Source organism: Salmo salar, chromosome 21 (genome assembly GCF_965601325.2).
Source record: "Salmo salar chromosome 21, fSalSal1, whole genome shotgun sequence".
NCBI classification, from domain to species: Eukaryota; Metazoa; Chordata; class Actinopteri; order Salmoniformes; family Salmonidae; genus Salmo; species Salmo salar.
The window spans coordinates 18046318-18118406 of NC_138311.1; the positions used below are offsets into that span (position 1 = coordinate 18046318).

Sequence of the window (72089 nt, forward strand, 5' to 3'; positions counted from 1 at the left end):
GTTGATCTACAACTATGCTCTTTATTTAGTGATCGGGGAAAAAAAATCGATACAGTTACATATCCGCAATATAATTTTTTGGGCTGTACCTGCACCAAAACTCCAGTATTCTTTTCCTTCATAGCTTGTTCTCCATCTTCTTTTTAAATAGGGAGTCCATTTTTTAAGCACTTTTATTTCCATGACTGATCTAAACTCGTTTTCTAGGGCTTTCTTGTCCCTCTGCAGCAGACATACTGTATAGTGAGCAATATGTTTGGAATATTGAATCGCAATACATAAAGAATCGGGATAATCCCAATACATATCATATTGGCACCTAAGTATCGTGATAATATCGTTTCGTGAGGTCCCTGGCAATTCCCTTCCCTAACTTTATTGGTTTATTGGTATCTTTAAAGGGATACTTTAGATAAAGGTTGATTTGATTTAGTCCTATTCTTTAACTTTGATTCTTGGTTGAGTTGGAGATGTGAATCCAACATATAAATTATTAATTTGTAGACAAACTGGAATTAAAGCCAAAGATACATCTCCTTCAAATGTAGAAATTTTGTTGCGTTTTCAACCAAACACAATTCAATTCCACTTTTGCAATAGAGTAAATTTACTTGTCGACAAGTTAACAAATATATATTGGATTCATCTTTATATTTTATTTTTAATCCCAGTCCCCGTCCCCGCAGGAGGCCTTTTGCCTTTTGGTAGGCCGTCATTGTAAATAAGAAGTTGTTCTTAACTGACTTGCCTAGTTAAATAAAGGTTAAATAAAATTTAGAAAATAAATAATTACTTCTCCAACCAAACCAAAACTAAAAGTTAAATAATAAGTTTAAGCCAGTGGCTCAGATGAAACTATCCAAGCATTAAATTATGATATTTGGCTGCGTTGTCAACCAAACACAATTCAGTAATACTTTAGTAATACAGTTAAGGCTGTCTTCTAAACTAACGTGACAGTATTTATTCAACTGTAAAATGAGTAACACATCCATGGCCACATTTTGAGGTTAGCCTACTGCAACTGACCTTTAAACAGGTCAACATTCACAAGGCTGCAGGGCCAGACGGATTACCACGATGTGTACTCCGAGCATGTGCTGACCAACTGGCAAGTGTCTTTACTGACATTTTCCACCTTTCCCTGTCTGAGTCTGTAATACCAATATGTTTCAAGCAGACCACCATAGTCCCTGTGCCCAAGAACACTAAGGTAACCTACCTAAATGACTAGCGACCCGTAGCACTCACGTCTGTAGCCATGAAATGCTTTGAAAGGCTGATCATGGCTCACATCAACACCATTATCCCAGAAACCCTAGACCAATTTGCATACCGTACCAACAGATCCACAGATGACGCAATCTCTATTGCACTCCACACTGCCCTTTCACACCTGGACAAAAGGAACACCTATGTGAGAATACTATTGATTGACAGCTCAGCGTTCAACACTATAGTGCCCTCAAAGCTCATCACTAAGCTAAGGACCCTGGGACTAAACAACTCCCTCTGCAACTGAATCCTGGACTTCCTGACGGGCCTCCCCCAGGTGGTAATGGTAGGTAACAACACATCCGCCACGCTGATCCTCAACACGGGGGCCACTCAGGGGTGTGTGCTCAGTCCCCTCCTGTACTCCCTGTTCACTCATGACTGCACGGCCAGGCACGACTCCAACACCATCATTAAGTTTGCTGATGACGCAACAGTGACACCGACAACGATGAGACAGCCTATAGGGAGGAGGTCAGAGACCTGACCGTGTGGTGCCAGGACAACAACCTCTCCCTCAACGTGATCAAGACAAAGGAGATGATTGTGGACTACAGGAAAAGGAGGACCGAGCACGTCCCCGTTCTCATCGACGGGCAGGTTGAGAGCTTCAAGTTCCTTGGCGTCCACATCACCAACAAACTAACATGGTCCAAGCACACCAAGACAGTCGTGAAGAGGGCACTACAAAACCTATTCCCCCTCAGGAGACTGAAAAGATTTGGCATGGGTCCTCAGCTCCTCAAAAGGTTTTACAGCTGCACCATCGAGAGCATCCTGACGGGTTGCATCACTGCCTGGTATGGCAACTGCTCGGCCTCCGACCACAAGGCAATACAGAAGGTAGTGTGTACGGCCCAGTACATCACCGGGGCCAAGCTTCCTGCCATCCAGGACCTCTATACCAGGCGGTGTCAAATTGTCAAAGACTCTAGCCACCCTAGTCATAGACTGTTCTCTCTGCTACCGCACGGTAAGCGGTACCGGAGCACCGAGTCTAGGTCCAAGAGGCTCCTAAATAGCTTCTACCCCCAAGCCATAATACTCCTGAACAGCTAATCAAATGGCTACCCAGACTACATGAAGTTGTTGTATAAATAGAAAATATCTGACATTGCATTTCCATTTGAACTTTGTTGTGCTTTTAAATGGTTGAAAGCGCAGTGATAACACATTTAGATGACAACTAAACCAAATATCAGACATTGTTTTTCCACTGGAATTTGTGCTTTTAGATGGTTGAAAGGATAGCTATAACACATTGGGAATTCAACAAACTTCTGTCGTGTCTTTTTGAGTGGCTGACTAAATGTAGAAATCTCATTGATCAACGTCTCAACCAAATATGATCAAAATGTCCACGTTGAAATAACGTTATTTGCCCAGTGGGTTGGTTTGGTTGCTGAATTCTTTCTGCCCACCAGAATGTACCCATCTTCCTGTGACACCTTTGTGGCTCTGCCCCCTGCCACCCAGGGACAGCGCATCGTCTTCGGAAAGAACTCAGACAGGCCCTGTGATGAGGTCCAGGAGGTGGTCTACTTCCCTGCGAGAGACTACAATGCAGGAGAAAAAGTTGAAGTATGTCTTTAAGACCTCCTCTGTACATGTTTTCGACATTTGTAGTGATGTGAAAATGTCACCCGTCTTACACTCAGTAGGTACCCAATGACAGCTGGGTCCCCTTTCTGTCTTGCTCCTCGGACTAGTGCACGTACATCGAAATTGAGCAGGCAGCCCATACCAATGCGGTTGTGTTGAGCAGACCAGCCTGGTTGTGGGGGGCTGAGATGGGTGCTAACGAGCATCAGGTGTGCATCGGAAACGAGGCCGTTTGGGGCAGAGAGAGCGCTGAGGACGAGGAGGCCCTTCTTGGCATGGATTTTGTCAGGTGAATATCTGCCAGTTGATTCATACATCATACATATCTGTTCCTGTCTGTAGTTTGGCATTCTTCCACTAAGCATTGCTCAGGTATTTGCTAATTATTGCTTGTAAAATAAAAATGCATTGCACTGTAAAGCAAATAATGGGGACACATCCATGTGATGGGTTTGTCTTTGCAGACTTGGTCTGGAGAGAGCAGAGACTGCTCAGAAGGCTGTGGATGTTATTGCTGAGCTGCTGGAGAAATATGGCCAGGGAGGAAACTGCATGGAGGACCAGTCTGGCTTTACCTACCACAACAGCTTCCTCATCTCCGACAGGACTGAGGCCTGGGTGATGGAGACGTCTGGGAAGTACTGGGCAGCAGAGAAAGTGGGAGGTACATTTTAATAAGCTATCAGTGTTTAAGTTTGCCCCAACTTGTGAACTTGCAGAGCAATAACAGTTTTGAACGTTGTTTTTGATCCTCCTCTAGATGGATATCGTAATATCTCCAATCAGTACTCCATAACAACCAAGATAGACAAGGAACACCCTGGGATGAGGGAGTATGCCAGGAGCCATGGCTGGTGGGATGGGAAGGCCCCGTTCAGTTTTGCTGAGACATACTCTTTCATGACTACAGCCAGAATAGAGGCGTCTGGCAGCAGATACTGTGAAGGACGGAACCTACTAGAGCGAAGTAAAGGTGAGTTAAGTATGTAGATGAATGTAGGCCTTTGCTTTAGGGATTAGTTGTTTGCGTCAAGTGTAAAAAAAAAATGGGTTTGATCAGATTTGAATCAAAACTGAATAGTGAATCCATATAGGACAGGGCTCTCCAACCCTGTTTCTGGAGAGCTACCGACCTGTAGGTTTTCACTCCAACACCAGTTGGTAACAACCTGATTCAACTTATCAACCAGCTAATTATTAGAATCAGGTGCGCTAAATTAGGCTTGTAGTGAAAACCTACAGGACCATAGCTCTCCAGGAACAGGGTCAGAGAGCCCTGATATAGGATGACAAACCATTTACAATGAATTACTTCTGAGTATTTAGGACACATCACTGCTGAGACAATGATGGAAATCCTGAGGGACAAGGAGAGTGGCATCAACATGGAGGGGATGTTCATGACAACAGGAAGCATGGTGTCTGTCGTACCAATAGACTCCACCCTGCCAGGGGTGCACTACTTCACTGGAACACCTGACCCTGAGAGGTAGCTGGCCACCGCTCACATGCCCTACCTAGCCATGTTAATTGTTCCATCTAAAGTTTATGCAAATCGCAGTATATTAAGGGTCCTTTCTTACCCAACAGGTCTGTTTTCAAACCTTTTGTCTTTGTGAAAGACATTAAACAATTGAAGCAAACTAGCTCTCCCTGTTATGGCCCTGATGACCCTGTGAAGAAGATACCCCGTTTCCAGAGCAAGCCAGATCGCAAACATCCACTGTTTATCAAACACGAGGTGGTGGCTGCAATCATTAACAGCACCAAGGTACAGAACTTTTCCTAATCTATACATCTTAACCCTTTAAAGATTAAGCAAATAATTGGCTTAAATTTAGCATTTTATTTTTTAGGACAAAGGAAAGAAGATCATGCAGAATATGAGAGAGTTAGAAAAGAAGAAGATGGCTGAGATGGAGAAACTTTTATCAAGTGGTATTGCAGACCCTACTTCAGTTGTGCACCTGTTTTCTAACTCAAGCCAGGAAGAACTGAGCGTGTACAGTAACATTTAGTGGGATCTTTCATATTGGAATGACAAGGGGTTGTTTCAAGATCAAACCCCAGTATGCAATAATTTCACTACATTGTAAGAGTAAATGGTAGTTTCACAAATTGCTGCTCATCAGTAAAAAGTATTAATACATCTGGGTCATGATTACAGCCTGTCATATTTTCTTTCAAATCCTTGTTTTATATTTTAAAACAGGCATTATATTTCAACCAAACAGTAATACTAGAGCAGTTGAGGAGAGAGTTGCCTCCAGTTTGACCTTTGAGCTGTTTACTGAGTGATATAAGGCTTATTTGAAGTAAAAGAACAGGACAAATTCCCGTTATTACACCACTGCCGTCAGCCATCTGGAAAACACCCTGAAAAGCCCTAAAGATAGCGCCCCACCCACACGTTACCACAACATGTATCCACCAGTTCTGTTTTAACCCAGTATAAAAGGAATCGCGTAAACCTTTGTTGCAATAGTTGTGTTTTCTTTTCAGAACAGGCTGGGAATCAGAGGAACATGCAGCATTAGTTGGCTTCAAAGTACATGACACTGTACATTCTCAGTCAACTGACATGAAAAAAATATAATACATTGACAAACCATCATTCAAACATTCATAATGCCAAACAAGGTGAATACATGGCTCAATTACCTTATTAGCAACAGTAATAAGCACAACCCCATTAAAAGGACAAGGTAACATCGCTCCAAAATAACTCATAATACATTTAATCTGGCACATTTGGTATCGTACTCCTTTTCTCCCAGCAAACTGAAATGTAATTGTGTATTTGAAAATCCCAAAAGATAGCGGATCAGAAATGTATATTTTTTGGGGGGCCAAGAATCATTAAAATAAGTCAAAACCAAAACCACAATTCTGCATTAGCAGACAAGTCTGCATCCATAAACATTTGACACCATTCTATCTAGCTGCCGCATCCTATTTTCAAGTTCTAAACAAAATGGCCAAATTAAGGATATTTAGAATACACAGCAACATTACAGGCTTCTATTTTTAATACCTGAAGTCACATTGACAAATACCATTCTTGTCATCCGAACTAAGTAAAAACATGTTCAATCAGCCTCATGGTATACGAGTGTCATCAAGGGTATACAAGCTAGTCTGTATAACTTGAGATGATAATGCAAGATATTTGACATCCATACTTTCGCAAGATTATTCATTATTAGTTCTGCCTCCTTGACAAACTTAAATCTCGTTATGCATACAGTACCACACAAAACATATTACAATGGACAGTTCAAAAGAAAACAAACAAGTGCTCAATGCTTGTTATGACTGCATATTTCCCATGTGCAAAACAGTGAGTATTTCAAAAAGCAGCACTCTTCAATTCACCTCTATTGATTATTACTGCTAGGTAGGTAGAGCCCTGGTTTCAGGTTTGGTAGGTAGCCGACATCTGTCATCCTGTGCCTCGGGAGAGCCCTTGAGACTGGGCCTGCCCAGGGCCCACCTTACGCCGTGAAGCGGTAGTGCAGCTCGTCATCTTGGAAGCCGTACTCCTGGGTGATGTGCTGGAGAACCCCACCCTGCTGCAGTCGGCCACCGTAGAGCAGCGCCTCTCCCCGGTCCTGTGACAGACCCACCTGCAACAGCCACTCCACCAGTTCAGTGCCAAGAAAAGTGTCCGCCACCATCCTCTCCCCACACCTGTGTGTCGGAGGACAGATTCACCAACAGGCCAGTTAGGCACTCCCCACAGCTACCAGGGCCAATAGGAACGACAGAAAGAGAGGGGGAGGAGGGAGCAGATAGACAGGAGGAAGATAGCGCACAGACAAAAGCAAGAGAGAACACAACCCATGCACCAAAAGCCATGAGAAAAATAATTTATATTAGGGATGATCAATGGGTATACAAAAATTATGTCAGACTGTCAAATCATAAGCCAAGTCAGAAAAGACTAATAATGAGAGGCGGTTTTAGTGTCTCATATTTAGTCAGAACAATCTCACCATGCAATAGTAGTTTCAAGGACACTGTAAGCCATTTTCACAAATATACAGTGGTTGTACAGCAAAAGCAGACCGTTTCTACTGAATCCCTGAGCAGAGCAGCACTGTAAGGAGACTATAATTGACCCCTGACCTCTTCTTCTGGACAATGTCACGGACACACTGCTCTTTGTGGTACGTGGTGAATTGAGTGCAGGTCATCGTGATGTCGTCAGACACAACCAGTTGAGGCTGCTCCTCTGGCTTCATACTATGCCACAGACTGGACATCCTGGACAAAAACACATGTCAAGGCTTCTTATTCAACACACAGCTTACTACTAGATCCTATGAAATGCAAGTCAGGGAACCACTTACCTCTTTTTAAATGGCAGTATTATCAAATGTTTGTCCAGCCCAAAAATCCCGAATGAGATGAAGCCCTGAGGACAGAAAACACATATGTAAACACCACCATTAAAATGAATAGAGCAGTTGTTAATGCCATTATGTCTAGGCCAGGGAGGCCTATTGTACCTGTCCATAGTTGACCACAGCACAGAAGAACTGCAGCTCTAAGTAGAGTCTCCCAGGAACTCGATTAAACAGCCACCACAGGCAGCTGGACAGGTTCTAAAAACGTGGAGAGAGACATGCATTCAAAACAGGGATCATCATACTAACCCCAAAACTGATGGGCAGGACAGGGGTAAAACAAAATCAACAGGCTGTGTTGCATAAGGTAGGCCTAGCTGTGAGGTAATGGCATAATACTCAAGCACAACATTTCATCATTACATTAACTGACCCTTGAGCAACATCCCAACCAATTAGGTTTTATCTTATCCTGAGGGAGCTTTGTGTGATGAGTCACTCACAGCTAATAGGCTGACGGTCAGTAGCAGGCATAGGAGCACGTGGCGGGCCACCTGTCTGTCTGCTAGCTGCTTCTGCTGCTCCTCCTGGGCCAGTAGACAGCCTGTGGACTCACAGCCAGTCCCACACGGACCTGAGGAAGGCCACAGGGCAGACATGGCTAGTGACCCACAGGGTAATGACATCGTTTCAAATGAATCACTTAGCTAACCTAAGCGTGACATTTGTGTGGGGATAACTGGGGAAAGGAGTATTTCCTGGTCTGACCACCTGTCCTGACCAGGGAAACTCCTTGCCCTTGGTTTAACGATATCATTTGTCTACAGGAAGAGATGGTATCTGACACAACGAATTCAAATGAAGACTAGAGGGATGTAGGTTAGGAGGTTTCTTAAAATCACTACCTGGCTCGATGAGAAGCGCGTCATTTTTGTTTGTGCTGACAATCATATCAGGCATGGGCTGGGACGGAGCACAGTCACACATATGGCACTCTGACAACACACACAGAGAATACATTTGATCAGCATCACACACTTGATTAACAAGTCTACTGTAATATACATGTCATAAATCCTGTATACCTTGGTTGATGCATCCGGTTCTGCCTGGCTCCAACATATCTGGGATAGTTTGGGTATCGGGGCCACTCTGGGGCCTCAGATCCTCAGTAGTGCCTAACAGAGAGTCTCTCTCCAGGACCTGGTACTTCGAATCCCATGTGCCTCGACTGAGGCCCATCAATGAGCCCCCACTCAGCACTATGCTGAAGGCAAGCACAACTGAGGTGCAGATGTTCTGCGGAAGTCAAAAAGACAGTAGGTCAGGATGATGAAGTCATGTTCTACGAGAGGTGATTCTGAATGTCTACTTTCCCCAGTCCGTCTCACCTGGGGTGTCCCGTAGAAGAACGCCGAGTCGATGGTGTCAGGCATCCTCTCCCCAGTTATGAGGAGCACTGCTGCCACAAGGCCTGGGACTCTGTTGGCATCAGATAAGGACTGTGTTTGAGCAGCAGATTCAACAAAAAAGGTCCTTTGGTTTCCAGCTACTTCAGTGGGGGGAAAAAAAAGAAAAAAAAATCATGACTCACCCCCAGCCTGCAATCACCAGGAAGCCTGGCGCAACCTTCAGCTCACCACCCCTCTTCATCAGCACAAGGGAAAGCGCTATCAGACCTAAAAACACCACAACGCGCACTCTAGCTCGAGATCATCATCGTCGCTAGACGCCGCACCTTTCACCTTTCCCTTTCGAATCACAGTATGTCAAACACGCAACACAACAGCATACTGTAGGAGAGAATGACGGTGGTATAACGTTGATGGTCGTGCGGGTGACAGACATACCTGGCCACACGTAAGTACTGTACAGTGAGCCGTACAACAGTGTGAACGTCAACACGTGTCCAATGAAGCTGTCTTGGCGCACGACAAAGTTCCACAAGATCATGCCGACACAAGCTAGAATCTGGACGCACGGAGAGACACACGTCAATAGAAAGCAGCAATCAATGACAACGTCTACACAGTGATATTGCACTTACAACTATGGACAATATGATATGTTCAACATTATTCCTTGAACATACAATACGTCAGTTGATGAACGTTTTTGTGAAAAGTGACAGATATTCAAAAGCCTTGCCTGTGCCAGGAACAGGTTGAGGGTGAACATGTGAGGTAGTCTCTTGAATTTCTTACTCAGGAACATGACAGTTACTGTCCAAACCTGTAACAAAAAGACCTCAAAACTAGATATGCTCGTCTACACAAACCATACATAAAACGATACCATATGTCTTCATGTAAACCGGAATTGCAAAATGGTTGGTCCCATGTTTCAGCTGAAATAAAGACCCCAGACCAGGACCTCCACATGCCTGACACCATCACATTCACTATATACACGTGCACCGACAACACACACACTCAATTTGCTGCTGCTACTCTGTTCTTTATTTTACTCTTATTAATCCTGATGCCTAGCCATTTTACCCTGCCTTCATGTACATATTTACCTCAAATACCTCTGCACATTGATCTGGCACTGGTACTCTCTGTATACGGCTGCATTCTAAGCAAGCATTTCACACTAAAGTCTACACCAGTTGTATATGGCACATGTGACAAATAAAACTGGATATGACCAGTCTAGAAAAAAATAAAAATAATAATATGGCCAGGCGAATGGGAACAGGAACAGAAAATAAACAGTCCCAAATCAAATGTATTTATAAAGTCCTTTTAACACCATCAGATTTTTACTAGCAATGTGTTCCCGGTTCGTTACAGAAGTGAAACGGGGGTAACATTATAGGAGGAAGTAAGTCTCACGTACCATGTCATTGGCACCAGACAGAGACATCCTGCTGATGACTTTGAACTGCTTGGTTTCAAGTCATATCCCCATCCCTGCTGTTCATAGACTTCCTGCGCTTTTCAATGTCATTGTATCTCTTTTCAATACAGAATTGGTGTAGCCCAGCCTAGACAGTATCACCTAATACTACTGTCCCCGAATTCCACAATATAAATGGGATTAGGTACAAAGACACTTTAGTACAAATCAACACAGCACCCTGCTTGGGGATTAGAATTTCCTGAAATCCGACCACCCTGTGAAATAAAATAGGCTAACCAGCACAAAGCCAGTCAGGAGATAAAGACTACCGTTAATGATAGTTCTTCGTTCATAATGGTGGGAGGCAGTCAACAACTCACCAGTGTAACTAAGCTGATGATGCTGACATTAAAGCTGACATTCTGCAGTGAATCCATCAACGGCTTAGGGTCCATCCATGGTATTGTCAGCAACCAAGCAGAAACATACATTATGGGAGCTGAGAGGAATGTGCTGAGTACCATCCCCGAGGTAACCTGTTAGAAAACAATTATGACACTGTCAATGTCTTCCTATGGCATACATTTCTATTAGGGATGCACGATCTAAAAATCGGTGAGCATAACGGAATCGGACAATATTAGCGAAAAATGCCAATGTCGGCCCGATGTGCAAGAACGATGTCAAAGCTGACGTGCATGCGTACCTATATAACGTAGGTAGACGACGTAATGACGCCGCAAGAAATATAGCGCTACGTGTGCAACACAGCATTCCTAACCTAGCCCACAATGTCTGCTGTGTGGATTCGAGCAGTCGACAAGTCGAGCAGTAATTTGAAAGATTTGAGTCGTCTCGCTGAAATTTTCTTAATGGCGAAATCCATTAACGCCAAGATAACGGAATTCATTGCCCTTGACAATTAACGTATCTCTGTCGTGGATGATGTTGGCTTTCGCTGACTGGTCAAGCACCGGTAAACACTACCAAGTAGGTGCTATTTTTCAGATGTTGCCCTACCAGAGTTACACAGTATTGTTGAAACTCACATCTATGAGCTACTTGCTATGGGCTTCACTGCTATTAGCTTCATGACTGACATTTGGACCAGCGATGTCTGCCCCATAAGCATGGAGTCTGACAACACAGTGGGTCAACGAGGATTTCGTACTGAGGAAAGCCGTATTGCATGCTCAAGAATGTGCTGGTTCTCATACCGCTGCTGCCATTTCAATGGCATTTGAGAACATGTTTGAAACTTGAACACTCCTAGCTCCATTCGAACAACTGACTGGAGAAATAAACTCATCAACTGTATCTACAGCAGATGTGATACCCTCTGTCATGGCATTGAAATGCCTTCTCAACAAAACTGCCGACACAGACCGTTGGGTTAACTTGGAAAAGTACTCTACTAGAGGCTGTGAACAAGCGATTTGGTGGCATTCTCTCTGAGCCTCTAGGTATAAGGACCGCTACTTCGACGCAGACAAGAAACAGGGTTTATGTGAAATGTTCCAGACACAGCTGGACAAGATAGAAACGGACATAGTGACAGTGCGCACGGAGGAAGAGAGGCCACGGACAGACAGAGCTGAAACTTCACTGCTTGACATGTAAGATGAAATCCTGGTTGAGAATGAAACGACTGAACAAATGAACAACAAAACAGCACAGGAAGTAAGGGAAAGAAATAGGTTTTGATTTCATTTTACTGGTAATGGGGACAAATGCCAACAAAATAACTTTTTGGTCAGTGTGTGTGTGTTTCAACTATTTAACTGTACTAGAATGTTTAAAAGGCCACACATTTTAAAAATAAATAATCGGAATCGTTCTTTTTGGGGGGGCAAGGAAAATATCAGATATCGGTCAAAAATATAATATCGGTGCATCCCTAATTTCTATCCATACAGGAGAGGGTTGATGACTTACAACTTGTAGCTCCATGTTATAGTGAGCAGCGTAGATGGCCACACTGGGGGCGGTAGGGAAGACTCCATAGAGGAAGGCATAGTTGGAGAGACTGGATTGGTTGAGACCAGAGTTGGTGTGGTTGACATACAGTAGCTCCACCATTTCTCGACAGATCAACGGCATCACCAACCTCCAGAAGAAGAAAATTAAAAAAACACGTTATTTCAAGTTTAACGTTACTAAAGGTTTACAAGAGAAACGCTGGATTCCTTCACAATAAATCGTCAGGTGAGAAGGAAGAGACTTTATTTCTTCTCCTAACCCTTGACAATAATGTTCTGCAGGTAAAAACACTGAAATGTGGGTGAGTGCCAGCATTGAAGAAGGTTGGTAATACACAATACAATGGCAGTCATGAGCCTACTGTTCCCTTGTGTGTGACAGACCTATATGGATCTACAGTTAGTTCTGAGTCAATAATATGTTTTTGTCAGCTCTCTGACAGGCCCAGACCTGCATGACATTACACCAACACAAAAATGTAATAACAAGCAGGTGTGGTCTTAGGTCCTGACACTGTATAATTACAACTAACCCTTTAAGAACAGGATGAACATATTTGAACTGCAGGCCTATATGAATATGAAATTGTATCACAGTTCATGTATGCTTAAGTCAGTATTAGGTAAAAAAATGTTTGCCATTATACTGTACACGTGTAATAATCTACCCTAACATTCTCAAACAATCCCTCCTAAATCCACCCAAAAACACTCACAGTTTTGCAGTGATGAGCAGGATCAGGGCTACAACAGTAGACCTGGTGAGCTTCCCCAACTGGCCCACCATGGAGAGGCCCAAGTAGAACAGAGCTGCTCCTCCAAAAGAGTTGGCCAGGCCATCCACAAACTGCTCCATGAAAGCAGGGATCTTCTGGGCCAGGATGAAGTGGAAGATAATGCCAATAACAACCATGAAGACGATGGGATTCTTCAGAACCTGAAGGATGACCACACCCACTATCTGGAGTTTGTTCTGCTGCCGGTCTCTCTGGTCCCTCCACTTCTGGATCTCACAGAAGGCAAAGCCAATTGGGTTGAGAAGCATGAGAGACACTGGGGCCACCAGGTAGATGTACTGTAGGTACTCTGGGTGGGTGTTCTTATACAAGGCCTCAACTGTGGGAAAAAAAAAGGTACAGTTTAGGAAGGTATATTTTAGGGAGGACAGCAGAGTGAATCAAAATCTGTGCCACAAATCAACCAAATAAGATTTAAAGTATAAAAGACATTCGAGACATCCATTTCCTTTGTTCTGAGGTTCTGCAAGGAGGAGGCTCTCAAATTTTAAGTGGAGTGAAACTCAAAATTCAAAAAGGCACATCTGAGCAATCTTCTCTGCAGGTGCATGGTAACAGTAGAACAAGATGAAGGAAAAAGGAAACTGCACACTGCTCTGATAGTAACACTGATCTTTAATCAAATTACACACCGATACGTAAGCTTATTAAAGATCAGTGTTACTATCAAGAGCAGTGTGCGGTTTCCTTCTTCCTTCATCAAGTGAAGTGAAACTGAAAGGATGGAAAGAAGAAGAACACAACACTCACCAATAGGATATCCCAAAGCAAAGTCATTGCTTTGAGTAGCAAAGATTGAGAAGAGACCAGCTTTGCTGAAGCGAGTGTCGGGACTGGAAACCAGTAGTGTAATCACACACACAATGAAAAACACAGACACTTTGGCGATGAGAATACTCCACAGAAATGGCCAGATGACATTGCCAAAGTCCAACAGTACCATGTTCTTAAAGAGCAATGCTGGGAGGGCAAACTTGGACACAAAGTTCCCCAATCCTTTGCCCTGTGTGGATGTGATGATGTTTGCACGCCCAGCAATGTAGCCACACAAGATGATCCCAAAACACTCCAGGAGTGCTGGGAAGAGCTTGTCAATGGACATGGTTGGAGGGGTGTCAGGGGGATCCATGTCCCCATAGGAAATATTGAGGTTGGCAGGGACCTTCATAGTGGCGGTGGTGGCTTAAGTCCTCAGATAGCAGCTCTCATGGTTGGCCACACTGATGGGGTTGCTGGTGTCACTACCAGTCACTGAAAACAGAAAATACATGGAGGTCAGTCAACTACTACGATTTCAATTTAGAGTCCCTAAAAACAGCAGTAATGACAATGTCTTGCACAACTGAAACATTTCTGGAAAAAAAAAAAGTCTGTAGAAGTAAAACAATTTAGTAGTTTTTTTTCCACACGCATGTTCGTCAAAACTGAACACTTAAGATAGCTAGATAATAACAAAGTTTACATTTATCCACTGACGCCAACCAGAAAATGTGGTACCAATGACTTTGACAACATATGTAACTACCGTGTAAATACTAGGTATATGTAACTACCGTGTAAATACTAGGTATATGTAACTACCGTGTAAATACTAGGTAGAAGTTAGATGGGTAACTGGTAAACACACACCAAATGCAACCCACAGTCTATCAGTTAGCTAGTAGTTACTTTGTAGCCTAATGCAACCTTCTGACAGTGTAAGCTACTTTTAAACAACTCGGACAAAACAGCGATGCTAGTTTTAGGTCCCAAAAAAACAAAGATCTGCTGTTTGATCATACAATCTAGATGGTTGTAAAGTCATCTCAAATAAAAAACTGTGAAGGACCTCTGCGTTGCTCTGGAACCTGATCTCTTTTGACGAACATATAAAGAATATTTCAAGGGCAGCATTTTTCCATCTTCGTAACATTAAAACATTGAAACTTTTTGTCCAAAAATGATGCCGAAAAACTAATCCATGCTTTTGTCACTTATAGATTAGATTACTGAAATGCTCTTCTTTCCGGCTACCCGGATAAAGCACTAAATAAACTTCAGTTAGTGCTAAACACGGCTGCTACAATTGACTTGAACCAGACAACTAGACCATATTACTCCAGCGCTAGCCTCTCTACACTGGCTTCCTGTTAAGGCTAGGGCTGATTCCAAGGTTTTCCTGGACTTGCTCCTACCAATGTCTCCAATTTGGTCCTGCTGTACATACACTACGTGACCAAAAAGTATGTGGACACCTGCTCGAACATCTCATTCCAAAGTCATGGGCATTAATATGGAGTTGGTCCCCCCCTTTGCTGTTATAACAGCCTCCACTCTTCTGGGATGTTGGAAGATGGCTGAATGGAAGCAAGTCCACGCAGCAATGAGCATTAGCGAGATTTTATTTTTATTTATTAAACCATGGAAGTCAGTTAAAAACAAATTGTTATTTACAATGACGGCCTACCCGTCATTGTTGTTGGGTGATTAGGCCTGGCTCGCAGTCGGTGTTCCAACTCATCCCAAAGGTGTTCGATGGGGTTGAGGCGAGGGCTCTGTGCAGGCCAGTCAAGGCCTTCCACATTGATCTCGACAAACAATTTCTGTATGGACCTCGCTTTGTGCACAGGGGTGACCTCTACACCACTCCAGCTGACGCTTGGCATTGCACTTGGTGACCTTAGGCTTGTGTGCGGCTGCTCGGCCATGGAAACACATTTCATGGAGTTCCATCGAACAGCTATTGTGCTGACATTGCTTCTAGAGGCAGTTTGGAACTTGGTGGTGAGCGTTGGAACTGAGGACAGATGATGTTTACGCGCTATGCGCTTCATCACTCGGCAGTCCTGTTCTGTGAGCTTGTGTGGCCCACCACTTCACGTCTGAGCTGTTGTTGCTCCTAGACGTTTCCACTTCACAGTAACGGCACTAACAGTTGACCGGGGCAGCTCCAGCAGGGTAGAAATTTGATGAACTGACTTATTGGAAAGGTGGCATCCTATGACGGTGCCACGTTGCAAGCCACTGAGCTCTTTAGTTCGAGCCATTCTACTGCCAATGTTTGTTTATGGAGATTGCATGGCTGTGTGCTCGATTTTATTCACCGGTCAGCAACGGGTGTAGCTGAAATAGCCGAATCCACCAATTTGAAGGGGTGTCCACATACTTAATGTCCCTACACGCATGCTATGGTCACAAGACGCAGGCCCCCTTATTGTCCCTAGAATTTCTAAGCAAACAGCTGAAGGCAGGGCCTTCTCCTATAGAGCTCCATTTTTATGGAATGGTCTACCTATCCATGTGAGAGACGCAGACTCTCTTGACCTTTAAGTCTTTACTGAGTAGGTCCTATGATTGAGTGTAGTCTGGCCCTGGGTTGGCGAAGGTGAATGGCAAGGCACTGGAATGATGAACCGCCCTTGCTGTCTCTGCCTGGCTGGCTCCCCTCTCGCCACTGGGATTCTCTGCCTTTAAGCCTATTACGGGGGCTGAGTCACTGGCTTACTAGTGCTCTCCCATGCCGTCCCTAGTAGGGTTGTGTCACGTTGTACCAGGCTTTTTTCCCCCCGCTATACTCGACTTGAGTAAGTTGAGCTACTGATGTGATCTTTCTGTCCGGTTTTGTGCCCCCCTCGGGCTTGTGCGGTGGAGGAGATCTTCGTAGGCTATAGCCTTGTCTCAGGGTAGTAAGTTGGTGGTCTATTGATATCCCTCTAGTGGTGTGGGGGCTGTGCCTTGGCGAAGTGGGTGGGGTTATACCCTGCCTGGTTGGCCCTGTCCGGAGCTATCGTCAAACAGGGCCAGTGTCCCCTGACCCTCTCAGCCTCCAGTATCTATGCTGCAATAATCTATTTGCCGGGGGGCTAGGGTCAGTCTGTCCTATCTGGTGAGATTCTCCTGTCTTATCTGGTGTCCTGTGTGAACTTAAGTATTCTCTCGCTCTCTCGCCATAATTACATAAAAACAAAATGGATGACCATGCCTTGTAATGTTTCTAAAAGCAAGAAATGTATTATTAGTAAGAAATAATGTGGTATGTCTTTTAACCAAAATAACAGATACAAAATGTTCAGCTGCCCCTTTAATGACAAGACGTTACCAAGGTAACGGGGTCACTCAAGTAGTATAAATGTGTCAGCGTGTGAGATTTGGGCATCTCTTCACTATCAGCTGAAGCAGCAGACTCAAACTAACATCGACAAATAAATGAGCTTGTGAACAAAACAATATAAAATAGCCAAGAAGCGAGTACAAAGTCTCACTTTGTAGACTTTAGACTAAATCAGACCAACAACTTTTATGCCTGTGCGCAGCGCCTCTAAAAAAATGAATCTATCAGCATAGAAGCCCAGCATCCCGGAGTCGCCTCTTCACTGTTGACGTTGAGACTGGTGTTATGCGGGTACTATTTAATGAAGCTGCCAGTTGAGGACTTGTGAGGCAGTAGTGTAAATCCTCCTTTGCATGTTTGGGTATTATTCTACACACTAGCCCTGTCAAATACCCATACAAGCGTACTACATACTTAAACTGCACACTCATTTCTACATTTGATCTAGCAGAATTCACTCGTCATTGACAACAGCTGATAAGCAGATGAATTGACGCGCTGTACCAAAATTAGCGAATGGGACCCGTCGACGCAATCTCACATTATATGACGCATTGAGTACCATTTCAAAAATGTTGCATACTATAACACATTTTTTTGCATACTATTAAGTATGTTAGTATGGGAATTCGCACACTGCCAATTCTAATGAGCTCCGCTCCAAAACAAGACCAAATTTGGGTGGTCTGGATCAAGCATAGACATCAATGTTTCACAAGTTCTGACATCATAGTAGTTCATTACAGTATATTATACTGTACTCTAGTGGGCTCTACTGTACTGAACTCTACACACTGACCTACATTCTAGTCTAGTTGTATTTACTGTACTGTTCAAACTTGTGAAACAGACGTCTATGATTGGTTCAGATTTGGATTGACCAAATTTCAACTATATTCCAACGTCCATGGACACCTGGGGTGTCAGTCAGTTCTCAGAGGGTGAGAGTGCTGGTTACAGTAAATGGATAGAGGGGGCTCATGGGTAGGTCTCCATAAGAGCTGCGAAAGATGACATTAACTGGAGAGAGAAGAAAGACAGAGACAACGAGGAAGAGAGAGCGAGAGGAAGACAGCGACAGACAGTTAAGACTTCTTTCACACGTTTGCGTTGACCACCACACGACAGACATAAAGAAAACAGCTATGACCTGAACATAACTGTATGACAGTACAGTAGAGAGGTGACCCAACAGAGTTGTGACAAATTGGAGTTCCCATAGTAGACTATTTAGTTGCAGTCATTCGGTTACTGATTTATTGGTCACTTACCTATTTGGTAACAGAATGACGCATTTCATAGAACATATATTGACTCTTAGCTTTCATTTGACACCAAATGTAATGTGCTCGTGAATCATGGGGCGTTTTACATGGAAATGCCCATTATCTAAATTAGCTAACGTTAGCTATAGACAGCCAATTAACCTTGCTCTATCCAGATAGTATGCGCGCTATTTATAGATAGGTGACATGCTAGCTTGTCAAAGGCAATGAATGTACCGGCTGCTATTTTGTCTAGTCTACTTCAAGTTGCTAACAAAAAAAGACAAGACAGCTTACCGATACCTCTCCATGTCAAGTGCACCGTCTGTGTCTGACAGTTCATGTTACTACACTCCTTGTGTTGACTGCAGTGCAAACTACTTCACCAATCAAATGACATGGGGCGGAAGGGACCAATGGGTGGATTCGATTATGCTGAACCGTGGGGCACCGGACTCTGGCCCGTGACGTGGATAGGCAAAAGCGGTGAGGGAGGACCGCACTTTTCAAATACAACAGTAATCTGCGCCACTCGGTCATGTTGTCCACAAGGCAGCACGGTGGATCGTCCAGAATCATACAACATCTCTTAGCATTTTCAAACTAGTCTTCATTGGGTAGGCAGATAAAGGGTTTTTACCAAAAGCAATCACTTTCGCATGTGAAAACATAGAATCCCACTAATTTCCACATGCTTAATTACGTCACTTAACTTTTTTTTTTAGGCGACTACGCAGTGGGCTTTGAACGGGGTACCTGGCTCACGCCCGGGAGGCAGCCCGGTTTCAAAACAAACGCAATCAATTTCCTACCTTCGGTCGCCCGGGCCAGATTAATCGAAACCCCTTGTTGTTGGCGAATGGTCTTCTTCTTCTTCGAGGTTTATTGGCAGACTTCAACCTATAAAGTGCATTGCTGCCACCTACTGTACGAGTTAGTGAATGATAGAACAAATATATTGCATGAATGTTCATAGACTTAGATAGACATCGCATCATTGTATCTGTCCAATTAAGACGTCTGTTAGAGCACGAGCAGCGCCACTGAGGACATCTCCATTTTGAACAGAGAAGGATGGTGGGAGGAGCTATAGGAGGACGGGCCTTTTTTAGTGGCTGGAATGGATTTTTGTATTTTTTATTTAACCTTTATTTAACTAGGCAAGTCAGTCAAGAACAAATTCTTATTTACAATGACTGCCTACCCCGGCAAAACCCTCCCCTAAGCCGGACGACGCTGTGCCAATTGTGCGCCGACCTACGGGACTCCCGATCACGGCCAGTTATGATACAGCCTGGGATAAAACCGGGGTCTGTAGTGACGCCTCTAGCACTGCGATGCAGTGCATTAGACAGCTGCACCACTCGGGAGCCCTTATAAGTAAACCAAGACAACAATTAGACATCAATTACTTCTTGCTAGTTAGGAGACACTGTCTCCATTACAACACACTGCATGACAGGGTAGTGAATTGCTCATCATCGCTGCTCTCCCAAGATGGGTGGTAATTTTATATAGCATCTTTTTAAAAAAAGTTTCCTCAATGGAATGGTATCAAACACATCAAATGAATGGAAACCACATGCTTGGCTCAGTTCCATTTATTCCATTCCCATATTGCAATGAGCCAATATAGCTCCACCCACCAGACGCCTCTGATTTTGAAGTAGTCCATTTTCTTATTCTACTACTTCTTTGAGTTGGCAAACAAACTGGAAGGGTGCACACTGCCACCTAGACTGCATTGGATGATCCCTCGGGGACCTGGATGGAATTATGTGATCCTTCCTTAACCCATATGAAGTGTCAGTTGACTACTTTAAAGTGGTGAAAGTCCTCAATGGGACTGCTCATGCTAAAATGGCCTTTGGGTACTAGAGTCTTCTATCTATCTCTATAGGAGTATTGCACATAGGCCTCTCACATGGTTAAAATTCAGTCTATTGTAGTGTTCAGGACCTCAACGTTCCACAAAGTTTCACATGCAGTACTTTTTAGTAAATGTTGCCATTTATCGCATTGATTATTATCTCACTGGTTCAAATATGATTTCCTTTGATTGCACAATATCCTTACTAGCTAGCAGACTGTCAAACACTCCCTAAAACACTTCAACGAGCAGGCCTTTCTATCGACCTGCCCCGGATATCCTGGAAGGATATTGAAATCATTCCGTCAGTAGAGGATGCCTGGTTATTCTTTAAAAGTGCTTTCCTCACCATCTTAAATAAGCATGCCCCATTCAGAAATTTAGAACCAGGAACAGATATAGCCCTTGGTTCACTCTAGACCTGACTGCACTTGACCAGCACAAAAACATCCTGTGGCGTACTGCATTAGCATTGAATAGCTCCCACGATATGCAACTTCTGAGGGGAGTTAGGAACCAATATACACAAGCAGTTAGGAAAGCAAAGGCTAGCTTTTTCAAACAGAAATTTGCATCCTGTAGCACAAACTCCAAAAAGTTCTGGGACACTGTAAAGTCCATGGAGAATAAGAGCACCTCCTCCCAGCTGCCCACTGCACTGAGGCTAGGAAACACTGTCACCACCGATAAATCCACGAAAAATAAGAATTTCAAAAAGCATTTTTCTACGGCTGGCCATGCTTTCCACCTGGCTACCCCTACCCCGGTCAACAGCCCTGCACCCCCCACAGCAACTTGCCCAAACCTCCCCCATTTCTACTTCACCCAAAATCCAGATAGCTGATGTTCTGAAAGAGTTGCAAAATCTGGACCCCTACAAATCAGCTGGGCTAGACAATCTGGACCCTCTCTTTCTAAAATTATCTGCCGAAATTGTTGCAACCCCTATTACTAGCCTGTTCAACCTCTCTTTCATATCATCTGAGATTCCCAAAGATTGGAAAGCAGCCGCGGTCATCCCCCTCTTCAAAGGGGGAGACACTCTAGACCCAAACTGTTACAGACCTATATCTATCCTACCCTGCCTTTCTAAGGTCTTCGAAAGCCAAGTTAACAAACAGATTACCGACCATTTCGAATCCCACCGTACCTTCTCCGCTATGCAATCTGGTTTCCGAGCTGGTCATGGGTGCACCTCAGCCACGCTCAAGGTCCTAAACAATATAACCGCCATCAATAAAAGACAATACTGTGCAGCCGTATTCATCTACCTGGCCAAGGCTTTTGACTCTGTCAATCACCACATTCTTATCGGCAGACTCAACAGCCTTGGTTTCTCAAATGACTGCCTCGCCTGGTTCACCAACTACTTATCAGATAGAGTTCAGTGTGTCAAATCGGAGGGCCTGTTGTCCAGACCTCTGGCAGTCTCTACGGGGGTGCCAGAGGGTTCAATTCTCGGGCCGACTCTTTTCTCTGTATATATCAACGATGTCGCTCTTGCTGCTGGTGATTCTCTGATCCACATCTACGCAGACGACACAATTCCGTATACTTCCGGCCCTTCTTTGGACACTGTGTTAACTAACCTCCAGACGAGCTTCAATGCCATACAACTCTCCTTCCGTGGCCTCCAATTGCTCTTAAATGCAAGTAAAACTAAATGCATGCTCTTCAACCGATCGCTGCTCGTACGTGCCCGCCCATCCAGCATCACTACTCTGGACAGTTCTGACTTAGAATATGTGGACAATTACAAATACCTTGGTGTCTGGTTAGACTGTAAACTCTCCTTCCAGACTCACATTAAGCATCTCCAATCCAAAATTAAATCTAGAATCGGCTTCCTATTTTGCAACAAAGCCTCCTTCACTCATGCTGCCAAACATACCCTCGTAAAACTGACTATCCTACCGATCCTTGACTTCAGCGATGTCATTTATAAAATAGCCTCCAACACTCTACTCAGCAAATTTGATGCAGTCTATCACAGTGCCACCTGTTTTGTCACCAAAGCCCTATATACTACCCACCACTGCGACCTCTATGCTCTCGTTGGCTGGCCCTCGCTTCATATTCGTCGCCAAACCCATTGGCTCCAGGTCATCTATAAGTCTTTGCTAGGTAAAGCCCTACCTTATCTCAGCTCACTGGTCACCGTAGCAGCACCCACCCGTAGCACGCGCTCCAGCAGGTATATTTCACTGGTCACCCCCAAAGCCTATTCCTCTTTGGCCGCCTTTCCTTCCAGTTCTCTGCTGCCAATGACTGGAACGAATTGCAAAAATCACTGAAGCTGGAGACTCGTATCTCCCTCACTAGCTTTAAGCACCAGCTGTCAGAGCAGCTTACAGATCACTGCACCTGTACACAGCCCATCTGTAAATAGTCCATCCAACTACCTCATCCCCGTATTGTTATTTATTTTATTTTTTTGCTCCTTTGCACCCCAGTATCTCTACTTGCACATTCATCTATCACTCCAGTGTTTAATTGCTAAATTGTAATTACTTTGCCACTACGGCCTATTTATTGCCTTACCTCCCTAATCTTGCTTCATTTGCACAGACTGTATATAGATTTTTTTCTATTGTGTTGTTGACTGTACGTTTGTTTATTCCATGTGTAACTCTGTTGTTGTTTGTGTCGCACTGCTTTGCTTTATCTTGGCCAGGTTGCGGTTGTAAATGAGAACTTGTTCTCAACTGGCCTACCTGGTTAAAAAAAGACATGGAAAATAGACAACCAGTGTCAAGTAGGCCTATCAATTTTATTTAAATACTGTATTAAAGATGAATGAAAATATATAACAAAACATTGAGTAAAGACAACAAATATTCTGATTACAAAAACTTGATTAGAATGGTCAATGTTGATCAACTGTTCTATAATACACGAGTGAAAATATGGATAAACATGCATGCACCCAGCGATCTGAAGTAATTGCAAACCACCCAATAATAATGAATGTATGAGGGTCAAAAACACAGTCCTCATACAGCAATATGTGACTTTAAGGTCATAGGGCCAAGAGTCACTAGGGGCCAGCGTGTTACCTGGTCAGGTCATAAGGTCAATAAAAACATCTGGACCTACTCAGGACACCCCGCAGACCTCTAAGGTGTCATGCTCAGCTCAATGAGACGGCCTGCGAACACTCCTAGGGTGCCAATGATACACACCGCCATGAACACACACAGCAGAATGTGATCCAGCACCATGGCTACAAACTTCCACTCTTCAGCAGCCTGGGAAAAGAGGAAAGCATTTAGAAACACTCAAACTGAGACCTTTAAGGAAAAAACTGTGAGAAGGACGGCGATGAATTCCATAGTCTTACACTGTTGGACTCCTCATCAGATTTCATGGTCTCAGCAATGTATTTAACCCCCTCAATAGCACTGCGTACATCTGGGTTCTTGGTCATGGGGGACTGGTAGGTGACTGCAGTAGGGGTGGGCTTGCCTGAGATGTCTGAGATGTCAAAGTCAGCACCATAGATGTTTTTATCCAGTCTCTCCTTTGCGGGACGCTTCATTGTTGAGAAGAACATGAGGTTGGGAATTGTGTCAATGAAAATCTAGGAAGCAAAAAATATGAAAGGAATGAATTAATCAAATGTTATTAGTCGCATGCGCCGAATACAACAGGTAATAATAAATAGACTGGTAAAATGCATACAAAGAGATACAAGGCTAATTGATGAACATATGAATTCAGATACTTTCTAGCTCCTGAATCACAAAGGTAGGCTTAAAAAGCAGTAATATAGTAAACAAGTGCAATCATCTATATTCTGTCGCTAGATGGCAGTACTGGGCAAGACATTAACAGGGGCAAAAAGAATGTTGAGACCTCTACTATTAAGTAGACTTTAAATCACTCACAGGAGGGTGGTGGCACCTTAATTGGGGAGAATGGGCTCGTGGTAATGACTGGAGTGGAATCAGTGGAATGGTATCAAATACACTAAACACATGGTTTCCAGGTGTTTGATGCCATTCCATGTGCGCCGTTCCGGCTATTATTATGAGCTGTTCTCCACTGATACCGCACTATCTGTCATGTTATTTCATGAACAATTTGTTAATACATATAAAAAATACATACATTTCTAAACTGTCACACACTCACAACATTCACAAACCAGAGTGCACAAGTCATCCTATGCCATGTCATTTACAATCCAAGTATTTTTTTATTTAACCTTTATTTAACTAGGCAAGTCAGTTAAGAACAAATTCTTATTTACAATGACGGCCTAACCCGGACAATGCTGGGACAATTGTGCGCCACCCTATGGGACTCCCAATCACAGCTGGATGTGATACAGCCTGGATTCAAACCAGGGACTGTAGTGACGCCTCTTGCACTGAGATGCAGTGCCTTAGACCGCTACACCACTTGGGAGCCCTGTAAGTAAAGCACTATGCTATAAAAAGTTCTTAACTAAATTATTTTTAGATTAAAAAAAAAGAAAATCATTGGTAGAAATGTGCCAGCTTTGCCCACCTTGCGAACCCAGGGGGACATGGTGTGAGTGCTGGGGGAGCGGTGGTGGGTGTTGATGACAATGACAGTGATGATAATGGAGGCAATGACGAAGACCATTGTGAAGAGCATGTACTTCCCGATGAGCGGCACAGCACTGGAGGTGGAGGGGATGAGCTCCACGATGACCAGCAGGAACACAGTCAGAGACAGCAGGACAGAGATACTCAGAGTCATCTTCTCACCTGAGGACAAACACGGTCACAACAACCAGGTCAACAAAAAGCAGACGCATACTGAAGAATTCATCTGTGGAGAAAGGCGCAATTGAAGTTTGCAATCATGCAAATGATCTGCCGTTATCACACGTCATACATTTCATAATCTGTCAGTCCTACGGCACGCAGACAGATTTGAGCAGTTCAGTGGAAAAGCGAGGCTCGTGACAGAGACTGAACATGTGCTCGTAGGGAGGCCACTGAGATTCATAACAATGGATTCAACGTTAAACACTGTGAGAGCAGTTAATAACTGGGCTTAAACAAATATTACAGTTATACCAATGCTCCAGCTCAACTCAGCTGTGACACCCTTAACAATTGAATTAAACAAATCAATCAATATCTCGTCAAAGTGAGCTGGTTTGATGGTAATTTGGTCTCAAGACTTGCCTTCACCTCATCCCCACTCTGGTTGGTCCCCAATCTCTTAATTAATTACAAGAGGGTTTAAAGTGATCATTGTGATAATTGATCAGAGAGAAAAAGACTGATAGCGAGAGAGAGAGACACACAGTGCCATAATTCACAGTGATGAATCAACACTGACTCAGAGAGACACAGGAGGGTCATAATGTTAGAGGGTTACAGTGACATTGTTCCTCTGGCAGTCAGTGCCATCACACCCTTTAGGACACCAACTCATTCTGACCACAGGGAGAAGTAGCCTCTGATCCAATTGAGCTCTTCCGACCTCCCTTTCAGCCCTCCACTAAACGGAGGGCTGAAAGATCATGCTGCCTAGTCACCTTACCCCTATACATATCTACCTCCATCACTCCAGTATCCCTGCACATTGTAAATATGGTATTGGAACTGACCCTGTACACAGCTTATTACTTTCTCTTGGTATTCTTATTATGTGTTTTTGTTCTACGTTATGTTCTTTTTAGTGCTACATTGATATTGATTACTGCATTGTTGGGTTTAGAGCTGTCAAGAAAGGCATTTCACTGTACTTTTGACATTAAAACTTGAAACTTGGGCAGGAATTCTGCTTATAAAAAGAACTCAAAGCTGAGGCTCTGTGAATTGGTGCTTGAACAATATTGCCCTACCACAGCAAAAAGCAAGATAGAGCAAAGGAATTTGTGATTTATTTTGTCCCATTTAGCTTTCCATACACATAGGCCTATACACAAACAACCTCACGTAAGCAAACATACACACAGGCACACAGACAATAGAATTTCAAGTATGTGTTATTTTCAGTTGAGCACATTCACACCCAGACCTCATTCACACAGATTCTAGAATGTGAACTATGTGTTGTTTGTTAACTTAGTGTTGCAGTTCAGTGAAATCGGTGAATCTGAAATACTTCCATTTGACACCACAGCTCCTCCATAGCATCATACTGTAGCAGCAGCCATATCAGAGCTAGGCAGCCAGTGATGCATTATACATTAAAGGAAAGGTCTGTTCACAGACATGCCAGCACACAAGGTCTCTGGGTAATGAGGTAGGCCTCCACACTGGCAACAGGGCCAAATGCTAGCTGAGACACAGCACTGGTACAGCTAATGTAGCTACCCGTAACTTCTGAGGCCCAGAGACAGATACAAGTGTAGGATCTTAATTTGACCAGTATTGTCGTAGCAAAATAATCCTGCAGCAACAGGATTTGAATGTTTAGTTCATAATGTTGCTTGATTGGTGGTTAGGCTATTAGCTGGACAAAAGAAAGCTACATGATAAGTGCAGTACTGTTAATATAACAGCGTGTTAGTCCAGGTTTTCAGTGAATTTATGTAAATCACGAGGCTCATCTGCATTTCCTGTGGTGCAGGAAAATTCTTAGTAACAAAAGAGTGGTTAGATTAAGATCCTACATCTGTAGAAGGACAAGCATGTAGCTGTAGGTACCAGCCAATGCAGGTACAGTTCTACACAACCACTACATAAGCTATTAACTTTGAAGCTATGATGCGTAAATTGGGAGACAAAATATATTTCAGTTGATCTTCAACCAATAGAAGGGATTTAGAACTGAAATGATTGAAGGGATGTTATACTAACCAGAGTCAGTGGGCAGATAGAAGACGAGGCCAGTGAGAAAGGAGAAGAGCATACAGGGGATGATGACGTTGACGATGAAGTAGAGGGGCAGCCGCAGCATCAGGAAGTGGTAGGTGATGTCCAGGTAGGGCGTGTCTGGGCAGCAGGCATAGTACACCCAGTGTTTCCAGCTGCGGTAATCCTTCATCACCCACTCTCCACTCTCCATGAAGTTACTCAGGTCAGGACGGTCACTGTCCTGGTGGAGACGGGTAATAAAGATGTCATGAAGACGCAACAGAACCAGGAAGGGATCAACCTAATTGGTATTTTTCAGGACTGGTGGTATTATGTAATGCTTTTAGAATCATGTGTTAAATCAGTAATGGACTGTATGTGTATGGGTAACACAGGAGTTACACAGGGGATCAATCGAGAAAAATGTCAAAAGGGTGATTATTACGGGATTGACGACAACCAAGTTGCCATCATAGGTCCAGGTACCAAGCTTCATGCTGCAGTTCTGCAGGTCGAAGGGGAAGTGCAGCACGATGATCTCACAGTAACTCTTGAAGATGGCAGGGGGGTTCCACGTGATCATGCCAGTGTGCTCCAGCAGCACTTTGGTCTCGTGAACGATGGCAAAGTCACCGTCAGCACTGTGGGCACACACAAACACAGGCATCAACACAGGAAATAATGTTAACGCAGAGGGGCATCACTGCCTGGGGCTTGGCATGGCCCTGCCATCGCAGGCCAACCAACCAGAGCTGAGACTGGTACAGGTTGCTGTGGCATAGGAGCTGGTTGTCAGGGAGAAACAGCAGTGTGTCAGACACAGCATATGGTGTGGGTGGAACCTGTGATATAGAAGCCAGATTTAGCCTGATGCAATCTGAGCTCTCACCCACTCGGCACAGAGGGAAAAGAGAGGGAAAAGTAATGTGGTTTGAAAACATAATCATACACAGTCGGTCTGTCTGGTGGCCTTTTATCAAGGAAAGTATCAGTGAGAGAATGGTAAAAAGAAAGACATTTGATGCAAATATGGCCTGATTCTTACTTGTTATAGAGAACAAGGTCAGGACGCCAAATGTCAGTGGAAGGCACTCTTATCTTTTTGATTCCACCATAATCCTCAGGATTCCATTGCAAGTTCACATCCTTCCATTGCTGGAAAATGACAGTACAAAGAGCATGAACAGAAAATATCAGATAGATTATTTTGAAGTTCCTGACTTGAAGTCTGATTCGGAGAGGGATCATTTCAATGGGGATTTGTTCAGAGAATGTTTCATTACAGTTTAGTGAAAATGAACATAATTCAACGGCTTATAAGGATTTTACACTATCTTCAGAATTATGGTGAAATTTATGATAATTACCCATACTTAGATTTTCCTTGTAATTATTCTTACAAAATATTTACTGTATATTGCAATGTAGATACAGGAAACGGCAGTAACAAACCTGTTTCAGTCGAACATTGCTGTTGACAATCTGGTTGACCTCATCCTGTAGAGAAAGGGAATTGATTTTAGTTTCTACTGTTACGAAACCAATAATTAGCCTACAGATATTGTTGCACTCGCTAAGTCTAGGGGTCTTAGGCCTAGTTAACTAGTCTGTAACCTGATTTAAGATGTGCATCTAAGTGATAAATCAGCATATGCAATGCATGTACACAGGAGACCTCTCCTTCTTGACATCTTGGTCAGTTTCAGATGGTGACCAAATAAAGTGCCTCCTGGTAGAGTGTGCCTAACTGTGTGTTAGCACTAAACTACCTACTGCATAACACCTCCCCCATCAAGAAAAGTAAAGAAAAAACCTCACAGTCACTATTATCTATTTTCCTGAATTTTCCTAAACTTGTATACTTTCCCACCCTCTTTTCAATAAAACGTATTTAACTGAAGAGACCAAACTATGTACACTATAAACACCAGAGCTGCAAAACTATGAAACTTGGCTCCAGAAAACCTTACCCCTGAGATAATGCCATTCTAGAAAACCAGACGAACCAAAACCATCAAATTCACTTGTCTGCACTCAGCTAATTTCTTCCTGCCAAAAGTCTGACTTGACCAAACCAAGGGACAACCTGTAACCCCTATAGATCTAAACAGAGAGACCAGTTCCATTCCCTAGGCCCATGATCACAAGCACCGAGCTCCATCTGATATGAGACTTAGAGCACCCACCACCAGGGACAAGTGAACATTGACCACAACTTCAGCAAACTCACTAGGAACACCATTCACGTTCCCCAACACCTCTTTGCTCCCATGCTGGAGGGGAACCGTTAGCCTCCTCACATTCCTACAATTTAACCTGAGACACTAGGCCTACATGCTGCAGGAACTTTCAACTGCTCTTTAACAGGAAGTGACAAAACCGGTAGATCTAGCTTTTCCACCAAACTCACTTCTTCAAGTTCCTGATTCTCATTACAAGACACAGCCATATCACCCTGCAAATCTCAGACCGGATCCTCACTAAATTCACAACGTGAATGGGAAGAATCTCCTCTCTCCCACAGCTTAGTAAACGAAAGTGTCAGTAACATCGACCCCTGACAAACAACCCCATGGTCAGCCGGCAGAGGCACCACAATCTGTTACGAAGAGAGGTACAGGGGAACCCAAGAGCAGACTCAGACGAGGAGACTGGGATGAAGTAACCAAGGTATTTATTGAAACAGGTGGAAGATGGAGTGCAGGTCAGGGGAAGCTTGGGCGGGTTGCTGGAAACCAGGTGTGGAGGCTGAGGCGAGAGGTGTTGAGACAGGGTAAGCAGGTCCGAAAGGGAATCCAAGGGAGTAGTAGAGTGGGGAATCCAGGACAGAGTAGCAGGATGACTAGACGTGGGACTGGAGACAGGGACCAGAGTCAGAGCGGGCAGCCAGAGAATCCTGGAGGTACCTCTCCATAGCCTCTTGCTCGGGACGAGAGAGGTTAAACAACTGGCTACTGGGGAGAGGAGCTCCAGGCTGGAGGTCAATGGTGCAGTCGTACGGCCGATGAGGCGGCAGTGACAGGGCGTGGTGCTTGCTGAACACAGGAGTTAGATCGTGATACTCAGGAGGAACTGATGACAGGTCCGGAGGTTCTGGAATGAACTGGGGCACAGACAAGGCAGGGGTAAGAGCAGAATGTAAAGAATTAGAGTGACAAAATTAACTCCAAGTGGTTACCTTTCCAGCGGTCCAGTCAATCTGTGGGTTGTGTAGCTTTAACTATGAATGACCCAGAACCAGGGGAGAGTAAGGACAGTCGATTGTGTGGAAACGTATATTTTTCTGGTGATTTCCAGAGAGAGACGCAGGATGCCAAGGACGGTTCTCTCACAGACATGGACAAGGAGCTGTCCATTGAGAGTGTTAGTATCAAGGGGTGAATCGAGTGGGACAGTATCCAGGCCCAACTGGGTAACGAAATCTCGGTCCAGGAAGTTCTCGTCGGCGCCCGAATCGATGAGAGCAGACAAAGGAAAAGCCTGGCTCTGCCACACAAGGTTGCCTTCAAGCAGGGGTCTGGGGGAAGATGGGCAGGCGATTTGGCTAACACTATATCCCCCACTACTGCCGAGCTCCCTCTTTTGCTGGACACAGGGAACAAGTGGAGACAAAGTGACTAACCTTGCCACAGTATAGGCAGCGCCTAGCGCCTAGCTCCGATTCGTCATTGTCTCTTCTCTGGAGAGAGATGGGCCCGGCAGAGCTGCATGGGTTCAGGATCTGGACGAGCCTGGGGATGGGATGCAGTCGGAGAAGGAGGACAACGCACTGAAGCAGAGGTCTCAGTGAGCGCGTTCCGGAATGCTCCCTGAAGTGCCTCCTCATTCCAGCCACTCTCTGCCTGCGAGGGTGCGAAACTCAGATGCCATCTCAGCAACACTATGGGGGCCTTAACAGAGGGACAGGAGTCATTTAGCAGCATCCTTATTGCAGACCGGGTGGTCGAAGATTTTCTTCATCTCCTCCGTGAATCTGGAGTAGAAGAAGCAGATGGGGAACTGTCAAACCCACACCGCCGTGGCCCAGGAAAGCGCTGCTCCACGGAGGCAGCCAATCAGAAAGGAAATCTTGGCCCATTCGCTAGCATAAGAGTAGGGCTGTTGCTCAAATACTAGTGAACATTGTACCAAAAAGGCTCTGCAAGCTCCGAGGTTGCCAGCGTAACGCTCTGGAGTTGGAACAAGGGTCGGCCCTGTCGGTCAGACAGGCTCTGTGAAAACTCATTGATGTGCTCCAGAAGGGTCTTCAGGGCTTGGTCATGTTGCTTGAGCAGGGTGCCTTGGCTGACGAGAGTTTGGTGGAGAGTAGCAGAGTCCGCTGGGTTTATCTCTTTGGTCAGCTTGTACTGTTACGCGGAGAGGAACAGGGGAACCCAAGAGCAGACTCAGATGAGGAGACTGGGATGAAGTAACCAAGGTATTTATTCACACACAGGGGGAAGATGGAGTGCAGGTCAGGGGAAGCTTGGGCAGGTTGCTGGAAACCAGGTGCAGAGGCTGAGGCTGGAGCGAGAGGGGTTGAGACAGGGTAAGCAGGTCCGGAGGTGAATCAAAGGGAGTAATAGAGTGGGGAATCCAGGACAGAGTAGCAGCATGATGAGACGTGGGACTGGAGACAGAGACCAGAGTCAGAGCTGGCAAAACTGTAGCGGAGAGGAAAACAGCATTAGGCAAGGAAAACAGAATAACAGGATCTGACTAGTAACAAACGGCTAGAAACGTAGACTGACTGAGCAGAGATTACGATCTGGCAGCGTGGAAGTGGCAGGGCTGAGTATTTTTAGAGGTCGTGATTATGGAACAGGTTGCAGCTGGTGGGGATCTGCTCTGACTCCAGCACACCTGTCTCCACCCACCCACACACACACACACACACACACACACACACACACACACACACACACACACACACACACACACACACACACACACACACACACACACACACACACACACACACACACACACACACACAGACACACACACACACACACAGAGAGAGAGAGAGGGAGAGAGTACTGGGGGAGTGGCGGCAGGTCAAGGAGACACAGGATGAGCAGTAGAGGGCGTTGCAGGAGCAGATGTGACACAACCTCCTCTACTCTGGGAAAGAACGCATCAGCTAATGGAAACAAAGAGTCACTGTCAACCTCTGAATCCAACAGATCACTTGGGGGAACCAAATAATTACTCAGTCCACAAGGAGAACCTAGTTGTTCATTGTCCATCAACTCAACATAGAACATTGTCCTAAATTGACACCTGAATTAACCTCATCCTCAAATTGCAGAGGGTACACTATATCACATATCTCTACTCAGAAGGTCTCAGCTAGAGACACAATAATCAACTTCCTCACTAGGAAGAACCATTTACTGGGAGCCACAGTCTATTTTGGCAAATAATGTTTCCTCTACGTCCCCACACACATCATCATCCTCCCTCTCTGGTTTGCCATCAGCACCCTTCTGATCCCGATTAGCTTCACAAACGATACCTCAAAACCCTCCTGGAAAGACTCCGCCCCCTGAGACAACTGCCTTTTCATTTGGCTTACCCAAACCTGATCACTTGGGGAGACTAGCTTATCACTCTGATCACTGGGGGAACCTGGTTTAGTGACAAGACCGTTTCACTGACTGGCAAGACAAACTTCCTCCCCTGTATGCAGCCCTTCAGTCAACTGCCATTTCCTGTTCTAGCCTCACTATTTCCAACAAATATTCTTCCCCCTGACTGCTATCCACCAGAACTTGTGGCAATAACTCACTCCACTGTTCCCTTAACAGCACTGCAACATCTAACTTGTTCAACTCCTTAGCTATTTCAACCTCCAGCATTTTTGCCACCTGACGTAACTGATCCCTCGTTAGCTTGAGAAAATGACAACTGTACTATACCTAAGCACAAAGCAATGCTGGCTCAAATGCCCCCATAGTCAAAATAAGTAAGGCAAATAGAACCAAGTCTTCGACTGACAGAAGTTACAGTCAGCTACATAGTGTTGACAGTGATGTGAATTGCATGATAAATATTGGTTGATATGGGATGGTGTGACGTTTTTCTTACCACACTGATGAGTTGAATGAGCTGCAGACCAACTGTAACCACCACTGGGTCCTTGAAGTGAGCGACAGGACGCACCACCTTGTTGTAGCCAGTGAACAGGGTTTTCACCAGACGGGTTTCATCATCAGAGCTCCAGGCAGAGCCTACAAGAAACACAGAGACAGCTTGTTGTGTGGCTCACATGGCAGAGATTGAGAGATTGTGGGTTTACAGCACCAGCAGACTGATAAGTAGTGGTTAATGTATGTGCAAATACAGTAGTATTAAATGTACTAAGTGGCTTCCCATCTTCCTCCCCTCCCTCCATTCCTCCCTCCCTCCCTTCCTTAGTTCCCTTCCTTCATTCCTTCCTGGCTGCCTGCCGGCCTGCCTTCCTTCATTCCTTCCTTCCTTCCTTCCTTCCTGCCTGCCTTCCTTCCTTCCTTCCTTCCTTCCTTCCTTCCTTCCTTCCTTCCTTCCTTCCTTCCTTCCTGACTAACTACTTATTTCATACACTGTTATATACCAGTGGTATACTATCATCGTGGGATGCTGGAGGTGATAGAGATGAGAGCTCAGTCAATACCGATAGTGTTTCAGACTCGACATCTGCTATTTACGTTACATATTTGACCCATGCCAGAGCGGTATCCCATTTCATTTTCCGCTTGACCTTGAAACCAAGCCTGGTTTGTGCAAGAACATACTATGAAAGCATGAATGACGTTTTGAGACATTGAAAACAGTAAAATTGTCTGGAAATATAATATGCTATATGAAACAATTGACTCATTAAGTCAAGCACAAATAGATGGAGGTCAAAAAACTAAGTGCACACACCCCTGTCAATCAAGAGAGCCTAATGCTGGATGCTTACAAAAAAATTCCAACATTTCCAACAGGCACTAGCTTAGCTAGAATATACCTCATTTAAGATTTGAAGTCTTATAGTTAACAAATGGATAAAGCATTACCAAGAATCAATGTGAAATTATCAAATGATGTTGATATCTCATGATTAATGGGCTAGATTTGTAAAATATGCAAATATTGGTTTAGGATAGACTATCACCTAAAATATCCTGGAGAAGGTAAGTTATAACCGACAGAAGAACAGAAATGGAAAAATAATTTTATCAGTCACATGTTTAGAATACGGCTTACCTGCTAGAATGATAAAGAGATGACAAACCAAAAGTAGACGATTCATTCTTGTGTTCGTTTCCCTTAAACTCTGGGGTATCCAATGTCCTGAGTCTTCGAATAGAGGGTAAGCGGCTAGTTAGGTAACAACATTATTTCTGTCCACTTTAAAATTAGGTCAAAATAATTGCAACACTGACTTGCTGCTTCAAGTACTGTAATGGGGAACAGTATTGTTGTTCCCTGACACCATATGTTCTGAGCCACCACCAATAGCTGTCATTTGAGAGGGTCACATTCTTTGTCATCCCTCACATGTTACAAGCGCTACATGCCTGGCTAATCTAGCACTAAAATATCTCACAGTGCAATATACTTCCCATATTGAAAGACAGTAACAGCCTATGGCTGCTTTACAAAACTAACGAATTTGTTGTGATATATCTACTATTTGGCTACTCCTGAACTTTTGAATGGGAAATGTTATACTGTTCCCATTGGTTAACTTGTGTTACATTAAGATGTCATTTCCATAATCATTATTTGGGAATCCTATATTAGTAGTTGATTACATGTCAAATACAGTAATCAAACTGCCACCAATGTTGCCCTCTTGGATGATCTTACCCCTAATGGAGATGGTGTGTCTCCCTCTTAGGATAATGTTGGTGTCACGTCCTGACCATAGAGAGCTTGTATTTTTCTATGGTAGAGTAGGTCAGGGCGTGACTGTGGGGTTTTGTCTAGTGTATTTATTTCTATGTTTGTTTCAAGTTTCTTATTTCTATGTTGGGGTTTTTGTCTAGTTTAAATTTTCTATGTTGTGTTCTAGGTTATTTTTTATATGTTGGGTTTTTTGTCTAGTTTAAATTTTCTATGTTGTTTTCTAGGTTCTTTTTTTCTAGGTTGGGGTTTTCGTATGATTCCCAATTAGAGGCAGCTGGTCATCGTTGTCGCTAATTGGGGATCATATTTAAGTTGTTGTTTTTCCCACTAGTGTTTGTGGGAGATTATGTTGAGTTAATGCATGTTGTACCTAGTCGTCACAGGTTTTTTTTTGTTGTAATTTTTTGAAATTAATTTGTAATTTTGTATTTAAAAAAACAAAATTTTTATTGTGTGTATTGCATAGTTTCACATATAAATAAAGATGTGGAACGATACGCACGCTGTGCCTTGGTCTCGTTCATACGCCAACCGTGACAGTTGGACTGCAAAATATCCACAACATCTACCCCATCTAGCCACTGCAATGAGTTTCCAGATGGCCAGGCATGAAACCGAAACACCCCATCCCTGTACACCTGCCCCCACCAAGGCATTGATGGGACCAGGCAACTCAATTTCCCTACAGCCTCAACCCGTTCAATCAGCCAGTCACTCAACCAGCCGCCTCATTCATCTTATTTAGGGGGAAATTGCAATTTTGGCTATGTCTGAATTAAGAGAGATCTGTCTCTTAACCCCCTCCACTTCTCTCCCCATACCAATCATAGACCACCTGAATACTACAGTGCCTAAGTGCCTCCTGCCTGGACCCAACCCATGTGACCCTGGAGAAACCCATTGAATCTGCTCATTCAAGCTCATCAAGGTCAGGCAGTGGGAACGTGTCGTCCTGCCGTTGCAGTTGAGAGACAGTTCTTTCTTTCAGCAGGAGTCAGCCATTCTATAGCCCTGCGGGAATCTCTCTCAGTCAGACCTATTTTACTCTCTATTCTACATGTGATTAAAATGCTCTCTTAACCTGAATCTGAATAATAATGTGGTGTCTATGGAACATCTGCTGGGGATGGCAGAGCATTGAGCATCTCCCGCTGCATGTTTCTGTGCCCTGACAGATTATGTAGATTACACTTTACATGGCAGAGATGATTGTGTGTTACTGGGATATTTGTACATAATATTTCTCCCCAAAAAATAGCAGTCTAGTGTTACGTGTATTGTTTATGTTCAGAAGATAAAATTAGATTTATAATCACTTAACATGAATTTCAATTAAAGCTCTTCTAAGAGCTCTTTGATGTTGTAAAGGTATTTTACAGTAGATCAATTGTTTCATATACATTTTGTTTTCTGGGTATGATGGGTGGGGGAAGGGATGGATTGGCTGTTTAGTATGGGATATTGGTATTTGGTGATGCACTTCTATTCAGTGTAGGCCTATGCAGCTTAAACACTGTCCCCCAATTCCTACAATATGGCGTATAGCAGAAATATAGCACATTTCCACATTCAGAAATCAGCATGCTACTACTTTAGCTGTCAACAATCTGAAAAGAAGCAGCAATATCCACTCTGCATCTACATACAACATGTTCACTTCACATGTCTGAGCTGAAGGTTTCACTATGTCTTTTGCAATTGGAAATGTAGGTCAGCCTCTGCAGGAGGAAATGTCACACAGCTGTATCCAATCAACAAAGAAAGGTCAGTTATCTCATGGATCGGAAGCACGCAAAAAAAAAAGTGGATTAATTAACGTGAGTATGATTCAGCCATCCCATGGTAATTGTAGCAAATATTATTTGATGTGCATGAAGAGAGGTCCGTCATGACATTAACACAGTAGCAGTCTGAACGTTTCGATGAGTTTCTTGGTCTATTGGCTGCAGCAAATGTAGACGGATTTATAATAAATAGCTGAAAAAGCGGTATGAATTAGAATAAATTACACCTTTATTGACCAATCAACCGAAACTAGATATGAATTCATTCACCATTAACTCAACCTAATGTGAACGATAAAGCCCAGTGATAAAGATGTCAAGAATTCCTGAACAGGTATAAACCATACTAGAGCATGAAGCCACAAAAGGCTGACTACAAAATGGGAAAGCATGAGGTATTAAACACAGAAAAGCTTGGGGCAGCCAGGTCAGATTTTATGGCTTTTAATAATCCAACCTAAAAGCGTAGTGTTTCCACAGTTACTACTGAGAACAATGGCAGAGCATTTAATGGGATTTCACGTTAAATTAGGAGAGGCCAGCTGCTGTCATTAAGGATGGCTGTGGCTCTCCACCAGTAAACACTGCCCAATAGGACCTCCAGCGGAAAGTGTCTGAAACTCAATCAGGACAAACACATGAACCAAAATAACAACAGTTTTTGTTCACTGCCATTTTAAATGCAAGGGTAGAGTTTGATCTTATAATGAGCCGCTAGTGAAGAAGATAAGGCATGACAGGTTTTTGGAAATTGTGTGGAAAGAAATTGCTTGTGGGGTAATTAAACATAAAATGCATAAACCCCAAGGGACAATGTTTGCATATGTATCCAGCAATTAAAAATCTCCTGAATGCAGACAGGGCCGTGCCTAAAGGTATTGTGGGTTTTGTGTTAATCTCAGAGCGAATCACTGTGATTGACGCATAGTTGGAGGGGATGCTGCATACGGTCACGTGGGCCCTGGGCCGTCTATAGCACTGCCTGTCACTCTTAATATGCAGATTGAGAGGAACAGACCCTTTTGTCAAGGTCATTTTGCAAGTACACGCAAATGTAGCATGCCATGTACCTCAATGACTGGTGCCTGGACACATTTACCATATTCTAAAATGAACATACACTGCACTAAATTCTTATTCAATAGCTGCATTGTTACTGGAACAATTTAGATGACTCAGAGCAAACAGGTTAATTTTCAGCAAGCAAGGTTTAATAAATTATAATTTACATGCGCAAATGACGTACAAAAATATTTAAAAAATAAGAAACATTAAATGCACAAATGTAACAGTTTGAATGCAACACAGTTTTGACTGTCAGGCAAATTTAACAGAACATATAAAAGGTACGCTGATTGTTTTCTGATTCAAAGAGGCTTGGAATTTCCCCTAAAAAATACTTCTAAAACAGCTGAAAAGGCAAAAAAAGACAGGATCAGTCAAAGATAATTACAAAGGTTCAGAGAAGATACAGTAGTCTATTTCACATCCAGGTATACAATGCTTCACAAAAACAATTGCTCAATGGGCAACCGGGCAGGAGATACTGTAAATCTACATGACAAATAAAAGCAGAGTAACTATAGCTAGGTTTCCATCCAATTGGTGACAGATTTTCATGCGAATATGCTAAAATACGCATAAAAACAATAGGCGCATTTTCCCACCAGAGATGTTTTTCCATCAAATTGACTTGCTGTGGCTAAAAGGCTGTGTGTGATGATGCATTGCACATAAAAATACCTGCATGCTTTCCCTACGAGTCATAGTGGAAGGACCACACAACTTTAATGGGGGGACCACACAACCACTCCAAGTTTACTTCGATATGATGGTTATTATATCAATATTTGCGCATAAAATTGTTTCCACCAACATTTCTCACATAATGAATTTTACCGACACGAAAAGGTCCTACCTTGTCTAGCGTATTTTGTTTTGTTGACATTTGGCAAGTTTAGGCCTTCCCTGTGGCTCAGTTGGTAGAGCATGGTGTTTGCGACGCCAGCATGGTGTGTGCAACGCCAGGGTTGTGGGTTCGATTCCCACGGGGGCCAGTACAATTATTATTATTATTTTTTGAAATGCATGAAATGAAAATGAAATGTATGCATTCACTACTGTAAGTCGCTCTGGATAAGAGCGTCTGCTAAATGACTAAAATGTAAATGTAAAATGATCTGTTTCCATCAGGCCTGTCATTAAATCTTTTATCTGACATGTACGTTACGCGCATTAAAAGGTTGGATGGAAACCTGGTTAATGTTTCACAATATTTATCGCATGCTAGGTTACCGCTACAAAGCTACACAAAAAATAAGACACGGCCAAGTCTGGTCCATCAGTGTTCTACACAAGCCCCGACAAAAATGGGGAGACAGACATGCAAGTTTAAGGTACATCACCATCCACACCCATTACAGGGGAAGAAAAAGTAAGGTTCAGCACTGCTCAACTGGGAGTGGAAACGGATGTATCACAAATGTAATTACAAAGATTCATATGTAATACAAATGCAATAGAAAAGTTCCTTCGAGTCTTTGCACAAAAAAAGTGTTTAGACAGCATCAAGCTGTTTTACAAAAAATCTGTCTCTTTCCTTCCTTATCTTAGCAGGATGGATGTGTCTGTTTTCAGAAGAGGATGTCTTCCTTATCTTAGCAGGATGGATGTGTCTGTTTTCAGAAGAGGATGTCTTCCTTATCTTAGCAGGATGGATGTGTCTGTTTTCAGAAGAGGATGTCTTCCTTATCTTAGCAGGATGGATGTGTCTGTTTTCAGAAGAGGATGTCTTCCTTATCTTAGCAGGATGGATGTGTCTGTTTTCAGAAGAGGATGTCTTCCTTATCTTAGCGGGATGGATGTGTCTGTTTTCAGAAGAGGATGTCTTCCTTATCTTAGCAGGATGGATGTGTCAGTTTTCAGAAGAGGATGTCTTCCTTATCTTAGCGGGATGGATGTGTCAGTTTTCAGAAGAGGATGTCTTCCTTATCTTAGCAGGATGGATGTGTCTGTTTTCAGAAGAGGATGTCTTCCTTATCTTAGCGGGATGGATGTGTCTGTTTTCATGAGAGGATGTCTTCCTTATCTTAGCAGGATGGATGTGTCTGTTTTCAGAAGAGGATGTCTTCCTTATCTTAGCAGGATGGATGTGTCAGTTTTCATGAGAGGATGTCTTCCTTATCTTAGCGGGATGGATGTGTCTGTTTTCAGAAGAGGATGTCTTCATTTTTGATGAGGAACTCCACCACCTGCGGTTGGTAGCGGATGTCGTTGAGTGCCGTCATGGCGTCCAGGTTGGGGGCACGCAGGAGAGTGGGCCCAAAAATGATGCCCAGGTTCTCCGCATTCATCAGGTTGTCCTTCTCATTCAACGTTACCCTGAAGTAGAGACACATCAAGGACAGACAATTAATCGCTGAATGTTGAAAACCCAATGAAAATGAACATCTGAGCATTCAATTACAACCATGTCTCAGTTACACAAACGTGACGTTACATATCACCAGGGTAGCGAATCGTTTTGTTGAGAAACTCACCTCTTTAAATGGGCCATGAGGTACCTCAGGGTTTCACTGTGTGCTGCAGGCAACAGTTCCAGAGCCTCACGGAAGGCCTTTAGCCGCTTCTCTGGGTCTTCCAGCTCTGAGAAGCAAACAGAAGAACGAGGTCAAAGCAGAGCGGCCACAAGACAGGCTCTCAGAACCTCTAAACATCCGTGCTCCATGGTTCTCACTGAAACTATAGACTAGCATGAACGATCAGCGTACAGTCAAGATGAGTTGTTGTTGAACTCCATATAACTGACTACCAAACAATAGTCATTTTCTAAAATGGAACCGTAAGAACTCCAAACGTAAAGGAGGATCTGATGCTTACTTTATGTGGACTGCACGAAAGCACATTCTCCACTGAATACCCAGGATTGTAAATAGCAACACATAAACAGTGGAAATGCGGAAAAGCACAGCAAAGTAAAAAAAAAAAAGCCTATATTTTGCATAATCATCTTTGAGAACTCAAAGAGCTAAAGGAAGAGCAGGATAAATGTTCACTGAACACTTCCATCATGCATCATGGCTTTAATGTTGAGGGATTTACATAACTCAACCACAGGTATGAAAACGCACACCAATGGCATTTCTTCTTGCATGGTATATTTTCCATGGTGCTGGCGCGTGACTGAAACAATTATGCATCTTTTTAACTGGCAGCGAAGAGGAAAAAGCTGCTTAGGTCGGACTCACTTGCAGTCTCGATGAACCTGGGGTAGGCGTCGTACGAGATGACAGGAATGGGTAAATCCCTGAGGTACAGTTTAAGTGCACCCGTGATGATGTTGATATCTTCATAGGCATTGGCAGAGATGTCTGTCTTCTCACCGTCTGTGAAGAGATATAACACATCGTTAGACATGAGGGAAGAGCTGGTTGGATGCGCATAAGGCACTGTTACAATTTTCTTGCTGATTGAACTCAAGGACATTGAGTTCAAGCAGCATGGCGTGCTTGCAGCGTAGTGTGAAGTGAAGAATAAAGGGCTTGTGTCACTGTGGGGGATGAAATCTAGGCTATTTCTCTGTTTTGACTGGCCTGGCCTGTTTTACTTTTTCCTCGGTTCTACATCCAGAGCAGGCCATGGCCTAATTCTGTTGAGGGTCTACATATCACAGTGTTGTGAGTTGGAATGACACTCTGTCATGTGTGATCTCCCACACACTGGTCTAGTTAAGATTTAGCCCATAGCTCCAGGGTTCCCCCCGGTCCATCTCTAAACTCCCACTGTACTGGGCAGAGAACGAGGCAGACTATTTCTAACTGCCTCTTTAACTGTAGCCGCCGAATGTAGTTGGAGGTAAATTACATTTCTACGGTAAATTACATTTCGGTCAGCTACGGTTGTTGGACTCGTCTCATGATTTGCCATCCCCAGAGCTGGCCCCTGGCCCTGGCTATACATCCTGTGACTGGACCGCGTCAGGACAAGCCGTGCTCTCCCAGATGGAGACTAATCCCTCCTCAAATGTGTCGCCTTCCCATTAATACTGCCTCTATAAACACATCGGAGTGTCAACATTTAACTCAAACATGACCTAAAACCATCACATTGAACACACATGGAGGCGCTAAGAACTGATAAGCATGCCGTGAGAGGCACCCGAGGGGGTTGTTACCACCCGGACAGAACCATAGGATGTCAAAAGAAGACATACCTCTGTCAAATGTCGACTTGACATCTTCGACTGAATCGCTGAATCCAGATATTCTGTAGAGCCCTTCAGACTTCAGCCCTATGACAGAGGGATAGAGAAGTTTAATGACAAATGCTGCATTTACATAACATAACATAGGACTGGAGTGGGCATCCAACACGGATTCAACTCAAGAGCAGAATAAATACAGCCAAATTCACCTTCAGCGGTGACCTTGGGCAACAGAAAATGTCATTAAACTCTTCCATATGCATGAGAAATTAAAAAGATCTACAATAGCACACAGGGAATAACATGGACAGATGCTAATAGTTTTCTGCGTTATTGAATAAAATAATAAAGGCATAAATCAAATATAGTATTAGTTACAGACATAGATCACCGGGCTAGTCGATGAGGTAGAAATGAGGCTTCTACATCGTTGAGTGATTCAACTGGAATGCAATCAACTGAAACAGCAGCAGCAGCAACATTATCCTCCATTGTATACAATTGTCAGGCCTCCCATCGGCTCTCCACATCAAATGAATGGAAAGGACCAACATTAGAATCATCCATCCTTCCATTCCTGTTACCTGCACTTAATTGGGTGTGTGTACATGTGGTGATTGAAAAATGCATCCATCCATCCATTACTGAAACACACAAAATATAACCTTTTCTGAAAGGGAAAGAGGGAGTGCGATTTCCAAGAAGGGTGGGATTTCCAACTATTTCAATAGTCTATCTATGCCTATCTAACTTCTGCTCACCTCTTGATTCAATTTCCTGTATGCACATGTCCACCACCATGGGTCGCTTGGTGTTGTGAGCTTTCACCAGGGTTGTTAGCTCACAGCTGTATACTTTCTTGACGTGTTTCAGGTCTGGCACGCAGTTGCAGGGTACCATAGTGGAGCACTGCTTGTGGACGTTCAGGCCACAATCTGAAAGAAAAGAGGAAGAGGAGAGTCAGAATGGACAACCTAAGAGGCATGTCTTCTAATGATATATTCCAATAATATCATCCAATGATACCTTCCAATTATATCCTCCAGAGAAAAAATAAACCAGAATTAACATTGAAGTGTACCAAAATGAATAATCTGCATCCCCCAGATTGTTAATTTCATTTTTGTCGACTGGCTTGGTTTGGTTTTTGCTTGCTAAGGCCTAAATGCTCTTGATCAATATTTGGAGCCAGAATGTCATTGGACCACTGGAGAATTCTGTCCTGGCTGATGACTTCACTCTTTGGTCAGCTGCCAGGGGTGTTATTGGAGTCACCTTGAACACTGGAATGGAACACAAGTCCACAAACAATCCTTCATCCAGACGGCGTGCCATTCATGCATCAATGTAAGTCATAACAAATTCAACAAAGGTTGATCTTATAGCTACCAAATTTATATCTACCAAATGTATATCTACCAAATGTATTCTGGATTCTACTATGTGGCTTGGTTTGTTTTTAATCTGCACAAAAAATAAAAAATGTAAATGACCCAAACCTTTTAGACGTATTTTGTCACAGAGATTTGTAGCACAACATGAACCTTATTTGTGTTCTTCTAAGCAGTGACTATGTAGTTTCAATGATCATCCCCAGTGCTTTTGTCTTCGGTGCTAGTGAGTGGGGCCTGAGGCGCAGCTGCCTGCATCAGATTCAGAACAGGTTTCACCTTGCAGGGAGCACAGCAGAGAGCCGACACAGCGACTCCTTCTTCGCTTTGTAACAGAGGCTTTTAGAGGGAATTAGAGGCGCACTGAAAACAATGTGGCCTGGAGGAGGGAGACTCAGGCCTACACGCTCCATTCTCCTCCAGAATCTGGGCTCGCACACAATGGCCGTGCAGGCAGCGATTCAGACGCTGCGGGCTACACTAGACCTAGTTTCCAAGACTTAAATGGGCCAGCTCCTTCAAGCTTTAAGTAGTTCTCTACCTTCACCCAGTTTGCAAGAGGAACTTTTGACCAAAAAATGGTGCATTATAGTATTCCAACTACATCTCGAAATAAGCGTTTTGTACACTGAGGTTTTTTTCTATGAATATATGGTGTTTCAGAGGAAATATGTCATCATTGTTGCTCCTCAAATATCAAATCATTTTTTTTTTTTTTTTAAATGCACAAAAAGACTATGATGTAGAGAAATAGCTACACATATTTTGATTAATATTGGCCCCAGAGAAATTTCAGCAGGCTTTATTCATATGCATTGATTCAGGAATGTAATTACCTTTAAGAGATGATTCTATTAAGGGTATGAGACAGGCAGCGTAATAGAGGGCAGCCTCTCACCAGACACATGGCTGTTAAACTGGTGTTACGCATGTGAGCACACACACACACACACACACACACACACACACACACACACACACACACACACACACACACACACACACACACACACACACACACACACACTGATGGCCCCTGGGTTCCAGGTGGGGTGGGAAAGCCCAGAGGGAGCCTGCAGACAGACACTGCTTTACTGCACTGTCAGCTCTATCGCCATGGCGAGGAGAAGACACTCCACAGAGGATGAGCTCTGCCCTGATTTGGCTAAAAGGGTCTTACACTGGAGTGGGGTGAGGGGCTGGTCCCACTGGTGACCAATCAACACATCATGTTGTCTAACTTTTACTGTGCCTGAGATCCCCAATGCTTCTCTATTTTACCATCTCTAATGGCAGCAGCATATAGACAAACACATTGTCCTGTTGCTAGCTATTCTATGTTGTTTTCCACCACGCGTAGAATAGGGATGAATAGAGACTGGGCTGTGTGACCTAGCTCTCTGGTTCTGGCTGCTGAATTTTAATGCGGGTGGAAATGGAGCTCCTTCCCAGCGCTCGGAGCCTCGCTCCTCATTAAAGAGACATGCCAGCTTTGTTTTTCTTCACGGGCATGATGGTATGAGGCTGGGGGGGCGTCCTCTGATGAGGAAATGTGGCACAACAAGCACTGGCAGGGGCTGACTTCCTGGCGCTCGCCCAAAAACACTTCACACATACAGAAAGAAAGGGGGAGCACATTTTTGGAACGCAAATTCAAACATCGCATAAGACTTCACTGTCCTAGATTCTGGTCGCCATGGCTTTAGTCTAAAGGAATGAAAAAATATATGTACACCTTTCATCCGATTGTCAGCTGCTTTCTAAAGCAACGCATCAATTATTCATGCCGCGGCTTCCACATATATAAGTGTGGGTCCCTTTGTCCCATCAATAATACATTAAATACAGACGTCAGTCTACGTTACGGCCTTATTCGGGAATGATGAACACCGGAAAACTAGTGCTTTCTACAAAACCATGATAAAACAGCTATGCTTCGATGTGCCTAAATAACAATACCTGAAATTGCACTGCACTAGTTTTGCTCTCAAGCGAATTAGTTCATCATTTCTAGAGATCAATAATATCGCAAAGCGTGCAAGCACTGCAGCAATATGATCTCATGAAAGCCGGTTTGCATGCTGCATTCATGGGTGCCCCCACTTATGCTGCGTTTTCTGTTGTTATCCTAGCATCATGAAACCACTTATTGCCTAATATCCTGTGATTAAAAATGCTACAATATCTTTTCAATACCTTAAATCAATTGAACAATAACCCCTTAGATGGGAACAAAATCATTTCATGACTATACTGTACATTCAATGTAAATGGCTGCTACACAATATCAGATCGTTATTGTTCACAGTGCAGCAAAATCATTCAACTAGTAACATCTGCCCTGATTGGATAGATAGGCCTAGGTGTACGCTTGTTTAAAAATGGGAATCTATTCCGAGACCATCAAGGGAGAATTTCAGCATGAATCCACAGAGGCATTCTCAACCCCCCACTTCTACTGCAACTGGAGCACAGAGAGAGGAAGCCAGTCTGAGTCTGCATGCCACTGTGCATTATGATAATGGGCTGATCAATATATAGACTGCATATAGAGTGCATATACATCCGCCGTCGAGTGGAGAACAATTGCTTTGTCCATTATGTGGGAGTATGGGAGCGTCATCAGTATAAAACAATAGCATTAAAGCTTGTCGTTTGAACAGTGGCATAGTAACGCCATTAGCAAAACTCATCAACTGGACCTCGCATTCATTCGTACAGTAACACATCATTTTCTGTTAAAGCAAGGCATTCATACTAGTGAGAAGTACTTATCACAGTAAATCCTCAATGTTGAGTCCCCATTTTACTCCGTTGCACAACTCCTCTAATCTGTTCCCCAAATATTGGTGGGGTTTTAGATTAAGGGACGCAATATGACACCCACTTACACTCACATTAAAAACCAGGTTACCCACATACTGGGGTGAGGGAAAACATCAAAGTCCATTACATAAATAAAGAACACCGTGGTGTTAAGTGAAACCAGCAGCAGCTGTACAGTGGCTGTCTACTGTAAAGTATAGTACAGTACGTACCTGCACATTTGACTCCCTGAGCCGTCAGCCCCCACATGAAGTTGGCACAGTATTCACACCAATGAGGTCCCCGGAACGTGTGGACCTGGAGGATAGAACGAGAGACAAAGAGAGAGGATGGTAGTCAGATGCTGCAGTTATGTACCACATGGGTACCACACCTTCCCCAGGTTGCCCTGGAGACACCACAATGCTGGCGTCTTAAACTAGCCAGATTGTTTGTGTGTTGGAGATGAGGGGCGTTTAGAGCCCAGTCAAATCTGACAGGATGCCTAATCTACTCAAACTGTTAATGAGTGGCCAGGCTGAATAGGGGGGGTGGTGGAGAGCGGGGAGGATGGGTGGGCACTGTTGACGCCGTGCCAGTGTGAGGGGGCATGTTGTCATGGAAATGTGCTACGGCAACGGGTTGCTCAAGTAAGGAAGGGAGCGCTCTCTCCGCCAGGTAACATAACAACAGCTCAGCCAATCAGGTGTGCCTGATCCAGACCTATTGGGAGGAGGCAGAGCGGGCTCCCTGTGAGTTGTTTTCCTACACGACAATGGGGATAATGGCCGTTTTATGTGAGGTGAGAAATACTAGGGCCATCACCAATACTGTGTGTAAACTCATTATGGGATCAGGGACGGCATGAGAGGATTAGCAGTAAAACAATTCATCACAGTAAAATGGTATCAAGTCTGATGAACTGTGAGTTCATCAGACTATACTATTGGCAGGAAGGTTAGAATATATTTTGTGATTCATGGCTTCACAAGAAAAGAAAATCGTATTCACTTGAGTATTTAAAAAAGCTGTGGCATTTTAGTGGCATTTTATTTGGACGTTTTTTTTTCTTCTTGCGGAGGATGTTTTAGTTGTGCAATTTTACATCTAAGTAAGAGTGTTTGGTCCAGTATTTCTCAAGTGAAAAAAATGTGTGACGTGTTGTCTTATGTAAACAAAGTCGGGCTGCTGGGCAGGTCTGTCTCACTGTCTATGCTATTGGATAGAGAGCGATCACCGCAGCTGTTCACACCATGTTAGTGGGAAAATGGACATCGTCAAACCAAAGCCAACCGTCATTTATCCGTTGTTACATTATGTTCCAAACTCTGTTTTAAACAAGACTTTGTGACCAAAATTATCCTATTTACACTTTGTAGTCAATTTTGACACTAAAATAGCGGTTTCTGACTCATATTGATGTCACATTTTCAAAGAGATTCCTTGCTTTTTAAAGGCAGTCACTCTTTACGTAGGAACAATGACAATTGAATTAATTCATACAATTTAGCACTGGTTGTTGTGTCTGGCTATTTGGTAAATTTTTTTCTCACATTTTAATGTTTTCATCATATTTTGTCATCATATCTTCAAAGAGATATCTTGGTTGTACAGGTGAGCGTGTACAAGGTTCAGGATAATTATTAATTCAAATGCTCGGTCAATAACTATTACACACTAACCATATCAGCCCAGATTGCTTCCTGTGGAGGAGGGAGCTTGAAACACTTGAGCTAAATGTGTGACAGACCCTTAAAATGGTGAAATGGAGCATTCAGCATGGACTGGCTGGCATAGTAATACATACATAAATAAGGAAGGAGGGAAGCAAGAAGAATGAGTCCTGCGAGTGTCAGCAGTTCTAGAGCCTTTGATGGAATGTTTCTACCCCAGCTCCCCACTTCATTAACTAACTTACCCAAACAGGCAGAGCAGAGCAGACCAGAGCAAGTCTGATGACTGGAGCCTAATGGGAATACCACTCATCCACTGTTTTCCCCCCTTCATGGCCTAATCTCCCCATCTGGTACTCAAACCAACAACAGTGGACCACAGACCGCCCAACAGATTTCCTTTAGAAAAAGGCTCAGTGGAAAGACCCAACACAGTCCTGCTCTCTCATGCTTTCTCTCGCCCCATAACCCCCTGAACAGACATTCTGGTGGCCAACTGCCAGTATAGGAACCTAACACAAAAAAACGCCACCTGTCCACAACATGCTGAAATAGAAGCAATATTTTATAGTGGAACGGCATGACGAAGATTCCCGTGGCAATTTTGTGTCTCACCTTGAAGTTGTGGACTTTCTCGTACTTGGGCGGCAGGCTGTTATCCTTCAGTGCGGCTTTGCGGACCAGCGAGGTGAGCTGTGAATAGGCAAACAGTTTGAGAGGCTGCCAGATAGTGGCTGGAGGTTTCTGGGGTCCTGAGATCCTCATCCCCAGAGCAGCAGCCAGTATGTCCTGCTGGTTGGCCTCCTGCTTTGCCTTGTGCACCAAAGACTTCTCCCCCTTCCGGACCTCGTAAGACTCCCTGGATGGCATTCTGACACTCAGGTTGACCAAATCAGATGAACAAGCAGCAAACCTTATAGAGCAGTCAAAAAAGTCAGAGGTCCTCTGGAGAAGAAAAAAAAACCCGGGATGCTTAGAACTAGTCTAAACTATGTCAACTGAATTGCATTGCTCCAATTTGACAAGCCTAAACTTAGCGAAGAAACACAAAAATGGCTAAATCCAAAAATCCGAAAGATGTGTCCTCCTTTAAATCCTCTCACAGCAGAGAGAGTTGGATGAACGGTGCTCCAACGACGAGAGTGTCAAGTCCTGTGATGGCTTGGAGTTGGATAGAGAAGAGAAGAAGCCTTGGGTGCTTATGTGTTCCCTGGGAATATGCAGATGAGCTGATGTTGAGTTAATCCTCTCCTCTCTGTGTAGAGCAGATATATTCTCTCTGGAACACAGACAGCACAGTTTGTGTCCTGTGGATGGATGCTGCCAGCACTACCAGAGTGAGGGGGAAGAGAACGGGGGAAGGACCCAGTCACAACGGATTAGATGGATCACACTGGCCAATCAGAGCGAGGCAGGAGCCTGCTCACGCTTTATCATTGCCGTTTCCCCGCCCCCACAACCCCCCTCTAAGATCCAAAGCAGGAGAGCTTGTGTAGGAAGAGTCGGAGTGAGTGTGGGTTGATAATGAGTAATGAATGAGTCATGCATCATCACTGGACTTCTGCTGCCCACAGCTAATGACACCGGTGGGCCGTTGAAGAAAGTGCTATTTTCAAAATCTGATTACCAACCATTTACTGTTCCAGGGACCACAGGGAAAACATAAGTAAATGTTTGAACCACATTTATTTTCTCAGAATGAAATTCACAAAATATGAATAATTTTGTTGGATGCGCTGTGAAAAGGGAGAACTGATGCAAGAACAGGTTTGCCCTTTGCAATAATCTGCCTGTAAGCCTATATTTCAGTCACCATGCAGACAACCCAGAGAGAGTTAACCCAGGTGTGCTCATTCCACACAATTACAAGCGCCTTAGAGTACATTTGATCTTTTTTTTTTCCTGGCTTCAAATACATAAACAGATTCAAGTAATATGTAAATTAACAGAAATATAAAATACAATTTGATCTACCTAAATTCTCTTGAAGAGCAATCTGGTTTTATTTTTCCAATATGGGCAATGGAAAACACCATAATGCACAGAATCACAGAATTATACTGAACAAACGTACATTTCTCTAATACCTAAATTCACAGATAGTCAAGTAATTAATGTAAAATTTCAACATTCACTGATGACTTTCATGACATTTTCAAATTAATATCCTAGTTAAAATGGAAGAGAGATAAACATTAATTAAGCCTCATCTCAGTAGGATTCTGTCTGAAATTGTGCTCATTTTCTCTGTTACAGATGTCAGCACGGATGGTATGCTAATTCTGCATCACATATAGAGCACAGTTAAAGTGCTGTGTTGGGAATGATCTGAAACCTGCTACAATCCACACAGCGAGTCAAATGTGATTATACTCCCCCATCCCAGAGGCTGATTTGGGCTCAGCTGTTAGAAAGCCATCTGAACAGAGACTGGAGGTGGAGCAGCCCAGTATGAGTCCACATAGATGAACACTTCATGCAATCAATACGAGAAGAGCTTATTGGCGGTTACTGTAGCCCCCAACAGAGAGAGATGGGGCAAAAGGAGAGCTGCTAGAGACGCGCTCCACAAACAAACACTGGCTTTGAAGATCCCTGCAGGTATGAAGGCATTCCATAACTGCTGTGTCCATAACTGAAAGGGATTTGGGCTGGACATGAAAGACATGAAACGGAGGCGTTCCAATGGAGCGCTCCTCTACCACGCCGTAGAACCCTCTCTCTTCAGGAGGGGTAGCTAGCTACCAGTGAGAGGCAGACAAATTGCAGCCAAAGCCTTTCATATGCATCCGTCTACCCTCACAGACCGTGGGTGCTTTAGGAAGCTGTGCAGAGTAATTGTGTTTCCTGCTGTTACGTGTGGAGTGAGCATCTGATACCCAGGATGTGGCTTTCTTTACTTTGAATGCTCCTCTAATTGACACTGATTGATTGGACTCGTTTCTCAAAGACGTCCCAAGCTGGGCCTCTTGAAGAAAGGATGCATGCAAAAGCAGTTCACTTAATACCTTTTGCTTTACCATCTAGACACGTGTCCATCTGGACAAGTCTAAGGCGCGTGGGTTGATATGTCGCCGTATGCAGTTTCCATGTCTCTGATGATGTTTTTGATGTGGTCTAAACAAGATTTCTTCGCAACCATCCAACAACAACAACAATGTTGTGTGGAGTCTAGAAATACTGTACACTTCACTCGAATACACCATTTATTTCTGTTGCATTCAAATTCAGTTGGAATTTCTGTTGCACTAATACAAATTTTACAGACAGACATGTTTGTAATATTATCTTTCATAATAGTATCTTTAAAAAAGGAGGGTAGGCTAAACCATTTGTGAGTTGGGATAGAGGTTAAGTGATGACAGTCGTCTGTGGCTGACAGCGAGGCTGTTATATAAGGTAATGTTCTCTTAACGCGCCTCTCTGACCTAGCATCATCACAAATGGGCCACTATTACACTCTAAATGTGCTTAAGTGTGCTCTTAAAAAGGTATTACTGTATGTAAATGAGGAGGAGTGGTACTGGCAGCAGCAGGATGGATGCACAATAGAAGGCTGATATGAGGCTGAAGCTGAGAGGACACTCGTACATCTCTCCTCAGCATTGGCAGAAGGATAGTGGATTCTCAGAGGTCAGTAGATTGATCCCATAATAACTAGGGCTGTCCAGAACTGGCCAAATATCCAAAATATCCAAGATGATTAACAACCCTAAGGAAAGAGCGCATCTCTGAGTCTACTGTTCTCCATACAGGGTTACAAACAGAGCTGTACCACTCCAAACTGGGGGTTAGAAAACACCAAGCAAATGGAAACAATGGAGGGGGGAAATCATTCATTGTTTTAATAATGAATGTCTTCATTAGGAACTGTGATGGCTGGAATCAACTATGGCCTAATGGCTAATGGACTGAAGCACGTGAGAACGCAAGCTGTGCGAGAGAACGATCCACCGATCCATACAACGGATCCCTCCCTACTGTACCTATGCGTATGCATCCCCATTTTGCGTCTGCATCCCCCCCACATGCCTCCATAGAGGGGGAACACTACAGTTCAGTATTGATATCATTACAGCTGTGGCTTGGGGAACCTTTCCCCCAAGGTGTGGTACTGTGGCTGAAAAATCGCTGCATTTTCTGCTTGCCTTGCAAAAACGAGAAACCATTTACACCGTGTTTTTCCAGGACAAATAGATGACCTGGCGGTGAATGTGGCTGTTGCCTCGACAGTGATGCATGGTATGTTGCTACCACACTTTGCCATCCACAGTGGATTCCGCACAGCAAGGTTATACAAGGACACGTCCATGTGGTTTATGGGATGCATAGGTATTGCACTGAGTGTTAACCCACATTGCACTGCTGTGCGGGGTTTAGGGATATCTCTTTCCTGAACAAATGATGACCTCACATCAACTCGAAACACATATAAGAGAAACTATTCCAGTCTCTCATTAAATGTATATAATTGAGAGGGGTTTATAACCAACGACTGTGTACTTAGACTGACCATTCTCTGGTCAAAAGTCTACTATGTCCTGCATAAAATACTAACTTCATCCGGAAATAGCATAACCTTAGAACATTGACAGCTGATGATGATCAGCATATGCTAGCAACGTTCATCTTCTCAAGCCATCGACAGAAATCAAATATATTGTCCACAAATGTTAATTTGTCCAATCCGAGTCATCAGATAACCTCTTCAGCCTTGGGATTAATCTTCATGGCCGATGAAGGGTGGCAGGGATTACAGAGAGCGTTGTTTGAGACGCTCACAGGGCAGACATCACAGTACGATATGGTACATACTAACCTTCTATTAACCTGCAGTCACCGCGGCCACTCTGTCCATCCCTCTCAGCGTTCCGCGGTTATGCAACCGGGCCGCCGCCCGTATTACACTCCCCCGCATGACCGGAGAGAAGCCCTTAAAGCAGCTCCCTCCAAGGAAACGCATTAAAGTTAAAAGGAACGTTCGTAACCGATTGGGCTGATAGTGCTTCCGTTGGCGGTTTTGCCATTTTTCACACAGAGATAAGATGTGCGTTCAATTGTAAAGAATATAGAGCACGTCAGAGAGCTCGCCAACTCAAAGCTAGGAAGGGACATGATAAATCGCTGTTAAAATTATACGTTAGGTTATGAGTTCACATTCTCTAGATATTGCTCAAACAAAGATGCCTTTCAAAATGTATGAAATGAAGAAGAAAAAATGGTCTATTGAAATGGCCATAACCTGTGTTGAGATGTTCTCTGACTGGTTTGCCTGTAAAGTACAGGACATAAACCTGTACTGTAATGGCCATGTTGTGGTTTATCATTGGTTGGCTGTAACAACATCTGTTCAGGAGTACAAGGTTCCCAAGGGAACAGCACTGGTGTCTCTTCACTTCCTCCACACACCAGCCCTTATCTGGTTGGCTGAAATAAGCCCGCCAGTCCCGCGAGGGGACAAAGTTAATGTAGGCTTTGGAGCTAATGTCTGAATAATTCAATCTGTGTATTCCATACACCTAACGGATATTACATCCTGACCAAGAGAAACACTTGAGTGAATTTTAACAGTGCAAGTGTCCCTCGCATCATTACCTATTCAAAGACGTCAGCACATTAAACATTAATCACGTTATCACTATGATATGCAACAAATAAGCAATCCACCATAAGCATACAGCTAGCATCGTCCGTTGCTGTACATGGGAGGCCTGTATGTGTCGTTTGGCTTGAGGCAGTGCCCCAACCAACAGACACCAGGCCATGAATATCAAATTCAGATTGACAAATACCAGACTGGCTGGTGAACATCTGGTCATCTCATGTCTCAGGATGATGACGTCTCCATGTTGTCTGGTTGTTAGCATATCAAAGGCGGAATAGCAACCAGCTTCATTAAGACACCGTAAGGAGAAAAAAACACACCAACATGTTTAAGAAAACGCACTGAGCATCAAGAGATAAGAAAATCTGGTAAAGGGAATAGAGGGTTGAGTTAGAAAGAGATGGCACAGAAAGGCAATATTTCACAGCAGTCCAACTCTTCCTGAGAAGCAGTTTTTTGATTTTTACTAAGACATAGTTTTTCTCCATGGTGGCCGATAGACAGCAGCAAATAAGCAGTATGGAATTTCCTGGACCAAACTCTTGTCTCTCAATTGTTCTCAGAGCCATTTGCAATTGTCAGTTACTACACAATCAAAATTTGGACTAATAAACAAGGACACTCTCCCCACTGAGTAGTTCAGTTGACCTGCTCTTCCCTGGCTGACAGTCAATAATTGCGAGAGAATGATATTTTCCTCAAACTGTCTTATTGGGAGCCAGGGCTCATTTACGGTCCTCGTCTCCACCCCAGGGCTCATTTACGGTCCTCGTCTCCACCGGAGGGGTACACAACCCTGTGACACAACCACTCACACACACACTGGCTTGGCCCGGGAGGTTTTGTGATCTGCCTCACAGTATAATTTAGATTAGTGCCTGGAGTCATTTCAATCCTGCATGATTCGAAGTTAACTAAACATGTATTAATGTGTAACAGTTTGGACAATAACTTGCATTGCACAACTAAATGGCTATCCCTCTGCCTTGTCGTTTTTACAACACAACAGCACACATAACTTATACTGAAATACTTCAGAGGTATATAAGGACCGCAACATGCTTCATACCTAATGGGGATAAATAACAATTGTTGGTTTTGTTGGTTTCATTCTGCACAGGGATTCAACAAATTCACTTTTTTATTCTGACCATAAAACCAACGCTGCTCTCTCACTTTTCCAATTTCCTTAAACATGGTTCCAGTTTATGGGTAAAGAGAAATGCTTTCTAATGAATACCATTTCTCTCAGTCCTGGGGAGCGAATGTGCTGTGGTTAAACCAGCGTGGAGCCACACAGGAGAGCATGCCTCTGTACCTTTATGATTTGACCTCACAAACACAGACCCCCACATTACTGAGAACACAACACAGCTGCCTTAACATTCCAACATGGGTCAGAGTTGATGACAAGAGGTCAGGCTGGAGCCCCTCCTTTATAGAAAACCATGAGAGACGGATGGCCTCTGCTGCTGTGCTATGCAGAAAAACAGAAATCTAGTCTGTGTGGTAAGAAAGACTAGGATGGACACTCACCTAATCCCATGTTAATGCTTTTCTGGTCAGAACATAGTGGTGACAGTTGGTTTGTTTGCAACGGGCTATATTTTTAATAACCGTGTGACAATATCAGTGTGTACACTACAGAGCCACAGTCCCGGCCTGACAGAACTGTCAGAAGAAACAGTCCATTTCTAATTACAAGGGCTTTAAGATGTTAGACCTTCCCGGAAACATAACAGATTTCTGGTCTACCCAGTCCACTTTGCGGGAGCAAACCCACAGAGGCCATTTCATTTACACAGAAGCTTCAACAGAACATCCCAAACCTCCCTGTCATTGTCGTGTGTGTAGGTGGCAGGGAAGTCAGGCGCAGGAGAAACCAACTTGGTGTAACTGGAGTCTTTTCATTTAGATAAAACAAACTCCAAAAACCAACGTACATAAAAAAATTACGGGTAAAATAACCCGTCGCTCACCAATACAAAATACACAAACACATAACCACAAACAATCTCTGACAAGGACATGAGGGGAAACAGAGGGTTAAATACACAACATGTAATGAATGGGACTTCAACCACCTCACATGATCTGTGCCCCCCAACAAGAATTCCATGGAAAACATCCAAAGTGACTTGCAATATCCAGGCCCTCACAATATTGCACCTCTGAACATCAGAAATCTTGTATAATTAGATTCTATACACTCTTTCTCCATTTTTACACTCTTTCTCCACAAATTCTTACTTACAATGACAGCCTACCCCGGCCAAACCCGGACGACGCTGGACCAATTGTGCACCGCCCTATGGGACTCCCAATCACAGCCGGATGTGATACAGCCTGGATTCGAACCAGGGACTGTAATGATGCCTCTTTCACTGAGATGCAGTGCCTTAGACCACTGCGCCACTTGGGAGCCCATTAGGCATATGGTTTTACAATTACTGCCTAGTCACAGCTGCAAAAGTCCCACATCTAAGGATAATGATATAGGCAACAGTTACCTATTAAATGGTTAAATTCAAGATTAAAAATGAACATCTCCAATAAGATTAAATGCAAATATTGCTGACACCAGGGGGATATTTCCATGTCTCTAAAAGGTCTAATCATTTCTAGAAACAAACACAAATTACCCATCACTTAATGTAATGAGTGAATGTTAAAACAGTGATTACTGTGTCTTTGTTCCCCTGATTAATTCATTGGCAGACACCAGACGTGAATATGAACAACTGCACGTCTTCTCATCAATTGGAACAATCCACACTAGATTACAATCTTGACCACAGACTGAAGTTGGGGAAGACAACTGGTTAATTTACTAGCCTATACTAACCACCCTTACTGTCCTTGTCAGTGAAACTACAGTTTTAGCCACAATTAATTATTCCTTATAAACATAGGAGTCTGCAGTGTGCGAAATATAAATGCTTATTTACCATATTGATATTGATACTTGCCATGATCGGGATCGCCGTGTGCCGATACCAGGAGGCGCTCTGCAGATGCCTTCTATACACTCTAGCAATTAGTCATCCAAGCACACAATTGAAAACCAGCTGCAATGAACTAGATATTATTGCAACAATCGCTAAGAAGATTAATGTCACTGATTCTAAAATGTGTGCGGTAATGAAGACAAGCGAAGCGAAGACAGCGATACCACTTGGAGTTGATAAAATGACAAACAAATAGAGTTGCAGGACCTATAGAGAGGAGACGCTTTAGACAAAAGCAACAGTTACACAACATAGAAAATATTATAAATAATGTATAATATCCTGACCTCAGATCTTGAAGTGGTAGACACACACGACTACTTTCTGATAGAAGAAGAGAAACCACCACAGACTGACTAGTTTGCTTGTTACTTCTCATTGTCATGAGAAATCCATTCATCTTTTAGCCTAACCTCACAGAGTCAGTCGACGGCACGAGAAGCTTACTGAATAGGGTGTTGGAAGTATTTTTTTGATGTCGCTTAAAACAAAAGAGCTACTCAAAGGACAGATTGTCACAGGGCAAATTAACCAAATTCTCACCTTAGGGACATATACACGGTAAAAATGTTACATCGCTGCAACCAACTCAGCAGGAGCAGGTCAGTTCTGCTATTGCATGTCAACATGTGTACATTATACAATAAATAACTAGCCTATACTCAGTGCATACAGATAAAACTCAAAACAATCTGCATTTTATCCAACAAATAGGTGTATGTATAAACACTAAACGCTATGATGCTAAAATGTTATAACCAGGAAAGGGACATTTAAAGGCCAGAAAAATGTGCCTTTTCCTGAATTCATTAGAGGGAGCACGTACAGTAGAACAGCATGTTCATGGGGGGACAACAACAATGAGTGCATGGAGCATGGATCAAGACAGCAGTCCTCACTCTCCATTTGTGGAGACCAACTCATACAGCACTGCTAGGGTCTCAGACTTCTGTTGTACATTTCCTTGATAGTATTGTATCAATGTCTGGGCTCTAGTGTGAACGCCATTACACAGTCTGGGAGCAGGAAAAACATACCCTAGACTTTCCAAGAGGCACTTTATTTGTGAAACACATTCAAACTTAAGCCTCGCATGCAACACATTCGATCCTAAGCCTCCTCCGCAACACATTCAAGCCTGAGCCTCCCTGGCAACACATTCAATCCTGAGCCTCCCCTGGCAACACATTCAATCTTAAGCCGCCCATGCAACACATTCAAGCCTGAGCCTCCCATGCAACACATTCAATCTTAAGCCACCCATGCAACACATTCAAGCCTGAGCCTCTCATGCCACACATTCAAGCCTGAGTCTCCCATGTAACACATTCAATATTAAGACTCCCCTGCAACACATTCAATATTAAGCCTCTCATGCAACACATTCAAGCCTGAGCCTCTCATGCAACACATTCAATCTTAAGCCGCCCATGCAACACATTCAAGCCTGAGCCTCCCATGCAACACATTCAATCTTAAGCCACCCATGCAACACATTCAAGCCTGAGCCTCTCATGCCACACATTCAAGCCTGAGTCTCCCATGTAACACATTCAATATTAAGACTCCCCTGCAACACATTCAATATTAAGCCTCTCATGCAACACATTCAAACCTGAGCCTCTCATGCAACACATTCAATCTTAAGCCGCCCATGCAACACATTCAAGCCTGAGCCTCCCATGCAACACATTCAATCTTAAGCCACCCATGCAACACATTCAAGCCTGAGCCTCTCATGCCACACATTCAAGCCTGAGTCTCCCATGTAACACATTCAATATTAAGACTCCCCTGCAACACATTCAATATTAAGCCTCTCATGCAACACATTCAAGCCTGAGCCTCCCTGGCAACACATTCAATCTTAAGCCTCCCATGCAACACATTTAAGCCTAAGCCTCCTTTGCAACACATTCAAGCTTAAGCCTACCCTGCAACACATTCAATCTTAAGCCTACCCTGCAACACATTCAATATTAAGCCTCCCATGCAACACATTTAAGCCTGAGCCTTCCCTGCAACACATTCAATATTAAGGCTCTCCTGCAACACATTCAATATTACGCCTCCCATGCAACACATTCAAGCCTGAGCCCTCCTGCAACACATTCAATCTTAAGCCTCCCCTGCAACACATTCAAGCCTGAGCCTGCCCTGCAACACATTCAAGCTTAATCCTACCCTGCAACACATTCAATCTTAAGCCTACCCTGCAACACATTCAATATTAAGCCTCCCATGCAACACATTTAAGCCTGAGCCTTCCCTGCAACACATTCAATATTAAGGCTCTCCTGCAACACATTCAATATTACGCCTCCCATGCAACACATTCAAGCCTGAGCCCTCCTGCAACACATTCAATCTTAAGCCTCCCCTGCAACACATTCAAGCCTGAGCCTGCCCTGCAACACATTCAATCCTAAGTCTCCCCTGCAACACATTCAAGCCTGAGCCTCCCCTGCAACACATTCAAGCCTGAGTCTCCCCTGCAACACGTTCGAGCCTCCCATGCAACACCTTCAGGCCTAAGCCTCCCCTGCAACACATTCCACATCTGTGGAGCAAAAACCCAAAGCAACTCTCCCTAAATAGGAAGCCACCCTTGGAACCACTAGCATTATCCAATCTTGTGCTCTTGTACAGTATTCTATTGTTTTGACCTTGACGAGTGTCGTCAGATATATTGGAAGTTTCTGCAGGCGCACTTTGTTTAATAAACAAAAGGGAACGCTACTCTCTTCTTACATACAGAGGCCCAACACACCTTTTGATGCAATACACAATGGTGAGTTCTAAAACGATCACCAGTAATGAATCTAAGGGCATAATGGAAAAAAAGCATCTAGAGGTTTAAGTGTGGAAGCTGCTGCGTGCATACAGATTATATCTCCGTAATGTTGTCGTCTTAGGTCTCTTTACGTGGTGTCTCTCTCGTTGTGATGTGTGTGTATTTTAATCCCCCGTCCCCGCAGGAGGCCTTTTGCCTTCTGGTAGGCCGTCATTGTAAATAAGAATTTGTTCTTTACTTGCTTGCCTAGTTTAATAAAGGTTAAATAAATAAATAATCTAAAACAGACATAAAAGTGGCCCGGACAACTTCCTTTCTAGTATCAAACAATAGACATGCTCTATTTCTGTAAAATAATCACATTTTACCAGCTGAGTAACATGCATTTGAAATACCAATTTATCATCTAGCCAGATATCAAGATATTTATAAGAGGGAACTCGTTCAATTTGTGTTCCGTTCAGGCTAGTAATTTCAAGGTCACTTAAATCTAAGTTACGGGACCTAGAAAATATCATGTATTTTGTTTTGTTTGTATTAAGTACTAACTTAAGGGCCTACCAAGTGGTGCAGCAGTTGAAGGCACTGTATCGCAGTGCTAGATGCGTCACTACAGACCCGGGTTCGATTCCGGGCTGTGTCACAACCGGCCGTGTTCGGGAGTCCCATAGGGCGGTGCACAATTGGCACAGTGTCGTCCGAGTTAGGGGATTGTCTGGCCGGGGGGGCTTTACTTGGCTCATCGCGCTCTAGAGACTCCTTGTGGCGGGCCGGGCACCTGCAGGCTGACCTCGGTCATCAGTTGAATGATGTTTCCTCCGACACAATAGTGCGGCTAGCTTCCGAGTTAAGTGGGCGGGTATTAAGGAGTGTAGTTAGGCGGGTCATGTTTCGGAGGACGCATGACACGACCCTCGCCGCCCGTGACCATTGGGGAGTTGCAGCAATGAGACAAGATCAAAATTGGGGAGAAAAAGGTGGTACAATCCAAGAGTGATTTCTGTAGTACTTGGAAATCAGTCTGTGAATGTGAAAAGGCTTGGTTTACAGATGGTGCAACAGAGTACAACGTATCGTCAGCATAAAAATGTATATTACAATTTTTCACAGTATTTCCAATGTTATTTATATACAATAGTGGCCCCAGAATTGAACCCTGGGGTACCCCTTTATGTATTCAGATTTGACCCCCTCTGTCACAATAGCCTGAGTTCTATTACCAAGGTAGTTCTGAAACCACGTCCAGGTGTCAGTGCCCAGACCTATTGAGGACAACTTACTCAATAAAATAGAATGTTCAACTGTGTCAAAAGCCTTTGACAAGTCCACAAACACGGCAGCACAATTAATTTTGGCTGCTAAAGCATTGTCAATATCATTAAGAACTAATGTTGTTGCAATAGTACTGTGCCTGGGTCTAAACCCTGATTGATGTACATTCAGAATACAATTCACTAAAATCCGTGACCTCACGGTCCCTACCGTCGCCATAGGGAACACACAAGTCCCGCTCGTCCTCATGTATGAGAGGAGCCCTCATTAACTCAGGGCCGGTCTTAAACACTTTATACCTAAATTCTGGGTTAGCAGCCCTTTCTCTAATCCCATTAAGTCCTCCAAGCAGAACCCTTAGCTTCATTGTTGGAGAAATTGGGTCTGGGACTGAGAGCTCAACTCACCCAGACATAACCAATTCTGTGTGCGTCAAATTGTGTGCATCTTGAATAAATGTACAAAATCAGGCTAATTCTGCTTTTAATAAAGCCACTTGGCAGATTGACGGAAACCTCAAAGAAACAGATTTAAGTACAAATAAAAAAAATAGAGAATTATTAAAAAAAAAATTAAACCAATTCTCATGAATACTTCAAAACAAAATGTTTTTGCAAATAACCCAGCAGTCTGTCCAAATCCTCTGGTAATTTCAACACAAATTACCACCTAAAATAGAAGTGAGAGGTGGATGATGCTTTTCACATACTGACTCACTCATATGACTCACATACTGACTCACTCATATGACTGCATAACAACACTTGACAAGGCCAGACATACAACATCCCCTCCATTTTGAAAGTTGTGTTGATGTGAGACGAATGACCGTCTAAATAAGGTAGAGGCCTCTGAAACACTAGACAAAAAACATTGAATAGATTCATGTATTCTGTTGATTAGAATAAAAGCCAGTTCTAAAATCAATCTGGAGAAACAAACAAAAGAGGACTACTGTATGTCTTCTTTAAGATAACACTCATGTCCTCCTATCTATGAGACCATCAAGAGAAGTGAATGATCACGTTATTCTTATGAGCTACTGACCACACACAATTATGATGTAACGGAGCTTCACCACTAACATGGTGCTGGCCAAGAAAGAGGGCTCAGTGTAGGAACAAAACAAAAAAGAATACTGTGAAAAAGCCCTGTACAATAAATATTTTGATGAAGACTAGTATGTTAGAATGCCTGAAAACAAAGCAGGCAGGATCTTGCATTTAACCTTGAGATGGCTGACTGGATGTTGGTGTTGGTAATCAGTGAGCACCATGAATAGAGAACTGGGTTAGATTAAAGAGGCATTAGGTAATTTGAAGATGTATTGAAAGCTTCTTGCTTTGCATTTACAACAGACACACAACCCCTCCCACCAGTCCATACAAGGTCCCACTGTAAACGATTAGCTAAATGAATATCGAGGGGGTTTGCCTGACCTGGTTATGGTTGATGGGATTGAGGGGATTTGAACTGGGATGCAGTTTGCAAACAGCAGACAAGACAAGCCTGCGGTATCCTACTAGAACAACAGACCCCAAATAATGAAGACACCATTGTCTAGTTGCAATCACGTTATCTATCAGTTAGTTTGTAACTGTCAAATCAACGCAGTTCTATATTACAAAAGTAACTGAAACCAATGGATCAAAAATGTGAAGACGAGGTATCTATCACAGTGGCCACACACGAGCACTCCCAGCACCACCTGCTCGGTAAGAGACCTTGACGTACAATATGGCAGGTGATGAAATGACCGACAGGGTAATGAACAAGCTAATGAGGGGAATCAAGACTGCTGCAGGGCCAATAAATCAAAGCAACGGTGCCTGCAATGATATAGGAGCAATCTGTAACAATGGCCAGAGCAGGGAGCAGGAAAGGACAGGAGGGAGGAGAAGGGCCATCGCGATAATGCATGTCAATGTCAAGGCCTTGCTGGTGGTGTATGGCTTCTAATCTAGCGCACAATCAAAGCCTTGTTTATTGTATATTATCTCAAATGAAGACTTCAGGGCATTTCCTTTAGCAAATAAATGTGCATCTTCTATACACCTGGCTCTGTCCTACCAAACAACATAGACTGAATTAAATGAGGACATCATGTGCGTGCTCAACAAATGAGTTTGAGAAAATGAGTTTGACAAAATCTACAAAACCCAGTCCTCAAGAATCAGGACATGTGTCAATAACATCAGAGATCTTCTAGCTCAACGTCATACTATACAAACAATGAGAATTATTCCAGTATACATAAATAAGAGATAGGGTAATGGTGAAACGAGTGAAACAATTACAGTGATATGTAGGGAAGAGATAGGGTAATAACACCATAAAGGTTAACCGTTGCCAAGAACCAGGAGGACATATCCATGGGGAGGCTTGGCACGTAATAACCTGAAACTACATGGCTATGACACTATCCCCACTAAATCCATTGAAAACTTCATCCTGAAACAATTCCGTCAGTTGCGGTGTGATAACAAATCGATGCTAAGATTCTCATGAGTTTACTAAAGTATCTGAACGATCGACATGGCTCAGCAATCACCAGCCTTTTACTCCAGATTCCCTGCTCTGAGCATTTGAACTAAAGCGAGGTTAATTAACTCTAAGGAACGAAAGGTTATCTCAGTATAAACGCAGCCGTCTTGCAGTTAGGAAAGCAAATTCCACCGATGCACATTCATCTATTACTTAATTTCTGTCTGAGGTTAGAACAGAGTGTAAATGAAATGATCGCCTAGCTTATTCTCTGAAAATAAATATAAAAACAATGTCTGGCATTCATTTTCCGACCATAATCTGAAATCATTTGATTCTGACTGAGGACCTGAAGAACATGGGCACCTAGACTAATTACGTCTAATAATGGATCTTACTAAGTAGGGTCTGGACAAAACAAGGCCAGAGCGCAGATAATAGCCTCTGTCCTCTTCCTATTCCTGCCATCGTCGGTAGTACAGTACAGATTCTAACCAAAAATACCTCAACGCTTCTATTAGGTTATTACCTAATGATAACCTAACCTTAGGCTAGGTTGAGGATAAAAACTCAAAAGGTGCTATTCCCATGGCTATTAAAATACGTCTATGCAAATGGTGTGGAGGCTGTGTAGCTGTATGTGATGTCTGGAGGTGCACCAGCCAGGGATAGTATGCTCTGGGGATGGATTGGCAGGGATGAGCACAGCCCGGGTACGTGCCCAGTGGGGATTGCCTCTACTGCTGGTTGGCCTGGCAATAGCACTAACTGTGAATAATACTGTTAAATAGATGCAGGTCCTGGGTAATAAAGGTCCTGGGTAATAACGGTCCTGGGTAATAAAGCCAGACGTAATGCCCAATCACTCTCTGATCAAGATTACGGGGAAGAGATCTAGTCTGACATTATGCCCTAGTAGTAACCAACTGAAAATAATTACTGGCTACTGGATATCGCTTTACGTAATATGGAATGAAAATACACTTCAGTACTAATATATGGATTTTGGATGGGGGAGGAAAATCGAAGGGAAAAATTACATTCAACTAATTTAAATGACAATGCAGGTTATCACTGGGGTGTACTGTGAGTTGCATTGTGTCTTGTACTGAATGTTTGGACTGGGACACTACTAGCATACAGCATTAGCATATTCTGAATTAAATGTAAATCAAGCCCTTTCATCTTGGTTTCTTTGGATTAAACATGGGTAAAGTCTGTGCCCACAAAAACAGCACACACCTCCTAGGGGAATAGGGCTTTCTGGTGTGAAACCTCAAGCCAGAAGCCTAGAGCAAGTCTTTTCCATGAAGCAGCCTGGAGATTCTTAATACTTACTCTTAAAGCTCCCTCCAAAAGCAGGCAGCCAGCTTGTATTTATGATACAATTCATGTAAATGAGTGAATTTGGCCCTTAATAATCCTTGCCTAATTAAGTGAGCACCCAATCTGCTGAGGCAGACTACTGAGAGCCATGGTGTAATACCTGTCCTATCACGGGAACCGCAGGATCAGCCTTCTCCCTGTCAGCAGATCAGTCATATATTCAAATTTCACTCAGCGGGCAAAGAGAGAAGGCAGAGAGATCAGGTTTTGTTTCCTCACTAACATCGGTCTAGTTTATTTCTGTGCTTCTGGCCATTCTTTTACCAGTGCTTTTTGACTTCTACACAGCTACAGATAATTTAATGCTATGTGTATACATATTTACAGTTGAAGTCGGAAGTTTACATACACTTAGGTTGGAGTCATTAGAACTCGTTTTTCAACCACTCCACAAATTTCTTGTTTACAAACTATAGTTTTGGCAAGTCGGTTAGGACATCTACTTTGTACATGACACAAGTCATTTTTCCAACAATTGTTTACAGACAGATTATTTCACTTATAATTCACTGTATCACAATTCCAGTGGGTCAGAAGTTTACATACACTAAGTTGACTGTGCCTTTAAACAGCTTGGAAAATTCCAGAAAATTATCTCATGGCTTTATAAGCTTCTGATCACTTGAGTCAATTGGAGGTGTACTTGTGGATGTATTTCAAGGTATACCTTCAAACTTAGTGCCTCTTTGCTTGACATCATGGTAAAATCTAAATAAATCAGCCAAGACCTCCCCAAAAAATTGTAGCCTTCCACAAGTCTGGTTCATCCTTGGGAGCAATTTCCAAATGCCTGAAGGTACCACATTCATCTGTACAAACAATAGTACGCAAGTATAAACACCATGTGACCACGCAGCCGTCATACCGCTAAGGTCTCCTAGAGATGAACGTACTTTGGTGCGAAAAGTGCAAATCAATCCCAGAACAACAGCAAAGGACCTTGTGGAGATGCTGGGGGAAACAGATACAAAAGTATCTATATCCACAGTAAAACGAGTCCTATATCGACAAAACCTGAAAGGCCACTCAGCAAGGAAGAAGCCACTGCTCCAAAACCGACATAAAAAAGCCAGACTACGGTTTGCAACTGCACGTGGGGACAAAGATCGTAGTTTTTGGAGAAATGTCCTCTGGTCTGATGAAACAAAAATTGTTTGGCCATAATGACCATCGTTATGTTTGGAGGTAAAGGGGGATGCTTGCAAGCCGAAGAACACCATCCTAACCGTGAAGCACGGGGGTGGCAGCATCATGTTGTGGGGGTGCTTTGCGGCAGGAGGGACTGGTGCACATCACAAAATAGATGGATTCATGTGGAAGGAAAATTCTGTGGATATATTGAAGCAATATCTCAAGACATCAGTCAGGAAGTTAAAGCTTGGTCGCAAATGGGTCTTCCAAATGGACAATGACCCCAAGCATACTTCCAAACCCGACTCAGCTACACCAGTTCTGTCAGGAGGAATGGGCCAAAATTCACCCAACTTATTGTGGGAAGCTTGTGAAAGGCTACCCGAAACGTTTGACCCAAGTTAAGCAATTTAAAGGCAATGCTGCCAAAAACGAATTGAGTGTATGTAACCTTCTGACCCACTGGGAATGTGATGAAATAAATAAAAGCTGAAATAAATAATTCTCTCTACTATTATTCTGACATTTCACGTTCTTAAAATAAAGTGGTGATCCTAACTGAGCTAAGACAGGGAATTTTTACTAGGATTAAATGTCAGGAATTGTGAACAACTGAGTTTAAATGTATTTGGCTAAGGTGTATGTAAACTTCTGACGTCAACTGTACATGTATATACACTTTGTGCAGCCCCCTTTGCTTTTAGGGTCTCGACAAACAATCAAACCACTGCGCCTGAGTTGTGGTCTTTCTGACAGACAGAATGACTGAGTGCTTCTCTCCATCATCACCACAGCAGACACATCTGTCTGTGTCTAAGGCAGAGGCTTCCTCCTAACACAATGAGAACCTGACAAGAAAACGGTCGGCGTGGATGCTTTCAGCGCTCATAAATGCAGCCTCCAGCAAATGAACATTCACATCGTTAGATGAATAATACATCACCATTACCTAAAGGTTTTTTAATTAATGCAACAATCAGAATGAATCATCTGCATTTGGGGGGGGGGGGGGGGGGGGGGGGGGGGGTTGGTCATTAAGCATATTTTATTGATATACTAGTGCTTTTTTGTTGATTCGGTTGATATAGTTTATTATTGCAAATCAAATAAACCATGCTGAGCGCTAAATAAGCTAGCCAGTCTCAGACTTTAAATAGCCACAGAATGGCAAAGAGGGTCATTGTTATTCATCAGCGTTGTGTGACCTACATCTTAACATTTACAATTCAACCCTCCGTGATCATCAGCTTATCAAAGCTATGTTCTGCCCAATAGAAATGAATTGTAAACAATGTATTGTGTCATTTCGGAGTCACTTTTATTGTAAATAAGAATACAATATGTTTCTAAAGACTTCTACATTAACGTGAATGCTATCATGATTACGGATAATCCTGAATCAAATCAAATCAAATTTATTTATATAGCCCTTCTTACATCAGCTAATATCTCAAAGTGCTGTACAGAAACCCAGCCTAAAACCCCTAGCACGGTGGCTAGGAAAAACTCCCTAGAAAGGCCAAACCCTAGGAAGAAACCTAGAGAGTAACCAGGCTATGAGGGGTGGCCAGTCCTCTTCTGGCTGTGCCGGGTGGAGATTATAACAGAACATGGCCAAGATGTTCAAATGTTCATAAATGACCAGCATGGTCAAATAATAATAATCACAGTAGTTGTCGAGGGTGCAACAAGTCAGCACCTCAAGAGTAAATGTCAGTTGTCTTTTCATAGCCGATCATTGAGAGTATCTCTACCGCTCCTGCTGTCTCTATAGAGTTGAAAACAGCAGGTCTGGGACAGGTAGCACGTCCGGTGAACAGGTCAGGGTTCCATAGCCGCAGGCAGAACAGTTGAAACTGGAGCAGCAGCATGGCCAGGTGGACTGGGGACAGCAAGGAATCATCATGTCAGGTAGTCCTGAGGCATGGTCCTAGGGCTCAGGTCCTCCGAGAGAGAGAAAGAAAGAAAGAGAGAAAGAGAGAAAGAGAGAATTAGAGAGAGCATATTTAAATTCACACAGGACACCGGATAAGACAGGAGAAATACTCCAGATATAACAGACTGACCCTAGCCCCCTGACACATAAACTACTGCAGCATAAATACTGGAGGCTGAGACAGGAGGGGTCAGGAGACACTGTGGCCCCATCCGATGATACCCCCGGACAGGGCCAAACAGGAAGGATATAACCCCACCCACTTTGCCAAATCACAGCCCCCACACCACTAGAGGGATATCTTCAACCACCAACTTACCATCCTGAGACAAGGCCGAGTATAGCCCAAAAAGATCTCCGCCACGGCACAACCCAAGGGGGGGCGCCAACCCAGACAGGAAGACCACGTCAGTGACTCAACCCACTCAAGTGACGCACCCCTCCTAGGGACGGCATGGAAGAACACCAATAAGCCAGTGACTCAGCCCCTGTAATAGGGTTAGAGGCAGAGAATCCCAGTGGAGAGAGGGGAACCGGCCAGGCAGAGACAGCAAGGGCGGTTTGTTGCTCCAGAGCCTTTCCGTTCACCTTCACATTCCTGGGCCAGACTACACTCAATCATAGGACCTACTGAAGAGATGAGTCTTCAGTAAAGACTTAAAGGTTGAGACCGAGTCTGCATCTCTCACATGGGTAGGCAGACCATTCCATAAAAATGGAGCTCTATAGGAGAAAGCCCTGCCTCCAGCTGTTTACTTAGAAATTCTAGGGACAATTAGGAGGCCTGCGTCTTGTGACCGTAGCGTACGTGTAGGTATGTACGTCAGGACCAAATCGGAAAGATAGGTAGAAGCAAGCGCATGTAATGCTTTGTAGGTTAGCAGTAAAACCTTGAAATCAGCCCTTGATCAAATGATCAAATGTTTTGGTTCTAGTCAGGATTCTAGCAGCCGTATTTAGCACTAACTGAAGTTTATTTAGTGCTTTATCCGGGTAGCCGGAAAGTAGAGCATTGCAGTAGTCCAACCTCGAAGTAACAAAAGCATGGATTAATTTTTCTGCATCATTTTTGGACAGAAAGTTTCTGATTTTTGCAATGTTACGTACATGGAAAAAAGCTGTCCTTGAAACAGTCTTGATACGTTCTTCAATGAATTCTTCAATGAATTGTGAATAATGATGAGTGAGAAAGTGACAGAGGCATAAATATCATGCTCCCCCCCAAAAACGCTAACCTCCTCTGTTATTGTAATGGTGAGAGATTTGAATGTCTTGGGAGTATAATGTTCAAGCTTGATGTAATCATTGAGTGCTAGGAATATGGGACCAAATATTACACTTTTTACTACTTTAATACACATATAAGTGAATTTGTTCCAATACTTTTGGTCCCCTAAAATGGGGCGACTAAGTACAAAAAGGGATGTAATTTCTAAACGGTTCAAACCTCAAATTAAAGCTGACAGTCAGTCATTGTATTATTTCAAATCCAAAATGGTGGAGAACAGAGTCAAAACAACAAAAAATGTGTCACTGTCACAATACTTCAGGACCTCACTGTAGCTAAAATCAGAGCTGCTGTGATGCCACTGTTAGGACTGGTTGTTGTGCTGTGAGGGCAATATGAAATTTCCCACTGGGCACACACTGGTTGAATCAACATTGTTTCCATGTCGTGGTCACGACATTGTTTCCATGTCGTGACCAGTACATTGATACATCCATCCAAAAATGTGTAATGCAACTGTCAAATCTGACTTATTGACACGTTTGGTGTCCCTGTAGTTATCTAGTGCAAAAGTTGAGCATGTCCTCAGTCAGGAGAAGGTTCTTCTATACACCTCTGCCTGCCTGGCTTTGGGGTATGGATGTGCTGCCTCCTGCTGGGGCTGCTACACTAGTGCAGAATAGACAGCATGGAAAGCATGGTAAATGAACAAAAGTGATCAAAAGAAAGGTTTGCACTAGAGGTTTCATTGCATGGACTGTCTAGATGAAAAATACATGCCTATACATATTGTTTTGTCAGGCACAGAGTGAATGGAAGCCTGTAGGCTACTGGTGATCGGCGGAATACAGTGGAAAATAAACCACTGTATGGAATTAAACTACAGGGATAAATACCATGACACATAAAAAAACCTCCATCTCAATGTTAGCTACATTGTTACAGTTGTCTCTGGTGGAAGTTAACTCTCTACCGTGATGTAGCTTACTGGCTATTAAGTTGATCTTTGCAACCACATGCTAAGGTAACAGGCAGGCTAGCTAGCTATACCTTGGCTGAATGGAAGGACTAGTTTTGCTAGTGCAAAAATGGCCAGTACGAATAGGCAACCTTAAATACATAACGTTGCAACAAATTACTGATGACATCGTAGCAACCGGAGCAGACGCAAGAGGGTCAAAGGTCAGAAGGCATCAAAATCATGGGTCATCCTAAACCAGTGGGCTCAGGAAACAGTGTCATAGTCAGCCCCAGACAGGTAAGAGTGATTAACGTTGAAAAAGCTGCAGTTAAAAAATGTAATGTGTCTAGTTACATGATTGGCATTTACACGTTATCCCTTAGTAGCATTCTTACCAACAAAATTGAATTGAAAGTCTGTGTTCAGGAAGACTTAAACTAATATTTTGGGCTCCCGAGTGGCGCAGCGGTCTAAGGCACTGCATCTCAGTGCAAGAGGCGTCACTACAGTCCCTGGTTCGATTCCTGGCTGTATCACATCTGGCCATTGTAAATAAGAATTTGTTCTTAACTGACCTGCCTAGTTAAATAAAAAATAAAAAAATAGTTTAAGCAACCTCAGCATTGTAGTGTTACTAATGTCTTCGTATCCTTGCTGTTACATCCTTTGCAGAAAAGAAATCCTATTCTGAAGTTTGTGAGGTGTGTGCCATGAGAATTTGGAGAAGTGGGTCCTGAATATGTCCTGGGACAGACAACCTGCGCTTTCGTCCTCAGGTCAGTGTGTGTGTGTGTGTGTGTGTGTGTGTGTGTGTGTGTGTGTGTGTGTGTGTGTTTGCGCATGGTGTGTACATGCATGACCATAGTTGGCTACATGTATATGGACGTTTGACCCTGTGTGTTAGGGCTAAATGTGTGTGTGTTTAATTGTTGTGTGTGGTGCGACTTCTTCTGCTCCACTGAAACTCCTGTCACTTAGCACTACACTCCTGTCACCTAGCACTACACTCCTGTTACAGAGCATTACACTCCTGTTACTTAGCAGCAGTGGTGGAAAAAGTCCCCAAATGTCATACTTGAGTAAAAGTAAAGATACCTTAATAAAAGACTCAAGTAAAAGTGAAAGTCACCCAGTAAAATCCTACTTCAGTAAAAGTCCAAAAGTATTTGGTTTTAAATATACTTAAGTATCAAAAGTAAATGTTATTGCTAAAATATACTTAAGGATTGAAAGTAAAAGTAAAAGTATAAATAATTTCAAATTCCTTATATTAAGCAAACCAGATGGCACCATTTTCTTGTTTTTTAAATTTATTTACGGATAGCCAGGGGCACACTCCAACCATCAGACGTAATTTACAAATGAAGCATGTGTTTAGTGAGTCCACCAGATCAGATGCAGTAGGGATGACCAGGGATGTTCTCTTGATAAGTGTGTGAATTAGACCATTTTCCTGTACTGTTAAGCCTTCAAAATGTAACTTTTGGGTGTCTGGGAAAATGTATGAAAAAAAAGTACAATATTTCCTTTAGGAATGTAGTGAAGTAAAAGTACAAAGTTGTCAAAAATATAAATGGTAAAGTGGAGTACAGATACCCAAAAAAACTACTTAAGTAGTACTTTCAAGTTTTTTTACTTACCGTAATTTCCGGACTATTAAGCGCACTGAATATAAGCCGCACCCACTGAATTTTAAAAAATATATTATTTTGAACATAAATAAGCCGCACATGTCTATAAGCCGCAGGTGCCTACCGGTACATTGAAACAAATGAACTTTACACAGGCTTTAACGAAACACGGCTTGTACCAAAAATAAATAGGCTTTAACGAAACACGGCTTGTAACAAAAAATAAAAAATTAGCAGTAAGCTTTAGTTGTCTTTTTGCACTGAGTCAATTCCACACGCTGCTGTTTCCAATGTCTTATCATTGACTCATTAAGACCAAGCTCCCGTGCAGCAGCTCTATTTCCTTTTCCAACAGCCAGATCAATCGCCTTCAACTTGAAAGCTGAATCATATGCATTTCTCCGTGTCTATGACCTGATGAGGGTGACAAAATGACTACCGTAATCAGAATGATGGGAAGTTTGAGAGCACCCGATTTAATCTAAACAGTAAACAAAAAAGTTGTTTGACCATAACCTGTTCGGCAATTTCATTGGTCTAATGAAAGCTTCATGCCGGCAAAAAACTGAGCACGTCACAGAAAGCGGGAAAAATCCATTTATTAGCCGCGTCACTGTTTAAGCCGCGAGGTTCAAAGCCTGGGAAAAAAGTTGCGGCTTATAGTCCAGAATTTACGGTAAGTACTTTACATCACTGCCTAGCAATACACCACCTGTTACCTAGCACTACACCACCTGTTTACCTAGCACTACACCACCTTTTACCTAGCACTACACCACCTGTTTACCTAGCATTACACCACCTTTTACCTAGCACTACACCACCTGTTACCTAGCACTACACCACCTGTTTACCTAGCATTACACCACCTTTTACCTAGCACTACACCACCTGTTACCTAGCACTACACCACCTGTTTACCTAGCATTACACCACCTTTTACCTAGCACTACACCACCTGTTTACCTAGCACTACACCACCTGTTTACCTAGCATTACACCACCTGTTTACCTAGCATTACACCACCTTTTACCTAGCACTACACCACCTTTTACCTAGCACTACACCAGCTGTTTACCTAGC

At 43.3% G+C, this 72089-nt stretch overlaps 4 protein-coding genes across 6 annotated transcripts in view; 1 reads left to right on the forward strand and 3 right to left on the reverse strand.

The window, feature by feature from the left end:
• The window catches only part of scrn3 (secernin 3), a 5955-nt gene extending 608 nt beyond the window's left edge, over positions 1 to 5347 (forward strand). Inside the window, exons 2-8 of the mRNA XM_014164018.3 lie at positions 2700 to 2856; positions 2985 to 3166; positions 3342 to 3541; positions 3638 to 3850; positions 4204 to 4366; positions 4468 to 4648; positions 4734 to 5347. Of these exons, the coding sequence (XP_014019493.1) occupies positions 2701 to 2856; positions 2985 to 3166; positions 3342 to 3541; positions 3638 to 3850; positions 4204 to 4366; positions 4468 to 4648; positions 4734 to 4895 (1257 nt within the window). The 5' untranslated portion in view covers position 2700 and the 3' untranslated portion in view covers positions 4896 to 5347. The remainder of the gene's footprint in view (positions 1 to 2699; positions 2857 to 2984; positions 3167 to 3341; positions 3542 to 3637; positions 3851 to 4203; positions 4367 to 4467; positions 4649 to 4733) is intronic.
• On the reverse strand, positions 4704 to 18615 carry gpr155a (G protein-coupled receptor 155a). 3 transcript variants are annotated; one of them, XM_014164016.3, is made up of 16 exons: positions 18499 to 18615; positions 13597 to 14097; positions 12766 to 13165; positions 12006 to 12177; positions 10451 to 10606; positions 9375 to 9458; positions 9077 to 9197; positions 8821 to 8905; positions 8618 to 8708; positions 8312 to 8525; positions 8132 to 8221; positions 7730 to 7860; positions 7389 to 7484; positions 7230 to 7294; positions 7006 to 7143; positions 4704 to 6567 (listed from the first exon to the last, which is right to left on the reverse strand). In XM_014164016.3, the coding sequence occupies exons 2-16, from the start codon at positions 14012 to 14014 to the stop codon at positions 6372 to 6374; spliced, it is 2457 nt and encodes an 818-aa protein (XP_014019491.2). In that variant the 5' UTR covers positions 14015 to 14097; positions 18499 to 18615; the 3' UTR covers positions 4704 to 6371. The 3 variants fall into 3 exon arrangements, with proteins under 3 accessions (XP_014019491.2, XP_082823139.1, XP_045560441.1); XM_082967013.1 differs by having other exon boundaries at positions 4704 to 6619; XM_045704485.2 differs by lacking the exon at positions 8821 to 8905 and having other exon boundaries at positions 8618 to 8778.
• Positions 18616 to 22822: 4207 nt separating this feature from the next.
• Positions 22823 to 34322, reverse strand: LOC106581751 (acetylcholine receptor subunit alpha). The gene is made up of 9 exons (XM_014164015.3): positions 34069 to 34322; positions 32926 to 33068; positions 28309 to 28353; positions 27902 to 28011; positions 27302 to 27497; positions 26860 to 27097; positions 24584 to 24807; positions 23412 to 23651; positions 22823 to 23319 (listed from the first exon to the last, which is right to left on the reverse strand). Exons 1-9 carry the CDS (start codon positions 34112 to 34114, stop codon positions 23188 to 23190), a joined length of 1374 nt encoding a protein of 457 aa, XP_014019490.1. The 5' UTR covers positions 34115 to 34322; the 3' UTR covers positions 22823 to 23187.
• Positions 34323 to 37686: 3364 nt separating this feature from the next.
• chn1 (chimerin 1) lies at positions 37687 to 48918 on the reverse strand. The gene is made up of 7 exons (XM_014164014.3): positions 48185 to 48918; positions 46130 to 46214; positions 42462 to 42635; positions 41710 to 41787; positions 40745 to 40882; positions 40037 to 40142; positions 37687 to 39878 (listed from the first exon to the last, which is right to left on the reverse strand). The coding sequence occupies exons 1-7, from the start codon at positions 48437 to 48439 to the stop codon at positions 39707 to 39709; spliced, it is 1008 nt and encodes a 335-aa protein (XP_014019489.1). The 5' UTR covers positions 48440 to 48918; the 3' UTR covers positions 37687 to 39706.
• Positions 48919 to 72089: the final 23171 nt, after the last annotated feature.

Excerpts from the sequence above, each read along its gene's own strand:
- chn1 (XM_014164014.3), bottom strand. The coding sequence starts at position 48,439 with ATGCCATCCAGGGAGTCTTACGAGGTCCGGAAGGGGGAGAAGTCTTTG. Across the intron at positions 41,788-42,461 it reads ACAGGAAATTGAATCAAGAG|GGCTGAAGTCTGAAGGGCTC; the intron begins GTGAGCAGAAGT and ends CCTCTGTCATAG. Across the intron at positions 40,143-40,744 it reads CAGGTTCATCGAGACTGCAA|AGCTGGAAGACCCAGAGAAG; the intron begins GTGAGTCCGACC and ends TTTGCTTCTCAG.
- LOC106581751 (XM_014164015.3), bottom strand. The coding sequence starts at position 34,114 with ATGAATCGTCTACTTTTGGTTTGTCATCTCTTTATCATTCTAGCAG. Across the intron at positions 27,498-27,901 it reads GACCTTGTTCTCTATAACAA|TGCTGACGGTGACTTTGCCA; the intron begins GTAAGAATCAGG and ends GTGTGCCCACAG. Across the intron at positions 23,320-23,411 it reads CTGATGAGGAGTCCAACAGT|GCTGCTGAAGAGTGGAAGTT; the intron begins GTAAGACTATGG and ends CTCTTTTCCCAG.
- gpr155a (XM_014164016.3), bottom strand. The coding sequence starts at position 14,014 with ATGAAGGTCCCTGCCAACCTCAATATTTCCTATGGGGACATGGATCCC. Across the intron at positions 12,178-12,765 it reads CTGCTCATCACTGCAAAACT|GTTGGTGATGCCGTTGATCT; the intron begins GTGAGTGTTTTT and ends CTTCTTCTGGAG. Across the intron at positions 9,198-9,374 it reads TCAACCTGTTCCTGGCACAG|ATTCTAGCTTGTGTCGGCAT; the intron begins GCAAGGCTTTTG and ends CCGTGCGTCCAG.